Source organism: Neltuma alba, unplaced genomic scaffold (assembly GCF_004799145.2).
Source record: "Neltuma alba isolate B1F8T4 unplaced genomic scaffold, ASM479914v2 tig00005608_pilon, whole genome shotgun sequence".
NCBI classification, from domain to species: Eukaryota; Viridiplantae; Streptophyta; class Magnoliopsida; order Fabales; family Fabaceae; genus Neltuma; species Neltuma alba.
Genome location: NW_021634172.1, coordinates 12,391 through 84,479, shown reverse-complemented (window position 1 = coordinate 84,479; position 72,089 = coordinate 12,391). Strand labels below are relative to the sequence as shown.

The following is a 72,089-nucleotide window of genomic DNA, read 5'->3' as shown; positions in this document are numbered from 1 at the left end:
ATATGATCATTGAGCTTTTAATTAATTTCTAGTTGTTTTCGTAAAAGTAAACAAATGGTGTGGGGTTTCAGAAACTAAAGTTTTAGCAGAAATTGCAGGCCAAGAAAACAAACTAAAAGTTTGAGTTTCATTGTCACACACACACACACGTTTACATATATATTTTCTTGCTTGCCAATGAAGCAAATTAAATTTCAGCTTTTAGAAGGCTAAACACTCACAATCTTTCATTTTCTCTGTCTTTCTTTTTTACAAGTTCAACTTTTTGGAAAGAGAGAAATTAGATTTTCCCTGCGATCACGGAAGGTGATCGAAAAGTGATAGAAGTCTGAAGCTTCCAGTGGATCCATCTAGGTTTATGTGCTTTTGAATCTTCAAGGGAAATAACAACGAAATCGAGTATAACTGTGCCAGAAATAATAATCTTGGTGATGGGCTCAGATATCTTTAACAAAGTTGACTTTTTTTTCCTCTGAGAAAAAGAAAAGAATCTTCCATTTGAAGCTGATAAAGTAAAACTTACAAACACAAATACCCAATTCCAAACCCATCAATCTACAATTAATAAGACGAATCATAAACAACAAAATTGAAAAAGAAAAAGAAAAAGAAAAGATTCATCCTAGGAATCATCAAAACATGTCTCACTGAAACCGATGGAGAAAATGAACTCAGTCCAGATTTCTGGGAAAGGCAGAAGGACTGAGAATTTTATATATGAACTTGCAGAGAAATACTCAGAGAAAAAGAAAGCAATTTAAATGGCTTCTCTACTCCTCTTCTTTCTTTGTTCAGATCAAATTTTGATGGTTTGAATTAATATAAATCATTAAAATTTCTGAATCTAAACGATTCAGAAATTATGCAGAAGAAGAAGAGAAAAGACCATGAAAGAAGCATAGAGAAGAAAGAAAAGAGAAAGAACAATCACTTACACAATGTAAACCTTGGTCGCCATTGATGCTATTTCCTTGAGCTCTCTGTGTTTTTTTCTATTTACTGTTTAGAAACCAATGAAGGTATCTGTGAATGGAACCTTTGACGAGGGACGAGACAAGAATAATGCTCATATTTATAATGCCAAATTGCCGGAATCGTTTCTGATAAGCTTGAAATTGTTTTATCTAATTTATTTATTTATGGATGTAATTATTATTTTTTTATTTTTTATTCATTGTTATTAATTGGTTATATCATGTTGAGTTTACTAGTTTTTTAGTTGTCAAAGTTTCGAGGGTGGATGATGCATGATTAGTGGGCCAATTTCAAAAAAAATTGCACCTAATAATTGCTGGAGTTGTTGAAGTCGTTGTCCTTATGAAATATTAATGTTTTTAAATTTCTTTATTCAAAACAGCATATTTGACTTAAAAAAATAATTGTAATCGTAATTTACACGAAATTCGTAGGAAGATTAAAATAAAAAAGAGAAAGAGAAATAATATATTAAAAATGGAGGCCCATAGGTCGGAACATAGCCTCGAGTTATAATAGGATAAAAATAGTAAGAGGTCTAATAAAAAATAATATGCCAGGTCAAAAAAAATTAAGAAAAAATATAGATTGATAAATACACACACACATATAAGTACGTACTACGTTCATTCTAACGTTTTTAATTTTTAATTCTTACATATATCTTGTAAGGCTTATAGATATTTAAAAAATTAAATTATTAACGATTTCCTGTATCGAATAGAAATTTAATTATATACAAAATTTTATGTTAAAATTTTAAAATTAAAATATAAATAATATAGAAAAGAGATATAAAAGCAAAAATATCAGTGGGGAAAAACCAAGTCAAATATACAAGTCATGCTATCTATGTGTCTTGTGAATTGTATTACATAGAGACATTATATATTAAAAATATATGTTACAAACGATACTTGGTATCAAAATTATTTCAAAGGAATTTATCTATCCCTCAAATGCATATTCAAAGTAATTCATACCTAACTAAGCTTTTTAGTTTTAAAGTAAATGAGAGATTTAAATTCTTTATAATAAAATGTAACTATTTTTTATTTTCATATATTTATTGATTTTTTCTTATGGGAATTTGAAATAAATATTGTCTTTAATTCTTAAAATTAATATATATTTTTCTAGAAGGAAGAAACAGACAAGGAAATTCCATGATTTGTGGTGCATGCTGGCTGCTGCATGATTCATAGACCAGTTCCTTCCAAACAAATCCCATCCAATAAGATATGCAAATGATATTTGTATCAAAGTAAATTATATTGACATGTCTGATATTTTATTAAAATTATATAGATCACAAACAAAATTAAAGTAAATTATACAGGTATTTCTATATAGGACAGTTCGTTCAAATTTTAAAGATAAATGAGGTATTTCTTAATTCACAGACATAGGTAATAGTATTTATAATATGCGTGCGCTGTGCGCAAGATATTTTAGGGAAAAAGTAGCTCTTAAAGATATAATTGATATAAAAAGATTAGGTTTAATTACCCTTTAAAATATAAATACACATATATAAAAAAAATACAAGTATGCAGCTTGAATATATAAAATCTAAGTCCGATCTCCGAAATTCTAAGACCTAATTTTTGTTGGCGGACTTTACTTGTTTGTGTGTTTAAGAGAATGTTGTGTAAATTCATATGTAATATTGATAAAAATGAAAATTAATTGTACTAATTCTAGAAATAAAATAGGGTCAGCTACTCAGAAAATATACTCCATCTAATTCTTTTTATAAGCTCTAATTAACTAATTCTGATAAGTTAAGAAATTAGTTAAAAGTAGGTATTTCTTGTAAAATCTCCAAATTATCCCTTATAAAAATTACTAGTTAAAAATTTTGCTCAATTGGTTCTGAAGTTTTACAGTTAGTGTGGGAATATTAAATAAAAAATTAATAATTTGGATAAAACTTGTTATAGTATAAAATATGTAAGATGTCTTTAAAATAAACATTAGAAATCATATAATTTCTAGTATATACATATAGGCATTCTCTCTATAAGTAATGAAGTTTTTCTTTTTCATATTATCAGATATATGAGAGATTTATATAGTATCGTTTTAATAATTAATAATTACTTGCTTGACTCCATGCGGATATAGTGTTCGATCAATAAGCACAGCAGACCAATAAATTATTAAATCTGATAAATCAAAAGTTGACTCTATATAAATAAAATGACATTCAAAACGGTCCAAATATACCAACAACCAAAAACATTAAATGATGAGACCATTGAATTTTAAATTAAATATTTTTGTTGAAAATTAATATCAAAATATTTTATATTATGTACTACCTTTGGTTATCAATAAAAGAGGTAGTTGGAGAGGATTTGGCCCTAATAAAATCTCCATCCACTTTGTAATTTTTTTTCAAAATATTCCTATTAACTATAAAGGCTCTTATCAAGATATAGTTCTAATGCACATACTTAAAATGATAGTTTAGAAAAATCAATGTACAAATAACTAATTTAACTAATTTTGTTAATATTTCAAATTTGTTATCTAGATTTTATACTGCCTCTGATCTTTAATATAATAGTTAGTTTAATATTTAATTTGGTTCTAAATATAATATCTCAATCTATTTTGTCTCTCATATTTATCATTTTTTCTCAAGCTGGTTTTTGTAGTAGTTGTACATGTTAAATATTTTATCAAATGGTAGTTTTATCTAATATACATAGCAAAGGTATTTTAGAAAAGATAACACATAATTGTTATAAATAACTAACTTAAATAATTTTTTTAATCTACTTAAATTAGTCAACTAGTTTTCATATTAAGAACGCTAGGGAGTATTAAAGATCAAGGATAGTTTGATAAAATTTACAACAACCACCAGCTTTCTTAGAAACCAGCATGACTCATTCAAGCTAAAATATTATATGTACAAAGTAAAAGGACCTTCTAGTTTGGTCTTTAATTTGTTCAAAACGATGATGTCCTAAATTCTACAATGTCTACGCATGTTGTGACACAAAAGATAAAATCAAAAGCCTTTGTCTTGAAGGATTCATATGCTTATTAGCCTTTTCAATTTCTTACACAAAGCATTTGAATTTATTAGTTTCATACATCTTCTTTACGTTTTCATAATTAAATGACCTTACCGTATCTACAATTCAATATATACATATATACATTGCATATATTGTATATATTAATTAAAAGTTAATTAAAAGATCATATTGCTTTTGTTTTTTTCCTCCAGAAGTTTCTTTTATTTAATTCAAACATCCATAATTTATTGTCCCTGAAGAATCATTTTGCTTAATTTTTAATATGATGTATTGTGTACGTCGTGTTGATGTTATCATTTATATTTGTTAATCAAGTTTTAATTGGGGAAATTGTTGTATTCAGTCACCTAAAGTCCTACACCCTAGAACAAAAATTACATTGACCAAGTTTAATACACCGTCCTGTTTAAATTAAATGTAAAACCTAGATAAATAATTTGCAAATGTTGAGAAAATTAGTTAAACTAGTTATTTATAAAATAAAAATATGTATCAATTTTTCCAAAGTACCCATTTTAATTATTTCTATTAGAAAATACTTACTTGATGAAAAATCCCCCTGATATATGTGCAATTAAGGGGAAAAACTTAGGAAAAGAATTGCTCCATCCCGTCCTTATCATAATAAGTACCCAAGACAACTTTTCATAAATCAATAAAGTTACTTGAACTTAGTAATTTCTTAAAAAATGTTAAAATTACCCTCACTGAAAATTATCAGTTAGAGAAATTTAGTTAATTAATTGGGAAGTTTTACAGTTATTAGTTAGTTATAGATATTACGTGGAAATAATTAATATTTTAAACGAAATATATTATATTATGAAACATTCTATGAGTCTTTATTATAACAAGGACTGGAGTGAGTATAAATTTAGGGGGAAAATAAGTGAAATATGCTTGGAAAAATCACAAAAAAAAACCTTGACAATTGAAAAATTGCATACAGAGACTTGTTCACAAGAATTCTTATTTGCTTATCAATTGTTGTTAAAACCAGTATTAATATTATAACGAGTCTCTATCTACAATTTTTTTATTTTTGAGATTTTTTTTATGATTTTCCCGATGTGCTTTATTTATCAAAACAAACATCAGTGAACAGTGATAAAATATGCTCCTACCATTTTCTTCCAGAAAGTCACATTCAGGTTTTATGGGATTTACAACAATTTTTGTGATTATTAATGACTACGTAAGATTTAGGTTTCATATTATTTTATTTTTTTGGAAAATTCATACCAGTTATGGGGAAAATTGAAGAATAGTCATACTAAACTTCTCATCTCTAAATATTAGAAAGTCTTGGCCAAGAAAAATATCAGTAAGTCAGGAGCAAGATTTTGACAAATACACACAAAAAAGCCCTCCTAATCCTTTGAAGATAAGCTCCATCAAAAACTTGAATTCTTATTAAGATGACATTTGCATTCCATTTTCGTTCACTCTTTCGCAATTTGTTCCTTGAAAATAATATGAATTTTTCTGTCTATTAATATACATTTTAAGTGGAAATCCTTGAATATAATTTTCCTCTTAATTAGTTAACATATAATTTTTTTTTTAGGGAGAATACTGTCAAGTTGAATTTTTCTCTACATACCCAATTGCATGCTCTGGCTATTGCGGTCCAAAAATAATACTATTTTTTATTTTAATATAAGACATTAATTTATTTTGTCTCATAAATTTAAAATTATTTTTTCAAACTCTCCTTACACATTAAAGAGTATTTATCTAGAGACAGTTTTCGATCCAAATAACAACTTTAAAAAAATCAATACACATTTTTGACACATAATTAAGTTAATTATTTTTAAAATTTACAAATTAGTTAACTAGCTTTTATATTTATAAGCAGGGATAATAATAGTTTTTAAGTATCATGACTAAGTTATTGAAAATTGAACCATATAAACGGGTTCGAGTGGTGATTTAAGGATTAATGCTTTGAACATAGTTGAACCGGAATAATTCAATCATCATTAAAATATACAAAAATATTCATATATAATCCAAAAATTGTAATATTTGTATAGAAAGATGTTAGTTCACATGCAAATGGAATATTATATATAACAAAACAATCATTAAATTAAAAATCTAACATATTACCATTTTTTCTTTCTTTAACTCAAAACGAGATTTTAGATTTAGCAAGGGGAGAGAACAATGTGAAACCTAACAATCTACTGGACCAAACCAGTAAGAAGACTAGTTTATTAGTTTACTAATTTGATTGGTTGATCTGGTTAAGTTTTCATACATGATCAAAACAAATATAAAATAAATCATAAGTGTTTTTCCTAAAAAAAAAAAATTAAGCCTCCTTTTTTTGGGTAAAGTAGCATCAAGCCCTAATTATATTTATTGTGTGTTCAGTAATTTGATGTTATTATTCAGTTACATCTAGCATCTTAGTCTCATTTGTGACTCATAGTGTTGGATGCATTAGAAATAAGATTATAACGCTAGCTGAATGGACCAGAAAAATAACATCAAGATGCTTGATTCACCATAAATAAAATTAGAGTGTCAGACGCAATTGAGAAATAACATCACAATGTCGGTTTTTTTTTTTTTTAACAATTAAGCTTCTCTTTGCATTAGTGATATGATGACGTGTTTCATGTCGGTGTGGTCGGCGAATAGAAGGGGATGGAATAATTATCACTGTAAATGTGAAACCAATCTCCTAAGCGAAATTGCAAGATCAAAATATCATTATCCATTCTTGCATCATAACTTGACTGGTTCCGTTGAAATGTTGAGTTTGAATTCATCATGAATTTAGTTTTGTATAAATAATTTTTATATAACTAATGGATTACATTTTACTTATATTATATAATTAATTTTGTATTTCTTATCAAATTCTAAACAGATGGATTTATACATTAATAAAATTGTTTTCTTACAACTATCTAGTCTGCAATAATATCAATCCCAATATCTGTAAGCCAAAATGAGGATGGCTTTATTTACACGGTAATTGTAATATTCAGATTTAGAGTTTTTTTTTAGGTTACATCTAACTGTAGATAATCTATATTAGATACATTTTCGAACACAATCTAAGATCTATTAACTTTTGCAATGGGTGGGCTTGCCATCAATCAAATAGTATGCATATAAATATCCATATATTGATAACTTCAATTATTGACACTGGTTATTGCTAATAACTAAATATTTTCCTTTTTAGCGTTAAGTAATACGCTGATCTTTTAGGTACATGAATATTGATTAATTCTACTAATAAAAAATTAATATTAGTTAAAAATATATGATTGAGATATGGTAATTCGGCGCCCACACAAGGATAACAACACTTTACTTATGCTAATTATATTCATTAGCAAATCAAATTTTGGTTATTTAGTGTGAAATTTACTTTAAAGTACACAAACTTGATATCAACCCTCATTATCCTGTTTATTGTGTGTGATAAATTAACCATTTTGTTTGAGTTTCCAAGAATATTCAATTAAATAATACCTCTGATCACTAATATCAGAGTTAGTTAGGTGGTTGAATTTTATTTTAAATACAAGGTCTTTGTTTTTTGAATTTATAATTTTTTTCAAAATATTCTTATTTATTGTAAGAGGTTTCTCCCAAGTGATAATTCTAATGCAGATGATCAAACAAGATATTTTATGAAAGTCAATACATATTTGTTACAAATAATCAATTTAATTAATTTTTTTAATATCTTCAAATAAGTTATTTAATTCTTATATTAAATATCGAGAATAATATATATAATAGGCCTTGCAGATTAAGTGGATATGTACATAGAGAAGTCATCACATTAGTGCTGAAGCTCCAACTTTTGACTTCTAGCATCCATCATTTTAAATTAGCTTAAATGGATATAACAACTGTTTTTCTTGATTTTATAATGCTATATTATAAATTACAAAAAAAGGAAAATCATATGAATAGTGGAAAATTTGTCTTCGTCATGATTATTGGGAACCTTTTTTTCATTACAAAAACAATCTTTCTCAACTAATTTTTTAAACAATTTTTCTCAATTTTTTTACTACACATGCATCATTTTATTACAAACAATCTTATTTGGGGCACTTTTTTTTTTTTTAGTATTAAAAGGCAAGCAAGAAGCTTGAGTGTTACAAAAGAACGTCATGATATTAAAAGAATTAATTAAATATGTGCACTCTCCTAAAAGGGAGTTGAATGTTCATCCTACACTTTGAGAGGGATTAGTTTCTTTTATTAAACTGAATTCCCAGTATTTTTCAAAAAATTTTGGTTAAGGTTCTCAATTTTTTTTGGGCCTGAAAAGGTTACCAGTGTTTTTAATGAAAAGGTGAATTTCTTTTTTAAAAAACATATGTGGTACAAAAGAGGCCTGGTGGGGGAAAAATCTATGGCCCAATCGAAATAACAAAAATCCCATAAACGGCGGCCCAAACACTAACCCAGGTGATTAGTGGCCCTAAGAGTGTGGTTAACCACAGAAATAGTTTCACCATCAAGCAAATGGATGTCTTTCCATTTTGTAAATAAGGGGTTTTTAATTAATTTTTTGTTTACTAAAAAATATAACTATCTTTGTTTCCGTGGAGCAAGAAGGGAGGTTAAGCCAGAAAATTAAGATTCAAATTCTTAAATTCGAATTAGTGTTTATTTACTTTGTTAGTTGATTGTGATAAAAAACCAAAACAGAAAAAATTATAATGGTTTTCAGACAAGTTTATAACATCTCAAAATTTTTTATTATGTTTAAAATCTAAATTCTTCATGTGAATATTAACTAATGATACTTGACCCCTTTCTTTAATAGTTTGGATATCATTGTTTCACTCGTTGATAAATCATGTGAAACTATAATAATATGATTAAAAAAATATAGGAACCTTATTAGAATAAGTGAACATATAAGGACGGGTTTACAAAAAATACATGAATTTGAGTAAAAATTAAATGAAATTATAAGGACATATATATTAATTTTTCTAAAACTTATAATGTATCTTAACTTTTTGTTATTTATTTCGTTTTGTTCTTTCGTTTAATTTTTTATTAATTTCTTAATTTATATTATACTCTTGCTAATTTCTCCTAATTTATCATTTTTCTCCCTTCATTAACATGATTAAAAATTTCCCCACTTAGAGAATAAATTGACTAATTTCCACGCTGATCATATTGATAGCATTTATGAATATTAAATTTTGTTTATTAATAAAATTTTAAAATTCAGTATTTTAAACTAATTTGTACTTCATCTAACAAATTAAAATATTTTTCAATTGCATTCATTATTATAAAATATTTTTGGTACAATTTTGGTCTTGACGTTATAAATTTTGGACCCCATTTTAGGCAAAAAGAATTTAATAATAATTAATTCCAGTTCATCCAACAAGCTTGATGACTCAATTACATAATTGGTAATAACTGATTAAGTTTTTGTTTGAATTTAAATACATTTTTTCAAAACATTCACTAAAATCAAAATCTTGCTCTAAATCTAAATTCAAATAAGAACAAACATATAGTTGGCTGTCAACATGAAATCTAATCTTATTAGAACATAGAGTCATATTTTAAGCCATTTAATCTAACTCAAGAGAAACTAGGTATACAAAATAAACATATAAGAAGAGTTTTGTCTCGACTTATATAAAATTATTATTTTTTAAATATTTTTGAGGTTTGAGGTATCCCAGAGACGCCCTAAGCCTAACCAAATTAGGAAAGATTGGACCAAGGTTGAGGGACTCTTGCGGTTGAAAAATAAACAAAATTATACTCCAAATTAAAAAAATGATTGAAGACCGCAAGAACAGCAAGGAAAAAATGATTAAGAAAAATAAACAAAGACTGCTTAAAAAATTGTGACAGCACAAACTTATTGGAACAACTATGAGCATTAGGAGTGTTCATAGGATAGGACGGGACCCAGACAATTACCTCCTAGTCGCACCTGATAATTAGGACGGGACAGCTTTTTCGTCTCATATCTTGTCCCATCTCAATAGTGATCCCTCCTGTTTGGGACGAAACATAATTGGGACAGAACATGAATGTTCCAAATATGTATATTTTTTAATCTTTTTATTTCAAAACCAATGTACTTAGAGTATAAAATTCATGATGAAGATTATATAAAGAAAATAGATAAAAATTGAATAAAAATCGGCAATGATAAAAAACTTGCAATGAAAAATGTTTCATTTTGAAAGAAAGAAAACATATCAACTCAAAACATCCACTAAAAAATATTATATAATCCTTATGAAAAACACTTGTAAACATCATAACCATAAAAATTATATTATTATTATAATAATAAGTAAAATAAATTTATAAAATTTTAAGAAAAGATTGAGATAATATATCAGGACGAAATCGCGATGGGATATGCTTGTCCTGTGTGCCATCCCGTTTCAAAACATTTTTGTCTCATCTTAAAATGATTAGGACTAGGACGGAACACAATTGAACACCCCTAATAAATATTCAAAGCTCATCGCTTTTGGATCATTTGGCTTTAGATTTGATTTTTAACTAATTTTTTCAAATAATTTTTTAAAAACTAATAGATTGTTAAGAGAATTCCAAAAAAAGAAAGTTTAAAATTACTAAATCTCAAATAAGAAATTTTTACAAAAATCTGTTGTTATTTGCAAATCTAGTATTGTTAAAGCTTATTAAAGTGTCGTCATCATACTTGATTTTAGCAACAAGTTCTTTTTGTATAGGATTCTCCTCAGATTATATTTATTTTAGATTCTATACCCATTAAAATAATTATTTAAAAAATAAAAATAAAATAAAACTTAAATCAAGACTATTTGAATTAAATTTGAACAGTGTAGAGGGATGAGCTTTGGGCGCTCCTGTTGAAATCGGCTCCCAACCTCATGAGAGCCTAGCGACCGGCAGAGATGTGAGCGAGAGGGAGGAAAGGCGTGATTGGAGGCAAAGGAAAATCAAAAGTCATCAACCAACATCGAAAAGAAAATGTAGGAAATCTTTCCTTTACCCCAGTGAGCTACATTGAAAAGGAAGTCGAGAGAAAGAGAGAAGATTTTATAAAATAAGTATATCACATACCTTCATCTTGGCCACCCAAAAACAAATAGTTCAATGAAATTGTGACGGTGAGATGAAAGGAAGGGAGGGATGGCCACTGAGAAGACAATGAAAGGAAGGCATGGAGTTAAGAACTGTGACAACCGTTCCTTTAAAACCCATTTAGATCAAAATTTTCAATTTATTCGAACGATTAACCATGATAGAAAAAAAGAAACCTTAAAATTTTAAAATCGCTATCATGGTTAAAAAAAATAAACTTATAATAAGAGTAACATTGATTCGTTATCTTGGGCCTTGAACTTCCACAGTCAGAAATATCATTCAACCATTAGCCCAAACCAAACTGATATTTTCAAACATACGAACTGATAAATCAGTTTAATATAAACTATAGAGCTCATTAGTCAAAAGTCAACACTTTCGAATGAGTGTAATACGCAAAGTTGTAAATATATCTGGCCTTCCAATGACCTCCCATATCAAATAGTAGTAATTAAAAATATTAGTTTACAGCATTAGAGTATATGGGCCCTATGTAGCAATATATAACAAGTCAACACATAAAACAAAAGCAGGGAGGCTATACAAGCTATAACAACACACTATGCCTCCAGAACCTTCCCTGATGGGCCACTACCTGAACTATCGCCTGAAAAATGTTAAACCACGGGGTGAGACAAACGCCTCAGTAACTAACTTTCCAACTCATCATACATACTAACACGTGCTCGTGAGGTGTCAAGTGGGATAATTATTAAATCTCAATAAATATCAATGAAAATACAAATATGTATATTCAAATAATCTCAATCATCCAAATCCTCATTACGGGGCTAACACACAAGCCACATAAGTCTATCCCTCACTATAGGGGATCAAACCGACCTATAGGCCTATCCCACACTTTGGGGGACGATTAAGTAGTCACAAAAATCCATCCCTTATTACAGGCCTATCCCACACTTTGGGGGACGAATAAAAAGCCACAAGGGTCTATCCCTTACTCTAGGGACGAAGGAAGAAGCCAACCAATGTGCACCAATGGCGGTCTTACCACGTGGTAGGATAGCGCTCAATCCAAAATCCAAACAACAACCAACCATTCACAAAATAGCAAAAATATCTCAATCTTTTCCCAGTATAATCCATAAGATATAAATCATATATCTTTTCCAAACTTCTCAATCACAATTCCAAAAATCCCACAAGACAATTTTCATAGCTCAAAAGATATAACATATCTTCTCAAGTTCCAAATATTAAATATTATTCTAAAAATAGCAAAATACTCACAAACAACATATTAGCACATATAACAAGTGGAAAGTGGTTACCTCTCGCCAAAGCAATACTAAGGATTACCACAAGGTCAATCATTTGCTCAACCAATAATTAATCTACACAATTAATATAACCACATATTAATATAAATTAACTAATTAATTTATTAAGCTTATATATTAGTTAAATTCCTAATTTAATTTAATTTTCATTCTAAATTCTCACAACTCTTATAATCCAAAATTAAGTATTTAGAACTAACTGATAATTTTCTAATAAGCCAAATTATTTATTTACATTCTCCAACTTATTTACTTTAATAAAAAGAATTTTCCAAAATTTCTAAATATGAAATTACTATATTCTAAATTATAAAAATCTCATTTGAAATTTAAACCTCAAAACCGAACCATCAAAAATTCAATAGTGTCTCAAATATTTATATATATAAATAATCTAATCAAAATTTTAATGGCATATATATATTTTCATAAATAATGAGCTTTAACTACAATAATTATTTTAAAACCTCCAGTCACCTAATAAACAAAACTAAATCGATTAAAATTTCAATAATATATCAAATAACTCAAATAAATTATTTAACTTAATTTTAATCGGTATAAATATAATATATCTCATAAATAACATATTTTTTTATTAAAAATTAATTGTAAATACTAAAATCAACAAATGGACAAATCTAAACCGGTAGAAATGATCTACTATAACAGATCTACAATACTGTGGTTAACACTCATCAAAACTAAATACTTGCTCCAAATTCTATACTAAAAATTTCTCTAAGTAATATAAAATTACTATCATTAGATAGATCTGATTGAGTAAAACAACTTTCATGAAGAGAGTTTTGTAATTAAAAGTAGTTTTACTTACCAAAATGATCTGTAAACAATAAAGAGAGAAGGGAGAGAGAGCGACGCTGCGAGCGAGCAACGAAGCAATGCGGAGAGAGAGAAGGAGAAGGAGAAAAAGACGGGAAGAGGGTAAAAAGAAAACACTAGGGGTAAACTGAAGTTAAAGACCCTAGGTAAAACGGAGAAAATAACAATTTGGAACCTTTTTTTTTTTAATATTTAAATCCTTAGAGTAGAATTTAAGATGTTACAAGAACAATGAAGGACGGCATGACTGAAGACAAGAGAGAATCAGTTTTTTGATATAGTCATTTGAATGGGTCAGATTCAAGTATTATCATGTTTTGAGCTTGAGGCTTTGTACTTAAATAGCTAAAATTCCTTCCACTAAAACCATACATATTGGTAATTCAAATGAAGTGATAAAATCAATTCTTTAAAAAAAAAAAAGGAAATATTGAGTCAGATTAGACTATTGCTTTGAAGGGTAAGCTCAAAACCTGATATGACTTAAAATTTTTATTTAAACATAAATGTTTTAAGGAGTTTTTGGAATAAAATTTTGATTGATGCATATAAAAATATATCATGTATATCTTGATTAGATAAAATAGTGTGATGAAAATTATAAAATCATATATTAGAATGCATTACTTTTTTAGTTAGTTTTATTCTTATTATCCAACACAATATACATAGTAAAAGATTAAAATCCATTTAATCCATTGGACAAAGTTCTGAAAGAATGAGAATTGAAAAAAAAAAAACAGAGAACAAGTAAAAAAGAAAAGAATAGAAAATAGGTCTTAAAAGCATCTTAGAGAGTGTCTAAATAAAATCATTGTAGAAATTTTATCTTACATAGAAGAGTTAAATTAACTTTTTAATACTATTTGATATGCAATGTTCAAAAAACCGGACCGGACCGGCCGGTTCAGACCGGAAACCGGTGAACCGGTCACTTGTCTGGTCTGGTTCATGCATGAACCGGAAAATTTTTGAACCGGTATGAACCGGTTCGAACCGTGGTGACTCGGTAATAACCCGGTCAACTCGTTGGGTTAGATGGGTTAACTGGATCACTCTTTTTTTTAAAAATAAAAACCAGAAATTAGAAGTTTGAGGAGAAAAAGAAAGAGGAGGTGGAGGGCGGAAGAGACAGCGGCGAGAAGGAGGAAGAATGGAGAAAAAGGTAGGGAAGAGGAAAGCAACTTGCCAAACTTTTCTTGGAAGCACAGAGCGCATATGTCGGAGTGTTGATTTTGCAAGCATCATTGCTGCCATGTCCAGCCTGTTTCTGCTTAGGAGGAGGAGTTCAGGAGGAGAACAAAAATATATTCAAACTTGAGAGAAAGATGAACGAGAATCGATGGGGAAAAATAAGTGAAGGGAAGAAAGGCATAAGTTCTGGAGTTCTAAGTCAAATCAAAACACTGCAGAGAGTTTTGTTTTTTTTTAAAAAAAGATATTGTATGGGCAGAGTGGCAGACTATTCGCTGAGGACTTGCAGGCTATAGCACAACTTTTTTCCTTCTTTTTCGTTCTTCGAAGCATTGATGTGATTTTTCATTCATCTCATCTTTATTTTTTTTAACAGACATTTCTCCCATTAATCCATATATATATATCAATTATATATAAATAAATACTATAATTTTGAAGATAGTGGAGGGAAGGCCGGTTAAAAAGAAAATTGAGGAGAGCTGCTTGGGTGTAATACATACTATTTAATAAAACATTCTTAATGTTATTACAACTAAATTATTATTATATTTCTTAATTTTTTGGTTGGCAGCAATTATTATTGTTGTTGTATTTTTTTATCTTCAATTAAATTATATTATTTTAATATTACCGGTTTGATCCGAGTTGACCCCGGTCTGACCCACTAACCCTTGAACCACTACCTTAACCGGTTTAGTGTCCAGTCCGGTTTTTTGTTCCTTGTTGATATGAAAAAGATAAATACAAAATACAAAGAGTTTGAGGTGCAAACTTGTTTCGGACATTTTTACTCAGGAGCTTTAGACATCTAAAAGTTTTTTCAGATGTAAATTTGACTTGAAAGTTTAAAATTATTGTACATTTTTTAAAATATTAATAGTTAACGTCATTGTTTTAACATTCAATATTAGTTTTTTAATGGTATGTGGTAGTACTGTTATGATTTTAAACGTTGGAAGCAAATTTATACCCAATAGAACTTTTAGGTCCTAAAACTTCTAAATAAAAACTAATAAAACAAATTTGCACCTTATCCCAGGAGAAAATGCTTTTGGAGAGATACTTCTAATTAAACTCTCACAATATCCAAATCTAATTTAAAAAAATGTAAAAATTCAAAATATTAAAAAAATAGTAATACTCCTCCGGTCCTTATTATAAGATCCAATTTGACTTTTTATTTGGTCCTAATTATAAGACCCAATCCATTTTGTCTCTTATATTTATGCATTTTTTTTCCAAGATAATCCTTCTAATAATGATAGTTTTAGCCATACTTAATTAGCAAGGATATTTTAGGAATGACAACACTTATTTATTATAAATAACCAACTTAACTTACTTCCTTAATCTCCTCAAATAAGTCAATTGGGTCTTATAATTAGGACCGGAGGAGTACTTTTTTTTTTTTTTTACCAGCAAAAATAGTAATCCTTCTATAGTAATATAAATTGATGAAATGAATTTTGTTATTAAAAATAATTAATTTACTTACTTGTCCGAAAATTAATTGTAACATGACAAAACTGTGTGTCGACTCTCGTGTAGCAAGATAAGTAGCGTAGTGGCAGCGTATCCATTTTTCCCTTTTCCTTCACAAAGGGGAATGCCATGCTGCTGAGTCACTGTACATAAAATAAATAAGCCGAAGGGGGTCTGGTTACAGTATTCGTGGATGCATTTTTCTTCGTCGACCAACCAGCATTCGCCACTTGGGCCGAGCTCGCCGTCCGACGCCGTCCGCCGTCGTCACCCCTGCGTGGTTGTTGCCGAGCAAGTATTGGAGAAGGTCTGAACCCTAGGGCTTTTGCCTCCTTTCAAAAATCGGTGAGATTGATTTGCTCAATCTGGCTTTGAATCTAGATTTGCATTTGGTCCCCGCGTCATCTGTTGGTTGCCAACCCTTTGTCGGTCGCCGTCGCCCTGTTTCTTCCTTTCTTTCAATTTTTTCATTTCTATTTGGGTTCAAATCTGGTCGGGCAATCGTTTGGATGTTGGCGCTCTTGAATAAGTAGAGTTTACCTTTTTTAGAATATAACTGATTGCCAGTTTCTGCTCCAATGGTGTGTAATCGGCTATGATGCTTCGGTCCTCTTCATTTTGATTGCTAGCGATTTATATGTTTTGGATTGTTTTGTTGTGCATTGTCGGATTTGTTGCGTTTTGGCATTCTGTTTATTGATCTCTTTATATTATCTTCAATTTATAGGTATTTGTGATGCAGATCTGGTAAATGACTTGGCTTGGGTTGTGTCTGACAATTTACAAGCTTCGGTTTAAATTGTCGTTCTTCATTGGCTTGGACGAGTTGCCTGAATCAATTGGCTTACTAAGGCATCTTCGTCGAAGCATCTGCAACAAAAATTAAAGGGGTATCATATCGACTATGCATATTCCAAAGATTTCAGTGGGGGCAGATGCCCCCACTGAGTGTGATATAGGTCTGCCTATGGATGTGCGTGATTTGAGGCAGCCCCAATTTCTTCTGCAGAGAGAAAATGCGGGTGCCAGTTTCTCTAAGGCAAAGGCAGTTCAAGGGGGAAGCCCATCTGCTCGCATGAAATGGGTCCGAGTGATCACACTTTCATTCTGCATCATATTCTTTCTTTTTCTAATTTACTTGATATCCATGCTTATATATTCTTATTGGAATCAAGGATCAGGTAAATATTATGTTGTACTTGACTGTGGGAGTACTGGCACCCGGATTTATGTATATCAGGCTTCAATTGAACACAAGGAACATAGCAATCTTCCAATCACTATCAAATCATTTGGAGATGGCCTGCGGAAGAAATCTAACAGTGGACGTGCTTATGATCGAATGGAAACTGAACCCGGGCTTGATAAATTGGTCCATAACAAGTCTGGCTTGGAAGCAGCATTAAAACCTCTCGTCAAGTGGGCAAAGAAGCAAATACCAGAGCATGCTCACAAGAGTACTTCTCTATTCCTTTATGCTACTGCTGGTGTCCGGAGGCTTCCAAGTGCTGACTCAAAATGGCTGCTGGATAATGCATTGTCTATACTGAAGGGTTCTCCTTTCTTGTGCAAAAAGGATTGGGTTAAGATTATTAGTGGCACTGAAGAAGCTTACTATGGATGGATAGCCCTCAATTATCATAGCGGCATCTTGGGTGTTAGACCCAGACAAGCAACATATGGTGCACTTGACTTGGGTGGCTCATCATTACAGGTTACGTTTGAGAGTGATCAACAACTGAATAGTGAAACTAGCTTATTTGTTAGGATTGGATCAGTAAACCATCATCTCACTGCATATTCTTTAGCAGGCTATGGTCTGAACGAGGCATTTTCCAAATCTGTAGCTCATCTTTATAAGAAAAAGTTTGGATCCACCAATGCAGATCTAGCTAATAGGAAGTTAGAACTTAAACATCCTTGCTTGCAATCTGGTTACAAGGAGCAGTACATCTGCTCTCATTGTTCTTCCAATAACAATGAAAGCGAAAGCCCTTTGATTAATGGAAAGAAGTTGGGTAAAAAAGGAGAGTCAGGAATCCCAGTGATGCTTATTGGTGCTCCAAATTGGCAAGAATGTAGTGCACTTGCAAAAATTGTTGTCAATTTGTCTGAATGGTCCAATCTCAGTCCAGGAATTGATTGTGAAGTGCATCCTTGTGCCCTTAGTGATAATCTGCCTCGCCCATACGGCCACTTTTATGTGATTTCTGGATTTTTTGTGGTGTACCGATTCTATAACCTGACTTCTGAAGCCACACTCGATGATGTATTGGAAAAGGGTAGGGATTTCTGTGAAAAGAGATGGGAGGTTGCAAAGAAAAGTGTTGCTCCGCAGCCTTTCATTGAGCAGTATTGCTTTAGGGCACCATATATTACATCCCTGCTCAGAGAGGGTTTGCATATCATGGATAACCACATAACTGTTGGCTCTGGGTCTATTACTTGGACACTAGGGGTTGCTTTGTTGGAAGCTGGGAAGGCTTTTTCCACTAGATTTGGGCTTCGTGGTTTTGACTTAATCCAGATGAAGATAAACCCTATTATTCTTATTCCCATTATGTTACTTTCTTTGATTCTCCTACTTTGCGCATTATCTTATGTTGGTAGTGGGATGCCAAGATTTTTCCGGAGGTCATCATATCTTCCCCTTTTCAGGCATAACAGTGTGTCCAGTGCATCTGTTCTTAATATCTCATCTCCTTTCCGATTTAGAAGGTGGAGTCCTATCAATTCTGGTAAGTTGTTTTCACAACTAATGACTTTTGATGATGCTTTATTCTAAGCTCATGGACTTCCCATTGCCTAAAAAAATTATTTGTACCTAAATCTCTTGTTATTTTCTTGTGCTCTCGCAATGACAAGTACGTTTTAGATTTACGACTTCATTGATCTTTTCCCAAAATTCTTAGCAGTCTTATGGCCACCAATTATGGGGGAGGGAAGGAGCTAGGGAAAAGGGAAAACTAATCAGCTTCATGTCTTATGATTTAAATCTAACCAGCAATCATTAACTCCCTACCCTTTCATTAACATCCCTCCCTTCCCCTTCATGGAACCAAGCGCATTCTAATAATAATGAGATGAAAGGATGTCTGTATGGTCTAGACATTCAAGTACTCTTATTGTTATAATTTATCGTTTTAAAAAAGCTAAAGTATATGTTTGGCCTCTAAGTTACCTCAAATTTCAGTTTTGTCTCTTAAGTTTAGAAGTGTATTTTTAGTCTCGAAGTTTAAACATAGTTTCATTTAATGGAAAATACTGACTCTACAAATTTAAATAGTGATTCTACAGTTAAAAATGCTGACAAACCATGATCTAGATTTTAATTCTTTGATATAATCATTTTTATATTTTAAAATTTAAGCATTTAAAGAATTAAACGTATGATAAAATATTAAAAATTTAAGCATTTATAAAAATGATTACATTCAAAAATTAAAATTTAGAGCATGTTTTGTTAGTATTTAATTGCAAAGTTACCATTTAAATTTGTCAAGTCAGCATTTTCTATTAAATAAACTAACAACCATTTACATTTGTTGAGTTAGCATTTTCCATTAAATGAAACTGACGATGTCAAGATTAAGGGATTTCACTTTTTAAATATAAGGGATTAAACTGAAACTTGATATAAACTTGGGGGGCCACACACATTTTAGTCTCAAAAAATTTGCATGGCTGTAAGCGTTGCTCAAAGAATTACCTAGGTCAAGAACCCATGGTTAACGCTATTTAGTCTTTCTTTTTCTTTAGCCATATCATTGCCTAGCTCTAATGCCAGTTGGTACACAAGAACAAAAATAAACACTGCTTGAAAATTTGATTCTCCACATGGGCCCTAAACACTGTAGGAGCGATGCTTTGATTTTGAAACTCTATTCTGGAATATTCCTAAGCTCTCTTGTGCTAATGTGGCATACACTGGACAATTGTGTCCTAGAAATTTAAATTTCAAACTCATTTACTTTACTAATTGAATGGAGTTTGCACGTTTGGATTTATTATGAAGTAACCATCACAACAATAACAAGCCTTATCCCACTAGGTAGGGTCGGCTATATGAATCACACGATGCCATCGTGCTCTGTCAACAACCCAGTCCTTAGATATGTTGTTGACTAGGAGGTCTCGTTCAATGGTCTCATTAAGCGTTCTTCTCGGTCTTCCTCTGCCTCTTTTTATGGGACTCCATCTTGTTTGATCCACCCTCCTCACCGGGGCTTCCAATGGCCTTCTCTGCACATGTCCAAACCATCTTAACCGATTTTCAACCATTTTCTCTTAGATAGGTGCTACACCGACTCTTGTCCTGATATTTTCATTTCGAATCCTATCTTTTCTTGTATGACCACACATCCATCTCAGCATCCTCATTTCTGCTACCCCGACTTATTATTTAACTAAATTAATTATTACATTTTAAATGTGAACTTCTATACTATAAGTATGCACCTATTTTTTTCCTCATCTTTGGATAGAATAGTATTTAGGAAGTGTTAGTCTATTATTGCTGTAAGATACCAAAGGGTCTTCTTTACTACTCGATTTAGTATGACGGCTTGCATGCTATACTGGCCTGCCAAGTGGTAGATTTATGTATATATAATTGGCATTCTATGCTAACATTGTCAACTTGCTTTAGTTGTCAAGATTATGGATTGTTTACCATATCTGTAAATTATGCTCGGTTGCAGTTTATAAGTTACTAACTTTATATTTTTGGATGGTTTAAAACGTTTGACTTTGTGTAAGTAATTCCATTTTACGATTTTCTCAACATGTTTCTTTTATGGCTGAGCTGAGTCCAATTTATCTCGTATTGCAGGGGATGGAAGAGTTAAGATGCCACTTAGCCCAACAGTTGCGGGGGCACAGGAAAGACCATTTGGCTTGGGGCCGAGCCTCGGTGATGGCAGCACTGGCATCCAACTTATGGAAGCTTCCTTGTACCCTTCAGCCAGCAATGTCTCACGTAGTTATTCGTCAAATAATTTAGGGCAGATGCAATTTGACAGCGGTAATATGGGTGCCTTCTGGACTCCTCACAGAAGTCAGATGCGTCTGCAGAGTAGGAGATCACAATCTCGAGAAGACCTTATTTCCTCGATGGCTGAGGCAGACGGCAGTAATATGGGTGCCTTCTGGTCTCCTCACAGAAGTCAGATGCGTCTCCAGAGTAGGAGATCGCAGTCTCGAGAAGACCTTAATTCCTCAGTGGCTGAGACACACTTGGTGAAGGTTTAGAGCATCATCTTTAGGGAACTTTGGTATGACCACACTATATCTTATCTAAACTTACTCTTTTTCATAGTAAAATCCTTTTTTCTTCTTGAGTTTTGCTCCCTCATTCAAAATAGGCATTCTTTTTGTATCATAAGAATTGGTTAAAGGTAATTAATAGTTAGCCAAATTAATGCTCTCTTTCGTGATTCTTCTTTCTATATTCTGCCAGAGTTGCTTAAAGTTCCTTACTAAATAAAATATTCACTCTTCCCTTAATCTTTTATAGCCTGAACTGCTCTTGTACTGCCGTAGCAGAAATTTTTCTGGGCATTGAGTTTCTTACATGTCATTGATTGTGATCAAAAGGTGTTCCTGGTCTATGTCCCTTCTCTTATTTGGTAACAATTCATGCTACTGCGAATTGGAATATTTATCTTGGGAAAATTCTCAGTGACATCTGTTCTTCCTCCTAACCCTCCTCACGGATTGCAAAGCAAGTTTACATGTCCTAGCATTTCAGAAATCGTGTCATTAAGGTAACTATGGAGCTAAAGTTGAGCTGGTACAATCATTTCATTCCAAGAGAATGAGCTGTCTGCTCTAAAATAACAAGAAGCCTTGTCCTGTTACAAAAATATTACGGACTATAGCTCAGTCGAGTTATTTGTACGACGCGTTTGCGTTACATAGAACAAACTCCCATTTGACGAATGGGGGTGGGACTTTGTTTTGGATGAGGGTTTCTTCATTCCCCTCTGAGGCTTTGAACAATGAAGACAAGGTTGGAGGAGATGAAGCCGAAGAAAGTCTGAATATGAGAAAACCATTGTTTGTGTTTTGATAAGGTACAAAATCTCAAAAGTTATGTCCTCAATACATGCCTGTGTGAGCTATTTTTCTCAAGGAACAAAAAACCGGACCGGACAATGAACCGGTCAAGATAGTGGGTTAAGGGTTAATGGTCTAACCGGGGTCGGACCGGTCATATTAAAATAATATAATTTAATTAATAATAACAAAATAAAATAATAATCTCTAAAAAAATTTTTACTCTTATGTTTTTTGGGAACTTTCTTTTGCTTTTTGTGTGGGCCACCTTTGAATCATTGTTCTACAGTCATCCCTTTTTAATCTCCATACGGCTTACCCCTCAATCACTCCATTAAGTACCATAGTAAAAAAGCAATCAATCCAAAGAAAAGACTTGGAAGACTTGGACTGCCGTGCTTGCTCTGAAATTACAGGCTGTGTATTCCTCCTTTTAATAATAAAATAATTGCCCATCGTCCCTTCACTTCCTTTCCTTGGAATTGGATTACTTTCTCACTCCGCTCACCTCTCCGTCCTCATCCTCAGCTCGGCAGCTCCTCATTTTGCTATTCTTCCTCTTTTCACTTGCCCCCACCGCCACCTCTATCCTTCTTATTTCAACCCTTCCACCGCCTTCTCAACACCCTGAGGTATCTTCTTCATTCTCTACTCTTCGTCTCTTCCAATTATTTTTTCCCTCCTCAATTACTGCCCCTTTCTTTTGCTGGATTCTCTGGTTTTTGGTCATCACCTCTTGCTCTTATAATGGTAGAGACGCAGATGGCCTCAAGAGTAACGAATGCCTTCGTGAACAACAGGAGGACTAAAATTATTAAACCGGACAACCCATCCAATCGACGGGTTGCCCGGTTTTCACCGGTTGAACCTGGTTTTTTCCGGTTTTATCATAGGCCGGTTTTTTCCTTCAACCAGACCGGACCAAGGACCGGTTTACCGGTTTTCCGGTTGAACCGGCCGGTCCGGTCCGGTTTTTTTTTCATTGATTTTTCTATAGGTATATATACGTAGAACAAGCGTGTCACAAGTTAAACGTCATAGTTGCAATGGGTTTTCACTCCTAAGAACGCAAGTTTAACTTTTGTGTTTGCCCTTCCTTGGTCTGATGTGTGCTTTGAGTGTCTATATTGATAGAATTTCTTTCAAGGCGGGGAAATTTGTTGCCAACTCGGTCGTGTATAAGTTTCATATACTTTCGTTTTGATAAATGACAAGCAAATAAAGAAAATGATATGGAATCGATGAAGGATTGATTAACCATGTAAGTTATGGAATTTAGCTGGGAAAACTCATTAATTACTCCTAAATAAAGTAACTCATTCTTCATTAAAAAAAATTAAAACAAACGAGCTAAAAAAAATCCTTTAATTTTTCATTTCTTTTTTAAGTATGTAAATCATAGAATTTGTTATTTCTTTCATATATTATATGGCATTTCAATAAACGAAATTAAAATACATTAATTTCATTATGATCCTAAGAACTAGTGCTTTGACCAATTATCAATCAGGTTTGTTTTTCAATGAAAACTTTCCATACCATTGACATTTGACAGCCACATCCAATTCCTGCATCACTGAGATAATCTTTGGGATGCAATATCCAAACCAAAATCTATATCTCATTATAAAAAGAAAAAATGGGGGGAAATCCTACAAAATTGTATGACCTTTATGGGGTTGAATACAATATTTCATCACATCGACTATTTCAATACTCCATTCAAAATTGAAAAAGAAGCTGTTGAGTGTTGACCATCTCGCCATTTTAAGTAGAGGAAAAAAGAAAACAAAGAACAAGGGCCTTGTCTAAGAATTATCTGATTCCTCTAACAAATTCTCACTTGATGTTGAATTTAGAACAGATCGGTAATTAAGAGATTGTAGGAAATTGATATAAGCATACTTGATGTCAAATTGCATATCATACCCTGCAAAAAGTAGATAATAATGCATCAGACCTCCCGGTAAACACTGGATAATTACCAATTAGAAACTCGAGAGAAAATATCTTATCCTTACAATAATTTACAGCAATAGTGCATCCTCTATCATCTGGACTCTGCCTCACATGATGGAACCACATACTTGGCCTGCATTAATACCATCATATCAGCGCAATCATTCATAATGATCCAACAACAATAATTAAAAAACAAGTCTTAACTCACTAGATGGGGTTGACACATGCATAAAGAAAAATCCCCTTAACAAATGGAGCAGCATATGCTATGAAAAGATAAGATAGAATGTTAACTTTTGGTTGACTGACTGAATTCTCAGCTATGGTGGTAGATCTCATTGTTCACTTCAATATTTAGCCATCTTCCAAGATGATGATGATGATGATAATTACCAAATATTCAAATAAAGCATGAAGCCCAAGTTCAATGAGAGCTTTAATAGAGATTTTTACGTTGGTGTTGAAGCTTAAAAGGGAAATACTTGACTTGTGCTTGATCATGCCATGCGCTTCAACATTTTTTTTGGGGGCAATGACACCATCAATTCAATAAATGAAATAACAGAAAGGTGAAAATGCATGAATTGCTAGGAACCTAACACGGATTTAAAAACTGACACTAGGCAAGCACAAGCACGCTAGAATAACTTGCAGTTCTAATGGATAGGTGATTCCAACTACATCAATCAAATGTAACTTCAACTGAGTAATATGTAACATCATAACAAACATTTCTAAGACTAAAGTACAGAAGCCACTTCTGTCATAGGTTTATCATGTCAATACTCCACTTCAGAATCCAACTCTTGGATTTTGAAAGGTGATACTAAATCATCAACACATGGAACCGGGAAATACAAGTCTATAGTCCCAGAAGAAAAATTTAAGCATGAAAGATGCCATATTTAACAGGCCTTTACATAAGGGATTAGAATAGGTCCAAATTTATTCACAGCACACTTCACTTGCAACATGGCTCCGTAAGTCTCTTCAATCAAAACTTCATTTACCATAAAATTTCTCGGGAATTCATTAGGCAATGATGCAGTAGAAGATGTTTCTTCTGCAACATCCCTGCTGGCGAATTTGGTTTCCAGGGTAAGCCCTAGGAGGCATAACCTTGGGGTTGCACGTTCAAATGCCAGTAGCATAATCCCTGCTTATCTAATCTAAATCTATTCCAGGTTAGCCGCTCATGGGGTGGCATGTAACTGAGGGTGCACTTTGCACTGGTGCATTTTCTACATAGACCACGCAGAACCCATGGCTAAGGCTCAACTGATATAAGGACGCAGTTTAATACCTAAAAAACAAAGCTTACGCTCTATTAAGCATATCTAGCAAAATTAAGGAGATTAAAACACAATGGAAGCTTACAAGTAGAGAATCTCGCCAGCCTTGACCGTGCACTGTAATGCCTCAGGGCCATTGAAATACAATGGGAACGTGGACATTTCATCATCCTTGGTCTCTGGAGAAGGACAAGGATTCACACTGCACCAAGGAACATATCTTGTTGGCTTCTCAAGTTCTAAAGTGAACTCTCCAGTATCCTACGAATCATAACAGCAGCACCACTAAAAAGTTATTCAAATTTCAAAACATAGTTAACCAATAAGAAGAAACATGTTTACCCAAGAATATCTATACTGAGAAGCGGGGTATTCTCGAATGTACATGCGGTGAACATCAGAGGGGGGCAACAGCAGAAAATGCTTCTCCCCAGTGACCACAGCATAGAGATTCTCATAGTGATCCTTGTGAAACGAAGTCTGGGAGTGCTGATTACCAATCCAGAGATTGACAGCTTCAGGAACACAACCAAGAGCATCAGTGGCCCAGGGAATATGGGGATCACAATCGTCAGCCAGAGCCGAATACTCAGACCGAAAACAGTCGTTCTGCTGCTGCGCATAGGCTACAAATCTTAGGTTTGAAGAACAATCACCACTTCCAGAAGAAATGAGAGAAAGTGCTTTAGGGAAAGGCATGCGTTCAACGTGTGCAGAGGCAAAGCAGAGCGAAGAGGATGAAGCAGTGGCTTCAGGGGAAAAGGAAGATGCAGAAAGAGGCGGAGCACCCTGGTGCTCGTAATTATCCAGAGGGACAAGGGCATCAGCACATCCATTGGGGGTGAGGTGGAGGGAGACAGATGAGGAGGAAAGGACACGCGTGAGATAGGAGTGGTCGGTCCAGGAACAAAGGGCAGGCCAGTGGTTAATGGCATTGGAGATGATGCAGGGCTTGTTGGGGGAGACGAATCCTCTGAGGAATTGAAGTGGAGTAGGAGGGGATTCTAGCCTCTCAACTCTGGAAGAGTTTCCCAAGCTCAGATCCCTCACTTCGTTCCACAGGGCCTCAATCTCCTTCATGTAAAATGGATTCACCGAGACCTCAACGTTTGAGTCCTTACGGGTAATCACCTGTGGATCACCTGTGGATCACTGTGTCCAAGCCTGGCCGCTGCACTCTGGAGGACGCGGCTTCTCTCATTTTCCCTTTACCATCCGATGCGCTCCGTCCTTTACCTTTAATACTGCGCCGTTTTGAGTGAAAGCACGGGGGTGAGTGCTTTTTTTTTTTTTTTTTTAAATTTAAAAAAATCTAATACCTTACAAAAAATTTCAGTGCCATTTCCTATCCTAATATTTTTTTCAGCAGCACTCAATATTTAACACCCAGCATTTTAAGATATTTCTTTGGAGCACTCAGTATTGCAAAATAATTTTTGGTCCACTTAGTAGGTTAAAATATTTTTCAGTAACACCTTTTATGCAACATCCAACATGTTGCGGTATTTTTTTAGTAGTATTAAGGGGGTGTTTGGATAGAAACCAAACTATGGTTTCATAAGTGCTTTTACGGTTTACGAAATAAATATGTGGAGGAGTTTGTCTCGTTTTGCGAAAAAGTACTTTTGAAACCATAGTTTTCATATTGCCAAACACCCCTAAGTATCTTGAATCCCGGGAACTTAACTTATCTAAATTTTTCTATACAAAAAAAAATATCTTGAACTAAATTTTAGTGACCATAATATATTATATGAAAAATTACTTCAAGATATTAAATGCTATTAAAAAATGTTTTAGAGTGTTGGATATGCTAAATATTAATTTATGATATTTGGTGTTATTAGAAAAATACTTTAATATGAGGGATGTCAAATACTGGGTATTACTAAAAAAATTTTAAGATATTAGATGATATTAAAAAATACTTTAGGACCTGAGAGTTAGATATTGAGCACTATTAGAAAAATATTTTAGAGTGACAAGTGAATTAAAAATTCATTTAGGATACTCAACAATACTGAAAAATATTTTATGGCAGTGAATTTTTTTTAAAATAAAAAAGCACCCCCTTTCTCTTGTTTTTCACTCAAAATGCTGCAGCTTTGAGGGTAGAGGAAGGCAGCGGATGGTAGGGGAAAAGGAGAGAAGCCGCATCTTATGCCCTCGAGGTAAAAAACTTTCGTTCTGCTGTTCCCGCATCCCATGCATGACCCTAAAATTCATGGTGAGTAGGAAATTAAAGAGTAGTCTAAGAATCCACAAACATTAAGGGCAATTCCTGAAAAATATATAAACTAAGCAACCTTTCTATCATTGGACAAGTGTATTTAGCTTAGTGAATAACCAAACAATCCAACCCTTTCCTAAAGTTTCAAAATAAAGGACAAGTAAGCATTCAAGATTAAGAAATCTCACACACAATTTTCATGCCATTTCAAAAAAAAAAAAAAAAAAGAAGCCAAAATAAGAGCTTTGAGATAAAAATGAAAGCTCAAACCCTGTATCAATTTATCAAAATTTCTCCCTCATCCGTACACTTAAAATGGACATTGTTCTCAACGTCTAAACAAGAACAATAGGAGAATGAAAAGGCATGTACTATTTACAGGCAAGGTTATCAACAAAAGAATAGTAATATGGATCACGTTAAAACAACTATAAGTATTGGAGAGGGGAACGAAACAAGCACTATAAGGGTGCAAAAACTCTCCCTGGAACCATGGATATGAAACTAAGAGTTTGCTGCTGCACTTTTGGACAATTATGAGCTAGATGTCCAAACTTATGGCATCTGTAGCATTCCCAACATGATCCTGTATGATTTCTCCCACATCTCAAACAAGGATCTGGCATGCTCATGGTGGACACTCTGATCTCCTCCCATACACTCTTGAGCTTGTCTCCTCTGCATAAAGCCCCCAAGGGCTGAAATCTTCTGATTTTGGCTCTTGCCTCTGCTTGAGCTACTCGTGCTCCCATAACTATAACTACTCTTTTTATTGATTCCTCCCATTGGCCTCATAAAACTAGAGAATATGCTCTGGTTATCTTGACATTGACTCTCCTCTACTTCTTGGGTTCTACAGGTCGTCATCTTGAGTTTTGTGCAGGCATCCTCGAAATTCTTAAACTCATATAAGGCCATTTGCTGCTTCAACTCTAGCCTCACCCGTTCTATTAATTGTTGGGCCATCCGCTTTGGGTTATTTTTCTGTTGCAAGAGGTAACATGCTTGGAGAGGTCAATATATTTGGTAATAAGCTCATCCTCATGCATGTTCTCCTGTCGAAGAGCGTAAAAAGCTGTTCTTTTTCTTGTCTCATAGTTGGGGGAAAGTACTAATCAAAGAACATCTGCTTAAATTCGTTCCAAGTAATCCCCAAGTCATCTATGTCACTTATGCTCCTCCACCACCTCTTAGCTCGGTCCGTCAATAAGACCACCGCCGCTTGTACTTTTTGATAGGTATTACATCCATAAGCTTTGAATACTGTCTCCATGTCATCAATCCAAGCCTCAACTTTATTAGGATCCATAGTGATGCGGCTCTATGTCTTTCCACATACTCTTAAGGTTCACAGTCTCCTCTTTTTCTTGTCACCCTCGCGAGCTACTTTCTTCTCTGATTCCTTCAATAGAACCACTGCAGGTTCCAAAATTACCTGCAGACAACTCAGGAAGCCTACTCTCTTCGAATTCTTTCACAACTTTCTTGCTTCTCAAGTCTTCCTCTAGCTTCCTTACCTTCTCATCTATCACCGTAACTACCACTTCTCTTAAGTATTGTAATAAGGTCTCTTGGTTAAACTACAGAGAATTTGATGGTTGATTAGGCGGGTTTGTGGATTTATCCCCACCTTCATCGGTTTGTCGAGATCGCATCCGTACCATCCTTCCCACCTAAGGATGAAACCCACCAAAAAGAAACAAAAAGTAACATCAAGCACAAACATAAAGTAACATGGAAGGTTATGTGAGATTATTGTATATTGCAACTAAATACAATGTAATGCGACCCAATTCACAAAATCTTTGGCTTTAATACCAAATTGTGATGATCGTTCGTTCAAAACCTATTTAGATTAAATCAAACAATTTATTCGAAAAATTAACCATGATAAAAAAAAAAAGAAACCTTAAAATTATAAAATTACTATCATGGTTAAAAGAAATAATCTTATATTATAAGCAATATCAATCATTAATTTGGGCCTTGGATTTTCAAAGTCTAGAAATATTATTCAACCATGAGCCCAAACCAAACTCATATTTTCAAACATACGAACTGACAAATCATTTTAATATAAAGGGTTAATACTATTTTTAGTCCTTATAGTTTAATCTTATTTTGGTTTTAGTCCCTGAAATTTAAAATAAGTGTTTTTGGTCCTTCGAGTTTACTCTGTTTAAAAACGTTGGTCCCCATAGTTTGAAAAGGACTTGGAGTTATTGTTTACAGTGTTAAGTTGCTTATGTGGCACCAACGGTGTTAAGTTTGCATATTTAGAGAGGTGCTGTGGTTGGTGACATGGCAAAATTGCTGACTAAACTAATAAATTACCTGAAATTGTTATTAAAAGACAAAAATTTCAAAACGCAAGCACGAACGGACCTGAGAAAGCAACTGAAGGAAAAGTTAAAAGGGCTTAGGTTAGGTTGACCCATTCATCGAAGAAGTCTGACGGCGGTCATCAGTAGTCAAATTGTCGGCGATCATATTCAGTTTTTGTGTGCTCTGTTTTTCTTACTGGTTTTTGTAATGCTCAATAGCTTGGTTTTTGATATTTGCAAAGATAAATTTCAAGAGATGGCAGCTTTAGTAGGTGATCAATGGTGCTGTCATAGCTACCTACTTCCACACATATATTAATGTTGTTAACTTTCTGTTTACAGACTTTAGCTGAACTAAAATTGGGGGACAGTGTGTTGTTAAGGGAACAGAGAAATATGAAAAGTACCATAATTGCTTTTTGGCTAATTGTTGTTGCTTGAGTCCTTGATCCATCTGATTGGAGCTATTTATTATGTGTTGTTTATTGTTACTGTTGTGACTTCTGAATAGAAATTGGCATCCCTGCGTCTTACTCTAGAGAAACACAGGGCAACAAGTGAACGCCTAAAGAAATTGAAGGTGACATTCATGTTCTTCTTTTCTGATTAAATACGATGATTTTTTGTTCTCTCTGATGCATTTTCATGTTTGTTTGAATTTGAACCTATTGGGAAATATAGATCAAAGTGAATGCATGATAGATTCTCCCCTTATTTTGTGTTTGATAGGTGTAAGAGTACAATATATTAGAATTAGAAGAATAGGAGATTGATAAATAAGAAGCTTCAGCTTCCGGGGGCCATGTCTTAAATCATAAAAATATGATGCAACGTCCTATTACCATGCAAATTCTCTCAATTATTGTAATGGCCTTTAATTCTCTCAATCTGTAGAGTGACTACTGTAGAAAGTATATTTAGAAAGAGTAACACCAGAGTATGATTATACTTCTACGTAAAACTCATGTCTCATGATTAAGCAAAGGTTTTTTTTTTGCCTTTTAACATCTCTCTGCATTGTTTACATTCATTTTGCGAATGTGGATGATCTCAACAAAAATCGAATCCCATCAATCAATGAGCTAAATAAAACATCATAGACGAAAAAATTCATGCAATAAAAAAGGCAACAACATCCATGTTGAGCATAGATGCATGCCACTGAATCTGACAAAGCTTTTCAAAATAATTTGGAGGATATTGTGCCATAAAGTCATAAGAAGACGACAATATATATCAGTTTGAGAAGCTCCAGCATCTTCAAACTTTTTAACTGAAAATGCTATCCAAACTGATTTTCTCCAATTTAACTTCATATTTTTCTAATTTGGATAGTCAGTTCAAGCAGTGTAGATGCCCAAAAGTCAGAAAAACTTCATAGACTTCTGGTTTGATTTTCAAAACTTTGTATCTCATTTCTGCTAGCTTATACTGCTTCTGTGCCCATTCATATGCAGCTTTAATACTTCCAAAACAAGATTCTCTTGACACGTCCTCTGAAATGGAAGCACGTCTCCTCGCCTTAGACATGGGAACACCCCCCAAGTGAAACATTGCTGAAGCTGCCATCTCTTGAAATTTATTAGAAATATACAAAATGAGGCTATTGTACATTACAAAAATCAGTAAGAAAAACAGAGCACAAAAAAACTAAACAACGATTGCCGACAACTTTGACTGTTGGTGACAGCCGTCACACTTATCCGGTGAATGGGTCGGCCTAACCTAACCCCCTTTTCCTTTTCCTTCAGTTCCTTTCTGATGTCTGTCCATGTTTACGTTTTGAAGTTTCTGTTTTTAGCTCACAATTTCAGGTAATTTGTTAGTTTACTCAGCAATTTTGCATTATCACCTTCCACATCAGCTCTCCAAATAAGCAAACTTAACACCGTTAGTGCTACATAAGCAAACTTAACACTGTTAACAATAACTCCAAGTCCTTCTCAAACTATAAGGACCAACGGATTTATACAAAGTAAATTTGAAGGACCAAAAACACTGGTTTCAAATTTCAAAAACCAAAACCAAAATAAGGTTAAACTATAAGGACTGAAAATAGTATTAACCCTAATATAAATTATGAATCCCATTAGTCAAAAGTTAACACTTTAAAAGAGTATCACATGCACAGTCCTAGAAGTATCTGGCCTTCTAACGGCCCTCTCATACCAAACAGTAATAATTAAAAGTATTAATTTATAAAATTAGTGTAGATGAGCCCTGTGTGGCAATATATAACAAATCAGCACATAGAACAAAAGTTAGGAGGCTATACAAGCTATAACAGCACACTATGCCTTTGGAGTCTTTTTTTAATGGGTCATCACCTGAACTATCATCTAAAGATAGTAAAAATCACAGGGTGAGACAAAAGTCTCAGTAACTAACTTTCCAACTCATCATACATACTAACACATGCTCGTGAGGTGTCAAATGGAACAGTCATTAATTCTCAAGAAATATAGATATATTCATAGACATATAATTTCAATCATCCAAATCCTTATTATGGGGGCTAACACACAAGCCACATAAATCTATCCCTTATTATGGGAGATCAATCAGACATATAGGCCTATCCCTTACTATAAGAGACGAAGGAAGCTAACCAATGTGCACCAATGGCGGCCTTACCACGTGGTAGGATACGGCTCAATCCAAAATTCAAATAACAACAAATCATTTATAGTATAACGAAAAATGTCTCAATCTTTTCTTAGTACAATCCATAAGATATAAATAATATATTTTTCCAAACTCTCATTCACAATTTCAAAAATCTCACAAGACAATTTTCATAGCTCAAAAGGTATAACATATCTATTTGAGTTTCAAATAACATCTCATTATTCTAAAATAATAAAATACTCACAAATAACATATTAGCACATATAACAAGTGGAAAGTAGTTATCTCTCGTCAAAGCAATACAAAAAATTATCACAAGGTCAATCATTTGCTTAACCAATAATTAATTTACACAATTAATATAACCACATATTAATATAAGCTAATTAATTAATTATGCTTATATATTAATTAAATTTTTAATCTAAATTTCTACAACTCTCATAACCCAAAATTAAGTATTTTAGAAATGATTTAAAATTTTCTAACAAGCCAAATTATTTATTTACAACTTCCGAATTATTTATTTTAATAAAAAAGATTTTTCAAAATTTTTAAATATGAAATTATTATATTTTAAATTCTAAAAATTCCATTTAAAGTTTAATAACCTCAAAATCAAACCATGAAATATTCACTCGTATTTCAAATATTTATAAATAATCTAATAAAAAATTTAATGGTATAACCATCATAAATATATATTTTTCCATAAATAATAAAATTTTTAGCTAAAATAATTATTTTAAAACCTTCAATCATCCAATAAATAAAACTAAACCAATTAAAATCTCAATAATATGTCAAATAATCCAAATAAATTATTTAACTTAAATTTAATCGGTAAAAATATGATTTATGTCATATATAGCATATTTTTCAACTAGACAAATTAATTTAAATATTAAAAATGAATAGAGGTAAATCTAAACTGATTAAAATTAACTACTCATTTACGTCTAAATTTCTATAATCATCTATTACCAAAACTCAAAACTTATCCCATATATAAATCTCAAAATTTTTTCTAATTAGTACAATAATAATGTCAATAAAAAGCTTAAAATATATAAAAAATATTCATGAAGAAAGTTTGATAAAAAGAAATAATTTGATGTACTTAAAATATCTTCAAAATTTGTCTTCTTTTTCATTGATCTACTCCTCTATATCACATACACTATTTCTCTCTCTCTCTCATGCGCGGCGAAAACTGAATGTTGGCGGGGGAGGGTACATTTAACATCTCCACATATTTATTAGGAGGGGAGCTTCCCCCAAATTGTTTCTCTCCCAAACCCCAACTCCTATTGACTTCTTTCTTTTTCTTTTTTTATTTTTTTACATTAAAATATTATTATTTTATTATAATAATATTATTATTATTATTATTTTAATTTTAATTCTAATTTTTTTCTGAATTCTAAAATAAAATTTAGGATATTACAAAAATAATTAAGGAAGCATTAAATGAGCTGGTACAAGACACTTCGGCAATACAAGTGGCAACAGGATCATCAAAGCAGTTTGAAAATGATGAGGACGTCACTAAGGACTAAAAGTGGTGCTGTTGAACATATTTTGGGCTTAGAGATTCCAAATTGAAAGATTTAGACCAAATGCTGTACATGGGAACACTCATTTGGGCTTAAATAATCACATTTTATACTTAACAAGCAGATTATATCTTGTCAAATGTACTTATGCGAAAATAAAAAATTAGTTGACATATTTAACTTTTAAGTTCTCAAGTGAGTTGTATTATTTAAGTCTTTCTAATTTCTTTTAAGTTTGTATTTAATATTTTGAGTCTCTAGGTTGCATTAAATGCTTTTTAGGTTAGCTTTGAATGTATCTCTTTAAAATATTTTGAACCACTCATTTTATATTCAGACTTGATTTTGAGAAATAAAAAGTTGCATTTTGCACTTCTAGATTTAAGAGTGGATTCTCTTTAAGGTTCTCTATTGAATTAACAGACTGATCAAAGCTTGATCAATTTTGTGGTGTCTTCTAACATTTCGGGTCCTTATTTTTCATGCTCTAAGGTTTAAGTAGATCACCAAACCTTTATTTAGCCTTCTTGGGGTAAATATATTTTAGATTGATTGTGGGTTTGTAAGATTTTTTTTTTCTTGTAGGTTCGCACCAGATTTCTTCTTCAAGTGTCTGTGTACCGGTAGCTTTGCTTTGGATATGCAGCTTTGGATTGGCTTCTAGCAAGTTTAGATCTTTAATATGTCTGTTATTGGTTGAAAAGTGATGAATTCTATCACCAGAGTCAACTCGGCTAGGACAATCTTGTATTATACTAACTTTGATCCTGAATATAAAAATTAGTTAGAAATTTACTTTGTTTTTAAAAATAAGACCTTAATTCATATTGTCTCCTACATTTATTCATTTTCTCTTAAAGTAGTACTTATAGTAATTATACATATCAAAGAGTTTCTATTCTGATGCATATGGTTAATAAAAATATTTTAAAAAAGATAACACTTATTTTTTACAAATAATTAGTTAAATTAATTTTTTAATATTTATAAATTAGTTATTTAACTCTTATATTAAGTTTCACGTGACAATATTTATTTTTTTCAATTGCATATGCTTTTCTAGGACTGGCTATGGTTCTTGTGTCTCCACGCTTTTACTTAGCTCTCCTAGTTGTATCTTAGAAGTTGCAAATTCTGATTTCGAATATGTCATTTTTGCCTTTACCTCAAAATAAGAAAAGAACTATTGCGCTTCTGCATATAAAATAAAAAAGATTAAAATATCAGACGCGACAATGCATCTATCCCCTAACAAATTTCTAGAATTTATACTCACGCTATTGGGTGGCATAAAAGATTTGCTTGTTGTACACAAATATTTTCTATTCAACTTTTTATTTTTATTTTCTCCTTATTATCCTTTCAAATACTGCTAGAAAAAAAAGTCTTTAATGGCAATTAATATGAGTTTTCTACAACAGTTTTAGAAGCGATGTGAATTATGGCGACATTGTAAGAAGAATAAAACATAGTGGTTTAAAACTGTTGTAAAAAATCACTTTCCACAACTGTTAAAGATGTTTTTAATAGAATAACTACCGTTAAAAACTCTAATTTTTTTTAATACCTCATGAATTTTCTTTACAACCTCTCTGCAATTTACAGACCCAAATCAACCAGAAGAGACAAAAGAATATGCAAAACCATTTCAAGACATTTATCCTAACACTAACATCTAATTCTTATTCAGTCATCTACACATTATAATCAACAATTACTCAACTAATTAATAATCAAACAATGAACTAAAATGTGATGAATAACTACTTAACTATTTCACATTTTTAAAATTTTCTAGCAATGTTGTTGATAAAGAATCCCTCATCAAGTTGATTCCTTCATGTCATATGACACACTATTTTGGAATGCCTATAAATTAAAAATAACATAATCATTAGTCAATTTGATAAAAAATGAGAAAAAAATTGAAGAATTGCATGCAATGTAATCTATATTTACCTCGTTTAATTTCTCAATCACCCCGTCTCAATGATGTCGTTCATATAGCGGATAGCATAATATTTACATTCAACACTCCCGGATTGACAATAGTACTAACAAAATGAAATATAAAATTGAATAATTGACTTTGATTATCTAAAAAAAATTTATAAATATTAACTTTGAATATTGAAAAGATTTATAAGCATATATTTAGACAATATACTTGTAGAAGAAGCCATCTTAGTGGTTGCCTATTTTGCTGCTTGACCATAATATTAAAACTATGAAAAGCCCTATCAACAATAAAAAAATGGTATTAGAGCACGTTTTTATAAACTTTACATGTAATAAATATATAAAAATAAACTAATGTATCGATGACATCTCTGGTTTCTTCTTGTGGATCTCTAGGAAGAGAATCAAACTAGTAAACTTTTTTATCATAAGAGGCACAAACAATTAGGGTCTAATGATATCTTCAAAATACGAATCATGTTAATTATAATCCTATATATATAACTTGTGTATCTCAAATACAATAATATACTTACCCTTCCACGTAAGGTGCAAAATATAATTTCTTTTTTGTCTGAGTTATTGTGGTCATCATATGGATCGACCTTGCTTCCATAATATTGACTATAGGACACATAAAGTCATATGTGTTGTCAAGTCCTCTCTGCCGACATACTCGAGTAAAATGATGTTGTCCAAATAAGAAATATTAGGACATGCATAAGTATAACATGAAATAAGAAAAGGATATTATAACTTACAAAATAGCCAACTATATGAAGACTATATCTAGCTCCTCAAAGTTGAGGAACTGAACAAGGTCCTTCTTGTCAATTACGAAGTCATATATTACATCTGAACCCATAGCCCCTAATGGTATTTCGAAAGTAAGGGGGTTTTCCATATTTGCTACCATGTAATAAAGAAGTGCCAAACTTTCATACATAACCCTAACGTGATGAGGAAGAGGCTGGAGGACAGGATCTAATGCACTCTTTGTCGCCTTCTTTACTGTCACCTTCTTTATTGTTATTAGCTTTCTAACAAGTCTCTTTGGCCACAAAATAAAATTTTCTTTAGCCTGAACCAATAGTTAAACCTTATCAGTGGGGTTGGGCACTGGTGTATCACCTTGACCGTTATGAATCCTATTCACTGTCACCCTCACTTGATCCTCCGAAACTTTCTTGTTATGGATTGTTGTGCTAAAGAATGCTCAACCATTAGCCACATGAAGAGATGAATCTTCAAGGTCCACATATTAGAGCACACGACATTTCATTGTCTTGGGTAGGATCAAGGCTACGGTTAAGGTCAGACATTGTTAGTTGTTGTGTCTGATTATTACTGTCATTCCCACTTTTAATCATAGGTGAACTTTGAAACATAGAAAGAAATTATTTAAGGCATGTTAAATAAGTGTAAATGGATAAAATAAACCTTGAGAAGATTTGAGAAGATGTATGATTATTACCTATGATGGTTCAAACACTCGAGGCATCTAGAATCTGGTCGTGCCTATCATCATCATAGCTTGTTGAAACTTGGCATTGAACTCTTCACACATCTTTTGCATCTTCGCTTTGTGTTCTTGACTGAGTTGATCTCAAACTCTCTCCTTTTCTTGTTGTAATCACTAGTCAAGCTCCTCTTTGGATGCCATGTCAATGGAGGATGATCTGATACTTCTTCGTGAACCAAGACCAAAGAACTGTTAAATACCAATCCCTCTAAGGGCCCCTCTAACTCTATTGAGATGGTCAGTCTTTCCAATCGCAGTGGCCAAAATATCTATCCGTCCATAAGAAACGAATGTATCTTGGGATAATTGCTTCTCAAGTGTATCTTGTAATATTAAAGCAACAAATTCAATTTAAGATAATTGAAAAAAGCAATTAATGAAGCATAATGCATAAATATTAATTACAATCCTCTTAGCAATAGCAGCAGTCTCTGAAGTGATATATTAACCCCTTTTAACCCTCACCGCCTTTCATTTTTCTTGGCAAGAAGACACTAGATGGGTGGAATGACTCTAGTAGGATCTGAAGTAATAGCCATCTATGCATTCTTTTTCCACTCCTCTATCATACTTCTTTCCAACCCACCGTACCTTGCATGAGACATGGTATGTGGATACACATTCTACTTAAATATTTGCTTGTTCTTCTTACTCAGTGCCTATAACAATGAAACAAATTTAAAAAAGTTAGTTTAATTAAATTAAATAAAAATTGATTAAAAAAAGTTTGAAGAAATCAAACCTGAAATGTAGGGTCTTCCCATTGCTTCATAAACTTCTTTGATGCCTCGTCACTAACAAAAGAGTATCAAGCCTTAGGATTGTCACCCTTTCTTTTTTCCACCAAAATCCTCCTTTGTAAGCGTGGATTTAAAATCTCTCCACCGTTCATCGAGTTGCTTTAATAGATAGCGTTTTATTTCCTCAGTTGCGGGAATATCAAATGTTAGCTGCAATATAATACAATAGAGTTATAAGTAAATAATCAGTTATAATTGAAACAAATAGAGAAAAGAATTCGTAATATACCAAAATATCCTTCTAAATGTTGTTTGTCAAACCTTCGTCTATCATCTTCCAATTAGGAATGTCAATCCCAAATTTATTGCATGCTAGATAATCCACATAACTAGTAAACTAAGCCCCTTCAGGACCTATACTCCTCGAGGGCTATGTGGTCTTATCACGTAAAGCCAACTTCTTCATACGGGTTAGCCCTCTATCCCTTTTCTTGCTAGTAAAGGAGCTATCATCGTCAAAACCCTATTAATCAGATCCGTCCATTTCCTATTTAAAGAACAATCAATAAATGTAAGAATAAGAAACATTAAGTAAATTTAACACAAAACATCAAGTATATTTAACCCAAAAAAATCACATTATGAATAAATGATAAATATGAAATGAATTTAGTAAGAAAGATTAAATAATTTATTTAAGCCTTATAACGATTATCCTCCCAAATTTCTTCACAATGATAATTTCTATCAGCATAGTCATCATCTACCAAATCTAATTCAGTTGTTTTATGTCAAATAGCTGTGAAAGGAGGGGTTTTGTCAAGATTGAATTCTGAGTTACCATTCTTTCCACCAACTTCTTACTTCTTGCCTTGGAGCATGATAGATGATTTTTTCTTTGCCACATCAGTAACATAAAACACTTGTTTTGCTTGACTTGCTAAAATAAATGGCTCATCTCCATATCTAACCCTCTCAAGATCAACTGAAACAAATTCAAATTCTTCATCTATTTACACAGTATTACTATTAATCCACTTATATTTGAAGACGAGAATTTTAAACTTGGTATAGCTAACCTTTAGTCATCTCATTATAACCACCATCGTCTTTTTTAACTTTGTATCTTGAATTCCCACATTTAGGGCACTTATTTAACCCTTCATACTTATTTCTGAATAATATATAATTATTAGGGTACGCATGTATCTTCTCATATTCCAAACTCATTGGACACAAATTGTTTTTTTGCCTCATACATTTGTTTTGGAAGTGAATTCCCTTTTGGAAGAATATCACTCAACAGTTCAAGCAATTCCATAAAAGTATCATTGATCTAATCATTTCTTGCCTTCAAGTTTATCAATTTCAATATGGTTGTTAACCTTATATAATCATCTTTACACCTTGTGTACAAAGGTGTCTTTGCATCACTACATAAGGTTTCACATGTGGGAGAGAACTGGGTAAAAGACTTTAGACCTTATATCACAAAATATATCCTAAATTCGATCATCAAAGTCATCATTCACAACCTTCTTCTTTCTAGACAATGTAGTATTTCTAATTTCTTCATGCTATATCCAATTTGTATTCCTTAAATTTATCCTATCACAGATAAGATGCTCTCTTATCTCAGGAATACTCTGCCAACTATTGTTTAAGCATTTGACATAAGGACAATAATACAATCCATCTCTTTTACTAGGGGCATTTTTTTGAACAAACTCAAGAAATCTTCCAACCCTATCCTCATATTCTTTGCTAATTCTTTTAACTTTTATCCAACTATGATCCATTGTTCTACAGAGTCAATGAGCATAGTTGTACTGTCAAGCTCAATTCTAACTCATTAATTCAAATATTCAAATAAATAAAATAATTAAATGTTAGTTAATAAATTAAAATTGACTAACACTTAATTACAAATTAAAGAGAATATCTTTTTTAGTTTATAAAAAATTCGACAGAATTTTTCCTTAAATATAACAAATCCCAAATTATTTAAAAAATAGACAAATCAATTAATCAATCAACCAAACTAACAATGTAATAAACAAAGACAGGATAAATTTGAAGAAATACAACAAACAAAATAAAAGTTCAATTCAATCTCAAACTAATTTAATGAATAAAGATTCTTAAAACTAAAACTTTTGAATCCAAGAATGGGAATACAAATGATATCCATTTATCATGAAATTTTAAACAACACTTTATCATCAATCAAAATTCATAATGAAAAAAAAATTGACAGAATAATGAATAGATTATTTATTAGTAAATTCTCAAGTTTATTACAAAGATATACCAAAAATTCGAAATAAAATATAAAAAATTATAAGAAAATAAAAAACTTAAAAACTAATCAACTTTGAACATTTAAAAATATTTTTAATGCCGTGTATAGGAAGGAATTGAGGTTTTCTAACTCTAAATGCCACCAACCAACACCTCAAGCACATAAAAAACTCAAAATAAACAATGTAAGACATCCAAAATGTAAAACCAATCAACCCATTTGAAATATAATAGAGTTTTATTGTCAAAACATCCAAGAAACTAAGAAAAAAATAAAAAGAATGAAAGAAGAGGAAACTCACTCAGTGGAGATGATTCAAATGCGAGAAGATGTAACAGTGGTAGCGGAAGACAGCGGCAAACAACCATAAGTGAAATGGAGTACTTTTAATGGTAGGAAACAAAGGGGGTTGGCCGGTATTGCAGTTCGGTAGTGGTGGGATAGAAGGAAACCACAGCATACTGATATGAAACTGTGAAAATATGTAAAATAGAAAGGGCGATAAGGTTAAGTTTAAAATTTTCCACAAATTAAGAAAACTATTGTGAAAAGTATTTTTAATTACGGTTATTTATTTAACTTCCATTAAAAGTACTTTCCATGATCGTTTTTTTAATAACCATCATTGAAAGTTAACAGTTACAACACTTATTTATAAAAATACCAATGTTTTTTTTTTCACCATGTTTTTTTAATTTAACCGTTGTTGTTTTTTGTCATTATATGTCTTTTTTGTAGTAGCTAAAACATTCCTCCAAAAACTTTTAGAAAGAAATACATTAATCCCTTGTTTAACTCTTTAAGTCAAATTGTTAAATCGAAGTTTGGATGGATGTTACACTGGGCGAGTCTTTTGCGTGGTGCTGTAGTGAAGATTGAGGAATGGTTGACCATCTTTTTGTTGGGAGGTTGGTTATCACATATTTGGGTCAAATTCGTCTGCTTTTTGGTCCTTTCAAATATAGATATCAAGTAATTTTCTGTTCGAAACATTATCAAATACTAAATACAAGTGAATGCTACTCTCAAAAAGATTCAAACATCCTCCAATAAGATAGGGTCTTGTGATCAAATTTTGGTAATAGAGCAACATTATTAATTAAGGCATGATGTATTGTAATTTATTAATTCTCATATCATTTATTTAATTTTCTAATACACAAAATAAACTATATAGTAAAGTTAATGATAAAGTAAACATAACAGTTCACTCTAAATAAATAATATAACTAGTCCATTTAATGTTTTGTAGCATAGTTAATCTTAGAATCAATGTGATTTTAATTTTAAAAACTTTTTTCAATATAGTACCTATAACAAGTAGTGTAAATGATACTTTTTAAGGGGGTGTTTGGATAAAACCAAACCATGATTTGAAAAATAACTTCTAGAAAATAGATTTTGTGAAGAAGTAATTCTGATAAAATGAGAATATTTGAATAGTTATTATCAGAAGCCTTTTTTATATGTGCAAATTGCTAAAAAAGATATAAGTTAATATGTTAATTACATAAAAGATAGAAATATATTTTAATTTGAAGGAACAAAATTGTTAATAATATATTTTTTACCAACATAATTAATAACATATAAGATAATGTAATTAATAAATAATTAATATGTGTATATATTTATAAAATATAAGAATAAATATGTTTATAAAAAAAATTGAGGGGTGTTAAAGTCATATTATCGCTGATATCTATTGGCACAATCATGCTCTCTAATTTAAGTCAGAAGTAGAATATATAGATTCACTTTTTCTAAAATTATGGTTTTGAGCCTAAAACCCGTTTGTTAATTTGCCCTCCTGTTTGGCAAATTTGGAACTCAAACCATAGTTTGAATCCTAAAACCATTATTTCATCATATTGCCAAACAGGCCCTTAGTGCATGCATACAAAAAATTTATATTTTGACATAGTTTATTATCTTAGTTAGGTGTAGCAGTTTCGGCAAAATTGAAGATCAATCCCTCATTAAAAAATTAATTAAAAAAATTCTCTAAAAATTTTGTTCAATTCAACTTCTTTTATCGGCAGTCAATATTTCATATGTATAAATCAGTCGTAATGTGTTGTACAAACCACTTTTTTTTTTTTTGGGGTATAACTAAGCTTTTCTTGTACGTAACTTATATTCATTCCCAGTTTTCCAACTTACGATCTGAGAGGTTAGAGCACAACACTTTCACCATGCCATGATTTTGATAGGCAGAGTATAAATTTTTTTTATATTAATATCTTTCTCAATCCTTTTAATTCTAAAAAAATATAAGAATGAAAACATTAAGTTAAATATTCAGTTTTCTTTTTTCTCGTATAATAATATGATAAGTTTGAAAAGAATAAATTTACAAATCCCAATAATTTTACTTTATTTTCAATTGGATTATAGTTTTCGTCCTTTTATCAACTTTTTATCGTTTCTCATGATTTTTTTAATCAGTTCCTCATAAATTCATGTAACTTATTAAGATTAGGAATGTAATTAAAAATTAAATAAAACTAAAATGACATAGTAAAACATAGAAAAATTTAATTAAAATAAGATAAAACTATAAGAAAATGATTAAAGAAATTATAGGAATCGAATTAAAAAGATATTAATGCGTGGGTATATATTTGAGGCCTTGAATAGTTGGGAGGCCTAGGCAACTGAGGCCTCACGTCGTTGCAACAAGGGAGAAGTCATTTTCAGATATTAACTTCACCTTATTATCAACATTAATGCCATTGTTGTTGGTTTATAGCTTTACACATTAATCACACAAAGTGCAAACATGTGTTCCACCACTTGTGGACGCGTCTTCACATCTAACCTTTGTCCTATTCTACATGATATACAAGCGTAAAATAAGGGGAAAAAACGATAAATATATTAGTTAATATGAATTTATTTAAAAATTTTCGTATTTTTAAATACACACTCACGAGTTGGCAAAAATAAATACACACACACATATATTATTTTTCCTATTTTTTAGTTTATTATTTTAAAATCAAATCAGATAGTTTTTGTTGTATGAGTAAATCATTCTTACATATGTTATACTACCTCTTGTCCTTATTATAATTCATGTTTAACTAATTCACACATACCAATAAGAATAGTTAAAATATTAAATTTGTCATAAAACTAAAGTGATTTTTAGTATTACTCTTGTTAACTATACTAAACTCCATCATAATATTAATTTTTATTCTTTCATGACCCTTATTAAATATGAACATATACGGCAAAAACATTGAATACCTTATAAAAAAACTAAAAATACTTGTTAGTTGATGCCTTATAATAGGAACCATAGCGAATGTATATTTTGTTCAAGAAAAGTTTAAATATACAAAATAAACTATATAGTAAAGTTAATGATAAAGTAACCCTAACAATTCACTCTAAATAAATAATATAACTAGTTCATTTAATGTCTTGTAGCATAGTTCATCTTAGAATCAATGTGATTTTAATTTTAAAACTTTTTTCAATAATAGTACCTATAACAAGTAGTGTAAATGATACTTTCTAAAGGGGTGTTTGGATGAAACCAAATAATAGTTTAAAGAATAACTTCTGGAGAATATATTCTTGGGAGAATATATTTTATGAAGAAGTAATTCCGATAAAGTGAGAGTGTTTGAATAGTTATTATTAGAAGCACTTTTTATATGTGCAAATTGCTAAAAAAGGTATAATTTAATATGATAATTACATAAAAGATAGATTTTATAATATATTTTAATTTGAAAGAATAAAATTGTTAATAATGTATTTTTTTACCAACATAATTAATAATATATAAGAAAATGTAATTAATAAATAATTAATATGTGTGTATATTTATAAAATATAAGAATAAATATGTTTATAAAAAAAATAATTGAAGGGTGTTAAAGTCATATTATCGTTGAAATCTACTTTGACAGGCACAATCATACTCTCTAATTTAAATCAGAAGCAGAATAGATTCACTTTTTTGAAACTAAAGTTTTGAGCCCAAAACCACGGTTTGTTAATTTTCCCTCCTATTTGGCAAATTTGGAACCTAAACCATGGTTTGGATCCCAAAACTATGGTTTCATTATATTGCCAAACAGGTCCTTAGTGCATGCATGCAAAAAAATTTATATTTTGACATAGTTTATTATCTTAGTTAGAGTATAGCAGTTTCGGCAAAATTGAGGATCAATCCCTCATTAAAAAATTAATTAAAAAAATTCTCTAAAAATTTTGTTCAATTCTACTTCTTTTATAGGCAATCAACATTTCATATGTATAAATCAGTCGTAATGTGCTGTACAAACCTTTTTTTTTTTTGGGTACAGCTAAGCTTTTCTTGTGTGTAACTTATGTTCACTCCCAGTTTTCCAACTTACGATCTGAGAGGTTAGAGCACAACACTTTCACCATGCCATGATTTTGATAGGCAGAGTATAAATTTTTTTATATTAATATCTTTCTCAATCCTTTTACTTCTAAAAATAATATAAGAATGAAAACATTAAGTTAAAGATTCACTTTTCTTTTTTCTCATATAATAATATGATAACTTTGAAAAGAATGATTTTCCAAAGTAGAAATCCCTATAATTTTACTTTATTTTCAATTGGATTATAGTTTTCGTCCTTTTATCCATTTTTTATTGTTTCTCATGATTTTTTTAATCAGTTGCTCATAAACTCATGTAACTTATTAAGATTAGGAATGTAATTAAAAATTAAATAAAACTATAATGACATAGTAAAAAATAGAAAAATTTAATTAAAATAAAGTAAAACTATAAGAAAATGATAAAAGAAATTATAGGAATCGAATTAAAAAGATATTAATGCGTGGGCATATATTTGAGGCCTCGGACAGTTGGGAGGCCTAGGCAGTTGAGGCCTCACGTCCTTGCAACAAGGGAGAAGTCATTTTCAGATATTAACTTCACCTTATTATCAACATTAATGCCATTGTTGTTGGTTTATAACTTTACACATTAATCACACAAAGTGTAAACATGTGTTCCACCACTTGTGGACGCGTCTTCACACCTAACCTTTGTCCTATTCTACGTGATATACAAGCGTAAAATAGGGGGGGAAAAACGATAAGTATATTATTTCATATGAATTGATTAAAAAATTTTCGTATTTTTAAATACACACACAAGTTGGCAAAAATAAATATACACATACACATATATTGTTTTTCCTATTTTTTAGTTTATTATTTTAAAATCAAATCAGATAGTTTTTGTTGTATGAGTAAATCATTCTTACATATGTTATACTATCTCTTGTCCTTATTATAAGTCATGTTTAACTAATTCACACATACCACTAAAAATAGTTAAAATATTAAATTTGTCATAAAACTAAAGTGATTTTTAGTATTACTCTTGTTAACTATACTAAACTCCATCATAATATTAATTTTTATTCTTTCATGACCCTTATTAAATATGAACATATACTGCAAAAACATTGAATACCTTATAAAAAAAACTAAAAATACTTGTTAGTTGATGCCTTATAATAGGAACCATAGCGAATATATATTTTTGTTCAAGAAAAGTTTAAATATAAGCTATAAAGATTAATAAAGAGTCTAAAGAAGAGAAACGATACATGATTAAGAGCTCATTTAGAATGGTTTAGAAGTAGATTTCTAGATTACAAGACACACACATAGAGACATATAAAAAGAGTTTTGTCTTGGTTTATATATGTAAAACATGTTTATAAGCACTTAAATGAGCCAACTCAAACAACTACTAATTCTTAATCAACATGTGATAATCAATGCAAAGTAATCAATTCAATAGGTAATAAATAAATTGAAAAATGAATTAAATTTGTAAACAGATATAAAAAGTAATTTTTTAAAAAGGACCACCTTATCTCAAAATTTTTAACTTATATGTGGCATCATGTATTACAAAAAAAAATGCTGAGGTGGACCTATAGTCATATAATAAAAGATACTCCCTCTGTTCCTTATTATAAGAGACAAATAACCAAATTATGTTGATAAAAAAAATAGTTAAAATTAGTTGAATACAATTAATGTGTAAAAAGTATAATGTTTTTTCCAACAATACCCCCATTAATAAAGAGATAGAGTATGAGAGAGAACAATTAAATTATTAAAAGATAGAGAAGTAGGAGGGAGAAAGAGTATGAGTTGGAGACAAAATAAATAGGGATAAAACAGGAAATCAATACAAAAAAAATAGAGACAACTTTTAAGTGTCTCTTATATATGGGAACATGTCATAAGCATCAAATGCTCTTATAATAAGGAATAGAGGGAGTAAGATTCAAAATGATAATATTATAAGAAGAGCAGATGTGGTACTTATTGATAAAAAAATAGGTGAAAATCAAATAGAATGCTCAATAGAGTTATTAAGTAGGATTTTTTGGTGAGATGAAACTTCTTGTCGTTATGATATGGCATGAGGGATTATTACATATCCATGTTTATACATATAAATTTTAGAGTCCTCTTTAAATTTTAAAATACAGAGAGGAGCAAATGACCAAATACCCCAAAGGACCAACACTCCCCGCTGCCCTTCAGTCTTCATGGAAATTATTGCGCAGAATTAAGGGCATTATCGTATTTACGGCTGCTCCCCGAGTCTTCTTGCAAACAGGCAAACATAAAGACGCTACAAAGCTCACCGAGAGTACGACACTTCGGAATTACGCCTCTAATCTAAAACACTCTCTCGTTCCGTCCAAAGGAAGTCTCAATTTTCTGGAGAGAGAAGCAATTTCAGCCATGGCTGCTTCCAGTCGTACGAACCTGCCGGACCACTTCAAGTGTCCGATTTCGCTCGAGATAATGTCTGACCCGGTTATCCTCTCCTCCGGTCACACCTTCGATCGGTCTTCAATCCAACGGTGGCTCGACGCTGGCCACCGGACTTGTCCAATTACGAAATTACCCCTCCCTGATTGTCCTTCCCTCATACCCAATCACGCTCTCAGAAGCTTGATTTCAAACTATTATCATATCTCACCATTCAAGCAGCAGCCTCCTCAACCGGAAACCTTAATTTCCGCCATTACCTCTCGCTCGTCGCCATTGGAGAGCAAAATTGAATCACTTGACCAACTTACGCGCCTGTCCAAGCGTGACTCGGTTTTCCGTCGCCGGATGACTGAGTCAGGAGTCGTGTCGGCGGTGCTGAACTGTGTTGACTCTGGTGAACCTTGTGTACAGGAGAAAGCGCTTTTGTTGTTACTCAATCTTAGTCTCGACGACGATAACAAGGTGGGTTTGGTGGCGGAGGGTGCGATAGGGAAGGTTGTGGCTGTTCTGTTAGGTGGCTCACCTGATTGCCGAGCGGTGGCAGCAACCATGTTGACGAGTTTGGCGGTTGTGGAGGTGAACAAAGCCACAATTGGTGCGTATCCATATGCTATAGGAGCTCTTGCTTCTCTTCTTCGAGATGGTGAAGGCAAGGAGAAGAAAGAAGCGGCTACAGCGCTCTATACTATATGTTCTTTTCCGGATAATCGGAGGAGAGCCGTAGAATGTGGGGCAGTCCCGATTTTGCTGAGAAGTCTTGATTCTGGCCTTGAAAGGGCTGTTGAAGTTCTTGGTCTGTTGGCGAAGTGCAGGGAATGTAGAGAACAAATGGAAAGGTATAATGGATGCATACAGATTTTAGTACGGGTGCTGAGGAATGGAAGCTCGAGGGGAATTCAATATGCCCTGTTAGCACTGAATTCCATTTGCTGTAACAGTGAAAAAATGGTCCTGGAGGCGACTAAAGAAGGAATTTTGGATACTTGTCTGGGATTGCTGGAGGATGATAATGAAAAGATAAGGAGAAATTCATCCAGTTTGATTAAGGTTCTGCGTGGCAACCATCGGGTTAGTTGATAGGAATATCAGAGTACATTGAGAAGCTAGAAAGAGTCAGTTTTGATAAGATTTGTTGTCCGCAGTGGAGGTGAGTCGGGTTATTTGTTCTTTTTATTCTACCTTGTTGGTTAGGTCCTGTATAAAAAGAAGATAATTTTTTATGGTTACAAGGTTCATTTGTATCTTGTACATTGAATATAGATGATGGGGTAGGTCTCTGTTGTTAGCTGTGATGTTAAGAAAGTTGTTTGTTGGTCGTCTTGAATTGTAATCTTCCATAGTTTCAGATTCTTGGTCTTCAAGAAAGTTGCTTGTTGGTTGTCTTGAATTGTAATCTTCCATAGTTTCCGATTCTTGGTCTTCAAGCAATGATCATATATTGGATTAGTCGCGTTATCTTTGAGTTTTCCCAACAATGTATAGGTATACTTTATTGAAGGAATTGTGGGTTGAGTTTCCAATCATGTTTTGTGTCCGCTGAGAAGCTTAAATGTGCTTTTAGAGGCATAGTTGAGTAACTCAAGCCTAATGCCTTTGTAATTTTGAATAAATACTTCCGAACAATTCCGTTGGTTATTTTTTGACAAAAGTTTACTGGATGGAAGAGTCTAATACTGTTGTCTATGTGAGTCATAAATTGAAGTTATAGAAATCCATCTCATGTAGTTAATGCTTTATGCTTGTTATAGTCATGTTGAAGAACAAACATGCAGCGTTGATCTACCAATTTGGCAAAAGGTAGTTTTTGAGTTATTATGATGGATTTTAAATCCCAGTTTGCCAGTGAAAGATTTGCGTAAATAATCTTCTAATCATTTATTTGCAGAATACAATTGCTCAATGGCTGCATTGTGCAGTTGCATGAATCAGTAGAGTAAATTACTTCATTCCTTGCCTTCTATTTATATGATCTACTGATTAACATTTTCATGCTGCCTAGGTCAAACACGAGTTAATAGAACATATTGCATGGTTTTTTTTCCTGAAATAGTCCTTTTTGATTATACATCAGTATCGTCACAAAGTTCTTTATTTTATTATTAGTATTTTTTTCAACTGGTTCTGTGTCTAGTGCTGTTTTGCTCCTAAGCATTTTTATGTGGATCGGTGGGTGGTTGGCAATTAGTAGAGAGCTTGGCTTCGTAACTTTATTGCCTCTATCCTTTATCTTTTAATAAATGGGTCTTCTTGGTGTCTGGGCAGAATTGTGACTACTTGGTCTTTTCACAGCTTGACCTCTCTGCGGGGGGGAAAGTCTTGCTCCAAAGCGTGTAACCACCAATTTTATGTCATTTTAGTTACAACATCTTCTTGTTCCGTCTTTAATGGATGGTTTTCCTGCTCTTGATCTTAAAGTTAGTTGTTAACCATGCTATTATGAAATCCGTGTCAGACTTTGAGAGATTCTTATCTAATCACCACACCTGATGAGCTGCGGATTTTAAGCTTTTCTCCCATATACTAGTAAAAGAGAATAGGCACATCTGAGACAGAGCTATCTGCAAATTCTTTAGGGGGCTAAATAATTAATCAAGTTTATAGTATTTCTCAAGGTTAGCTATGCATTCATTAAAAAAAAACACTAATCCCTGTAATTTCAGCAATTCCCCCAAGCTGCTCTTTTAGTTCAGTTGCCAGATTTGATAAAACAATTTGCGTAGTTGACTGATTAGTCATGAGTTTATCTTAAAATTTCTTAGATATACAGTACTTCTATGGATGTAATTCTTGCTTCTCTGAGTGGAGCAAATCTGATGTGGTAGATAGCATTAGAGCAGAGCACTTGTTTGGCGTTTTCTCTTTTAGTTGCATTAGGCAGGTTAGTTCACCGTTTACCCACCAAATATTGCCATAGTTGGTTAATCATAGGAAGAACAATATGGTCAAAGAATTAATATTTTGGATAACTAGATGTAAAATTGGATATTATATAATGTCCTCGATGTTGATTCATCTGTCACGAGACTAGGTTGGTCAACACCTACTTTCCCCTGTATTTGGCTACTTTTGTTCATGTCTTTGGCCCTTTACCTACTGTATAGAACCTACTTTCTTTAATTCCTGATTGATTCCTTGCGTATTGAAGGAGGCAGAGAGGACTTTTTGATAGCATATTTATTGGATATAACTGCCTTTGATGGACCCCTTTTATTTTTGCCAAACTTGCAGCGACAACAAAATGAATCCCTTTCCCCCTATTTATTTGATTTAATTTCATTTAATGTAATTTTGGAATCTCATTTTGCTCCTGTATCACTTTCATATCATCCTTCATTAGTCTGATCTGGACATGTTTTGAGCAATATCACTACCATCTTATTGCTTTTCTATTCATATCTATCTCAAACTGCGTTTTTTTTTTTTTGGGGTCTGCTTGTTCTGCAGTGGGTTGAGGCTGGCTTACTTTGAATATTTGACATAGCCGGAGTCTAAAGAAAGTAGAATCTATATCCACCTTGTATTTAAATATTGTAAACTTTTCGAGAATATACAAAGTGAATATAGAAAGTATATTTCTAGAGAGGGACGTAAAATATGGTTGTGTATGGAACAAATTTATCATAATTTGGTGGTTTGAATTGATTATTGGACATTGGACAATTTTGGATTTAGCTATGAATATTCCATCTTCGGCCTACGGCAGTGAACAACTGGGGGACTTGATATGCAATAATTGTCATAATTACTTCTAGACCAGGCGTGGTCTACACTTAATCAAAGTATCAATGTCCAATCCTTACTAGCAAAGGAGAGAATTTCAATAAAACCCCACAGAAGCAAATTAATTTAAAATCATGGCTAAATAAATTAGAAATATTGCTGGCTAAAAAGACTATTGCTGGCTAAATGATTTTTATTTTAGTTTTAAATATAGGATCTTAATTTAATTTGTTTCTCATATTTTTTTTTTAAGATAATCCTTATAATAATGACAGTTCTAGCTAATAAATTTAATTAGTAAGGATATTTTAGAAAAGACAATACTTATTTATTATAAATAATTAACTTCATTTATTTTCTTATTCTATTTAAATTAGTCAATTAGCTTTTATATTTAGGATTGGAGGTTGTATGTTTTAAGGAGTAACAAGTAAAATGCCCTCTTTTTTTTTTTTGATACAAGAGAGGGCAAAGCCAAGTAAAGAAAACTAAGTAGGAAGGGAAATGAATCCCACACTCTACAATCATCCGCAAGTGAATCGGACACGAATCCAAAATAGAAAATCTTGAAAGACCCTCTTTCGCCAAGGCATCAGCAATCTGATTCTGTTGTTTTGAAATAACTTGTAACTTTAGTTCCCAAAATGCCCTTCATTTTTATGGGAAAAAGGTTTTGTCCACTTCTTTGTTAGTCGCTAGAGTTGCCATCGCTTGACGAGCCCGCTGGGCGACCATTGGGGCTCCAATAGTAGAATTGGATTAAATCCTCAAAGATGATATGGGGAAATTTAAATCCATGACCCTTTTAACTCACCAAAAAGATAATAATCGTTAGGCAACTAAAGCCTCTTATTATATTGTCCCTTAGTTTGCAAACTTGTCTATCATCGCAAGCAATAAATACTCGGTAAAATGTGAGCTCAGACCTGTCAATCTAAAACCTTTTTACTCGTTAATGTGGGAACTCAGTTGTAAAATGAGAGTTTGGAAGACGGATTTGTTAAAAGTATTAAATGAACTTGTCATTTCAATGGATTTTACTTGTCAATTTGCAAGGATCACTTGTTAGTGTGCTTGAACGCGCAGATGAAGGATTAGTTAAAACTTGAACGTTAATTGAACTTGTTATTTTCAAGGGTGTGCAGAAAAATACTTGTTAACACTTGAACTGACTTATCAATTTAGAATTTTTACTTGTTAATGTATCCAGCTGACCTATAACACATTATTGTTTCTCTTATGTTTGCATGAAATGGAAAAATATGGAAGAAGGAAAAATAATTAATTTCATAATAATAAAAAAAATAATATCCATACAAGCAACGGAACTGCATAAGATCTCAGCATTCAAGTATATTGAGTGTTTGAAGGGTCATTGCCTTTAGCGAGCTTCAATTTCTGAAGTACTCATTCCATTTAACGACCTAAATTCTTCACCAGCAAATGGATTTAATTGATTACAAGTAGTTTTCTTGAAAATAAATCCTGGTTGTTCAGGAGGTGGAAGAACTATGTCATTATCCAACACGGAAATGACTTCCAACATAGTTGGCCTATCTGTTGCATAGTTTTGTACACATAGAAGTCCGATATTTAAGCGTTTTATAACTTGTTCAAGACATGTCTCACCTCGTAATGATGGATCAACAATCTCCCTTGCTCTACCTTCTCCCCACATTTCCCAAACCTGGATTTATCAAAGGAATTAGGTTATTAGATTGTTGAAGAGAAATTTTTAATTTCTAAGTGGTTGATTCTTATAGACATATACTTGCGTGTCCAACCAAAGTATGGCTAATATCATCATACTGACTGCTACATTTTCTTCCGCTAACAATCTCAAGAAGTAAAACTCCAAAACTGTAGATATCAGATTTTGTTCAGAACAATCCTTCCATTGCATATTCAGGTGACATGTAACCACTGTAAATTAGAAAAGATTATCAGATGTTACAAAATTCATTCTACTTTAAAATAGTGGTGTTTTTGCATTGTTGAGTACTTACTAGGTTCCAACAACATTGTTTGTGTTTGCTTCAATCTGGTCTCCACCAAATATTCTAGCCATGCCAAAATTAGAAATTTTTGGATTTAACACAGAGTCTAACAAGACATTACTAGCTTTCAAATCTCTGTGAATTATCCTTAATCTTGAATCATGGTGAAGGTATAAGATTCCTCTTGCAGCACCACAAATGATATCAAATCGTTTGCTCCAGTCTAAATGTAACTTCTTTGCTTGATCTGAACAAAATATTAAAACTATCAAAAGTGAAGAACACTTGATAAACTTCGATATTATAGAACAACAACCAAAAAAAAAAAAAAAACAAGAAGAAAGTTTCAATATTACTTATGCAAAAACTCTTGAAAGAAGACGTACCAAAAATGAAAATGTCCAAACTTTTATTTGGCAAATATTCATAGATCAATATCCTCTCTTTTCCTTGTATGCAATAACCTAAAATCTTTACAAGATTTCTATGTTGGAGCTTTGCCATTAAAGTAGCTTCATTTTTGAACTCTTTAGTGCCTCGTCCAGAATGCTGTGATAGCCTCTTCACTGCTACAGTCATTCCATTTTGCAGTATACCCTGAAGTCAAAAATATTACTTCAATTTCCTATTAAGTGTTACATATAAGGCATGGTTTTAAAAAATATTAATGCCATTGAATTAAAAATGATGTTCATCTCAACGTCGTGAAATTTAAGACCAACTACCAGCGAATGACTACCTTATAAACTGAACCAAAACCACCATGTCCAAGCTTGTTAGCATCAGAGAAATTCTCAGTTGCTGCAATTATATCACTTAGATCGAACAATGATAAATCCGAACCATTTCCTCTATCAACTAAATATCCATCAAGCCTTCTTCTCGCTGTATATTAAAAGAATGGTAAAAGATCAAGCGCAATAAATATAATTCAGCTGCCCTAGAAAAGTGATCTTTTTTTTTTTGTTTTGACAAATTCATAAAAATTTAGCTTACCTTGTTTCTTCTTCTTTGCAAACCAATACACAAAAGTGATCACCAACATTAAGAGGCAAACAGAAACGACTAGTGCGCCCATCCCCTTCTTGCCAAGAGAACTATGAGGCTTGTTTTCATATTTAGCTGCAGAGATAAGAATGATATGTTGAAGAAGACAATACCATTGAAATTTTCTATAAGAATAATATATTGGGAAAATTAGGGAAAGAAAAAGTCTCTGATTGAAAAATTAATTGGAAAATGATATCTGAAATTATATTTTCTATATTTTTTTATATACACATCAAGTACTTACGCTCCTTTGAATTCCAGGTAACCATTTATTAATTAATCTGTTAATCAGGGACTTTTCATTTTCCTCAAAATTTCCATAATATTATATTTTGCAGTTTGGAAAATATGACGATTTAAAAAAAAAAAAAAGAGGTCAAGTTGATTATATTCACATACACATTTTAACAATAAATAATAGCAAAATAATAAGTATCCATATTTTATAGGTGAATTTATAAGGACGCATGTATTTTAAAAGCTAATAACACAAAAATAACAAGTGTTAATATGAAAATTTACAAATCTAATTTACATAATGAGAGCTGATAAAAAACTACAAGTATTGATGGATAAATTTATGAGTACTTATGCATATTTTAACAATCAATAATAACAAGATAACAAGTGTGATTGGAAAAAGTATCAACTAAAGGAGTGATAACTACAATTTAACTAATTTTTTAATCTCAATGAATGAGTTATCTAATTCCTATATTAGGAATTGGAAGGCTGTATGAACTAGCTAGAGGAATAATGATCATACGTCTAAAACATGAATTTAATTTAAAAGGGAAAAATTAATAAAATAAAAAGAAGTGAATATAAGAATTGTACCTAATTCAACTGCATCCACACGAACATACAAATCTTGACCCACACTATTAAATATCCTAATGTCTTCCATGTCAGCATGCCACGTCAGGCAGCCTCTCAGAGTGACCTCATTTGCACTCGCAAATGCTTCACATGAACAATCCTTCGCACACTTCTCTTTACATTCTTCCGAGCTCATGCCAATGCTCTTATCATCCAACTCTACCTTTGATGTATCTGGTAGTTTCGCACGTGGCACTTTCACAAACCCCTCCCCACTTTGACACGTGGACACATCCTTCTTCCTCACGCACCCACCACCCGACCCCTTTCTCATTTCTGGGTTTTCGGATTCAAATCCAGGCAAGCACACACATTGAAACTTGTCTGCAACAACATAATACGAGTCACAGTAACTATTGGACCCGCATCGCCGATAATGGTCACAGTTATCTCTTGGAATGTGTAGGATTTCCTGCCATCTATGGCCTTCGGGTTGCCACGTGTATCGGCTCAAGTGACCCGAATTATCAAGAACCATTCTTGATAACGCTGAAGGATCGTTGAGACTGTACATTATGCTCGTTTCATTTGCATCATCCACGAAGCTAACGTTGAAGATGAAATAGTTTGGGATCATCTCGGGTATTCCGCCCCATCTTTGACCCGTCCAAGACCCAGCCCGATAGATTGGGTCCTCGTTTTTGTAGACGAAGAACTGAGGATAGCCTCTCGGGTCGATCTTATAGCTCATGCTTCCGGGTCTCGGGTCGTCAAGGGATTTCCATGAGGTGAGGAATCTTTTCAATCCGGTCTTCTTATCCAATCCGAGTTTCATAAGCGGAAGCATGGTGTCGCAGGGATAATCAAAACTCTGCCAAAGAACCTTACTTGTGCCATTATTTTCGACCAAAACCAAGTTTCCTGTGTCTAGAAGCTTCGCGAAGGTCTTAGTGGGAGATGATGACGACGAGAGTGAAACATTGGAAGACCAAATGGGATTTGGATTCGTATGGTTGGCAACAAGAACGATGTTCCCATGAATGTCGATTGAGAGAATTCCAGAAGTATCATTAAGAGGGTTGCCTCTGTTGGCAACCCAGACAAGGGTTCGCTCTGAAACTTGGTTGTACCAGATTCCGACGAAGCTGTTTTTGGAATTTTCGTCGGGTGTGAAGAAACCAAGGGCAAAGGTTGTTCCGTCGGAGACCAAAACGTCGCCGTTTTTAAGAGGCTTGCCTGGGGTTATTCTGTTTAGGGAGTGACAAGAAGAAGAGAAGAGGAAGAGAATTAGGAAATGTGGAATATTGATCAGAGTTAGCTCTTTAGCCAGAAGGAGCTTCATGGTGGTGATCGATGAAGACCAGTGAGGGTGTTTAGAGGTTTGTTAATTTCTCTACCAAAACTTCAACTGTCAAACAACTAACAAAGATGGCCGAAGTGGAGGTACATGTGTGATTGAGACACATGAACAAACGTATGAAAAAGGTTATGGTGGGTTCTTTGAAAGTCTTTGGTTCCTTCTTCTGCACGGGTTGCGGTCATCACATAAAAGATAATGACATGAAGGAAAGTATGATACACTTCCTCCTATATATAGATATATGTGTGTGTGTGTATACATATATATATATATATATATATATATGAATGTTACATTCTTAGGCATAGGACTACTGATCCTTTATATGAGTTATTGTTTTGGCTGAAATTTTATGTCTTTTTTTTTTTATTCCCATTAAATGCATGACCGTATATTATTACTCATTTTCTCTTATTTAATAAACTATAAGACTCAATTTTTTCCACTCATATCTCTCTCACTTCTTTCACAAAGAAGGTATATCTTTGACAAAATGATTCATTTCTTGCATATTTATTATTTTTAAACTAATTTTAATTAGCCATCATTTTGACGTAGCTGATTTTATTAGTTGTAACTGATTTCATTGGTTGTAACTTACTCCTTTGGCTCTATTTGATAATGCAAATAAAGAAAAATTTTCTTATTAGTGACATAAATGTACTATTTTGACATTTACGTATTACAATGTAGATAGTTTTTTTTTAAAGGTTTATAACTTTATATATTAAATATGGATAAACTTAAAAAATTGTTATATTTTAAAGAAGAGTTAATATAGTTTATGATTTTTCTTAGTGTGTATAAAACATACTACCTCGAGTCCTTAATATAGGAGTTTATTTGACTTTTATTTTGGTTCTAAATATAAGACCCCAATTCATTTTTTCTCTCATATTTATTTACTTATTTCCAAGATAGTCCTTGTAATAATAGTACTACCTCCGATCCTACTTATAAGAGCTAGTTGACTAATTTGAGGAGATTAAGGAAAGAAGTTAAATTAGTTATTTGTAATAAATAGATGTTGTCTTTCCTAAAATATCCTTGCTAATCAAGTATATTGATTAGAACATCATTGTTAGAAGAATTGTCTTGAAAAAAAATATATAAATATGAGAGACAAAGTGGATTGGAGTCTTATATTTAGGACCAAAATAAAAGTCAAACAAGGTCTTATATTAAATTATATTAAGGAACAGAGGTAGTTGTTCGAATCAATGTATTTGTTAGCAAGGATATTTTATGAAAGACAATAACTATCCATTACAAATAACTAATTTAACTAGTTTTCTTAATCTATTCAAATTAGTCAATTAGCTCTTATATTAAAAATCAAACGTAGCATTAGAAATGTCTTAAATATAAGACCAGAGGAGTAAATATGAAAACCTAGGGCAAGGAATAACATATATAAAGTATGATACACTCCCTCCTACCTATAGATATATGTAGACATATACATATACATATATTTGTTAGAAGATAATGACATCAAGAAAAGTATGATACACTTCCTCCTATATATAGATGTGTGTGTGTGTGTGTGTGTGAATGTTACATTCTTAGGCATAGGACTACTGATCCTCTATATGAGTTATTGTTTTGGCTGAAATTTTTATGTCTTTTTTCTTATTCCCATTAAATGCATGACCGTATATTAACTATTACTCATTTTCTCTTATTTAATAAACTATTAGACTCAATTTTTTCCACTCATATCTCTCTCATTTCTTTCACAAATAAGGTATATCTTTAACAAAACGATTCTTTTCTTGCATATTTATTATTTTGAACTAATTTTAATTAGCCAACATTTTGACGTAGCTGATTTGATTAGTTGTAACTGATTTCATTGGTTGTAACTTACTCCTTTGGTTCTATATTATAAGGCAAAGAAAGAAAAATTTTCTTAGCAGTGGCATAAATGTACTATTTTGACATTCATTTATTATAATGTAGATAATTATTTTTTCAAAGATATATATATTAAATATGGATGAAGTTTAAAAATTATTATATTTTAAGGAAGAGTTAATATAGTTTATGATTTTTCTTTGCATGTATAAAACATACTACCTCCAGTCTTTAATATAAGAGTTTATTTGACTTTTATTTTGATTCTAAATATGAGACCCCAATTCACTTTGTCTCTCATATTTATTTATTTTTTTAAGATAGTTCTTATAATAATGGTAGTTTTAACTAATATACTTGATTAGTAATGATATTTTAGGAAAGACAATAACTATTTAGTACGAATAACTAATTTAACTAGTTTTCTTAATCTATTTAAATTAGACAACTAGTTCTTATGTTAAAAATTAAAAGTAGTATTAGAAATGTCTTAAATATAAGATCAGATTATATATAAAAACCGAGGGCAAGGAGCAAGATAGAGTAGAGTCATTAGGTCCAAGCGGTCATGAAGAAACCTAGCTGAAACGTTTCCTTATCAACGACAAATTAACATTGCGGTCTCAATAAATAACCTTGCATGTGATCCTGATAGAGACGCATCACACACAACTAGAGAGAGAGTGTGAGACCAGTTTTTCTAATTATATACTCTCCCGTTTTTAATATAAGAGCTATTTAACTAATTTGATTATATTAAGAAAGTTAGGTAAGTTAGTTAACTATAAAAAATATGACATGTTTTTCCTAAAATATCATAATCATCTTCCTTAATATCCTCCCTCCCTCTTCTACTTAATTATGGTTAAGGGGGTATGCATAGGGGTAATTTATGAAAAATTGATAAATATGAGAAATAGGTCTTATATTTAGGATCAAAATTAACTCAATAATTAGGTTATATATTAAGGACTGAGGGAGTATTTAGTTTTATGATTCAAATAATATAGAAGCAAAAACACACCTTTAAGAGAAAGATTGGACATCCAACCGGAAAGGTTAGCATCAGGTTACAGTTTTTATAGCTCAACAGTCAAACCAATAATATAATAATTAAATAAAATTATATTATATATGTGTATCAGTACATAATACATGTACAAGAAATAAAATTTAAATATATTAAAAAATAAACACAGATGGTTAGTTTTGGATATTAGGGCAAGTGAGAGAGTTTCAGATTAATGGGAGATGAAGACGCAGAAGAGGAGAAAATACAAATTGTTTACAATAAAACTACCTTTCCAAAAATTTTCAAATCCATTAATCGTGTTATCGAGTAAGTTGAACTTTATTAGTATTTAGATTGATATATAACACAGCCAAGATATAAAATTTGATGATGAATTAGAATATTGTCATTGACACAAGAACTTAGGATCTCTTGTTACTTCCATGATCTTCTTCTACAAACTGGCAAGAGGAATCTAAAACCTAAGGATACATCAATACTTGTATCGTGAACTTATGATGAAGACAACTATTAATCTTAGTGGTCAACCAGTTTCAGAATTGTTTAATTTGCCACAAATCAAATATAATAAATGGAGTAGCAGACTACCTTCGGGAAATTGAAAGATATATTAATTGTTGAGATCATATCAGTCTTTCAAAATTGGCTGCCATCAGTTTAATTTTAACTGAGTTAAGGTGAAGAATAAAACGACTTATTTTTCAAATAAGTAAGGACGATGGTTATTAACAAATATTTCTTTTTCATTTTGGATGCTTTATTTGATTGATTTAGATTGGAAAAAAAATTGTATTTATTTGACTTTGGAAAAATATTTTGAAGTTATGAAAATTTGCGTAACTATGATCTTAACAGATCATTGGCGTTCAGGAAAAAAAAAATTCCACCGTATCTTATCATAATACAATTTCATTTATTTACTCAAAACGGAAATTTTTTCTCTTTAACTATATAAATGCATTCTGGTGTTTTAATAACATTCAAAAATCCATAATGAGACCTCTTAGCTTGATTAAAAGTTTGTTAAAAATGTAAGCTTAAATTTAAATTCTGATATTTCAGCTGGATTTAATGAGATTTCTTTTCTATTAACGTTTAAATGATGGGAATTCGTGTGGATGGCAAAGAGTTCCAATGCTGAGAGGTAAGCAAGTATTTTGAAGATAATTTTTGAGAGGTCAAAATTTTTTAATAAACACATTTTATTGGGCAAGATACAGAGCATTCATGATATATGAATTCAGGTCACATAGGGGGAAAAAACATGAAAATGGAGTTTGGTTAAACTTTAATTCAAAAACACAGTACGCATAAGTTTTCAAACGGATTGCAGGATACATGATGATTTATCACAATTCAACATCAACAATAATAATTCTATCCTTCATTATATATACAAACTAAGGAATCAATAATGAAAAAAGATTGAATATAAGGAGGGATCACGTATCCAAAATGAATAAAGCATAAACAGTCAGAAGGACAACTACGTACATACCCAAGATCACAAACTAGTTCATTTAATTCATATACCCATTAGAAATTAAACAAAAAAGAAAAAAGAAGCAAGAAACTTAATTACACTTGCTTCGCTTACTTTTCTTCCTTCACATAGTACGCAGAATAATAGGTATATGTATTAGCCGAATATGTAAAGAGCCCCAAAAAATCCACACACCAGCAGCTAAAATTTGCCTCCAACTTTGAAAGAAAACTGGATAACTTGATATATGATATCATAGATAAGTCAAATAAAATCACTAACGGACACGAAGCCTCATATAGTTGCAGGATGAACCAAATCCTTCCAAATTGCTCTAACAAAGTAAATATAATAATCAAGATTTAAAACCCAATTAGCTATTCAACGTCCATCTTGCCAATTTGTACAACGCTTTCTACATTATTGAAAATATCATAACCATGTCTATATTTTCGGATATCGAGCAACTTAAATTCATTAGTTGTGAAATTGAACATAAAAGTTTTTCGTCAATCAGTTTGTTTAGATCCAAGCCCTCCCCGGGGGGGGGGGGGGTGGGAGAAAAAGCTCCATTTAGCTTTCTCCCCGCTTCCCTCCATTTACTATCTGTACCATTGGATTAATATCTAATGGTTGAGATTTAATATATTATATAATATTAAATAATAAAATTATATATAAATAACTTTAACTTATGCATAAATAAATACTATGATGTTATTATAATCAAACAGCACAGGATCAAAACACAAAAAAAATTATAAAATATTTTAATAAAAATCTATAGAAGGAACGTCTGTATATTAATTTCTCACTACTCATACATGTATATATTTTTATTTGATTGATATTATAATAATATTGTTATAATATATTAAATCTCAACAGTTGGATGTTAATCTAATGATAAAAATAATAAATGAAGAGAAAGTAGAGAGGAAATTAAATGGAGAGATTCTCCTCTAGCAGACGCATTGCCAACAATTTCATTCCGCTAAATAGTCACCGGATCCAACAAGCGGCCGCGAAAAGGGCGGCTAGTATACTTCTTAGTCTAACACCATCTCTCCCTAGATGCACATATATGTGCTTTCCTCCATCGCCCACAAGTGAATCAAAGACGATTCGAGGTCTTTACTCAAAGTATGAAATAGCATAGCAGGTTTGTTATCATATACTGTAGGATCTTTTACAAAAAGAGGTTTGCCAAATGGTTTACGAGAAACCAAAAAGGGTAAAGGAGGTATTGGTATCAATGTAAACACTCCTGTTATTATGTCAAACGAGACTATAATGTCGTCATCATCCACAAGATAGCTCCATTAAAAGTGAAGCTATTTGAAGTGATAGTTACACCATCTAAGAACTTCCTCAATTCTACTTCCTTCCATGTGCTTTTATTTGATCATAGACTTCGTTGAAAAAAGAATCAAGGAACAAAGATTGAATATAAGAACGGATCGGTAAAAGGATCTCTTCACTTCCCTTTCTGTTTATTTCTATCCGCTTCTCACTCAACTTTTAAGATTGAAATATGAACAGTTTATATTTTATATTTTTGAAATAATTTTACAGAATATTTTTTTATGATTGTTTTAAATTATCATGACTAAAATTTACTAGTTTAATTCATTTATTTTTTAAATAAATTTAAAATTTTATTCATAATTTTATAAAATATGAAATCTACCGTTAAAGTTTCACTCTTATGGTTGAAGATGAGAAGTGAACAGAAATAGAAGGAAAGAGAAGTGGAAAGGCTATTCTCGGAGGGATCACGTAGCACAAAAAGTAAGAAGGACAACTACGTATATACCTAACGAAATTCACAAACCAGTTAATCACAAAAGGCCCCAAATAAACCGCACGGCAGCAACTAAAATATGCGTCCAACTTTGAAAGAAAGCTGAATAAATAGATAAGTCAAATAAAGCTACAAACATCCGTTGTTGCATATCTGCAGTCATCATTCTTAGTAAAATCTCTAAGCACAGGAAGGGTCATAGTTACAGAATGAACCAACTCTTCCAAAAGTGCTTGAACAAGGTAAATATGAAATATAACAATCAAGATTTAAAACCCAATAAGCTATTAGACGTCCATGTTAATTGCCAATCAGTGCAAGGCTTTCTACATAATTAAAAATGCCACCCCTGAAACTAGTCTCGCCAAATTTGCGGATATCTAACAACTTAAATTCATCAGTTGTGACATTCCACATAACAATTGGTCGTTTGTCCACACCCAGTTCCCTTGTATTGCAAACAATTTCATTCCTCCAAATCGTAGTCAATGGGAACAACCTGGGGCCTTCAAATGTGCGGCTAGCATATTTCTTAGTCCAACACAATTTCTCCCTGGATGCACATGAACCCTCCTCCATCACCCACAAATGAACCGAATCTCCTTCAGGAAATAGCATAGCAAGCTTGTTATCATATACTGTAAGTTTGTGGCTAAATGTACGAGTAGCCCAAAGGCGTATAGGAGGCATCGGTATCAATGTAAACACTTCTGTTGCTATGTCAAATGAGACCAGGATGCTGCCGCCAAGGTTTGATCCAATCCAAAAGATAGCTCCATTAAAAGTGAAGCCATGCGAAGTAACAGCTACACCATCTAAGCTTCCCAGTTCTACTTCCTTCCATCTCCTTTTATTTAATGAATACACTTCCACTTCATTAATAACCCAAAGATTGTTCATACGAATTTTCACTATCTTGTAATCATTAAGAGTTTGGGCTAAATCCAAATCCTACATACAAAGACACAATCACCCACAAATCATAATCTCCAGCAGGCACCTCTCTCAGCTTTCTAGTCGCTGGATTCCACAGGCAAATCGAAAGAGATTGCGTACGATGGAGCCACCCAACAATACAGATCAAGCCATTGCAAGAATTGACGGCCCAAACAAAAGAGTGTCTAGAATTGATACGGGGATGGGTCTGAACATCACGGACTCGCATCTCACGGTTGAGCAAACGTAGGCGAAAACGATCATAAAAATCAAAATCTTCAAAAATAAGAAGCGGGTTTTGGTGTGTGGAGTGCTGAAGGTGTTCTGCGATGAAAGATGGGGTTTTGAATAGATTTTTCCATTCTTTGGACACACATTGAAATCGGATTAGGGATTTTACCGGAAGCCGTACGAGAATCATTGTGATGACATCTTGGGGAAGAACTGGTTTGCTGCCCTTTGTTTTCGTGCGCGTCAGGGCTCTCGACTGGGAAGAACGCTTCCTCTTTACGGCCATTTTCGCTTACCTGGTTCTTCTTTCCCGTGATTAGGGTGTTTTTCACCCCCGATCTTCAAATTTGTGTGAAATCGGGACCGGTTTATTAGAAAGATACCGACATGATTTGACGAGTAACGAAAAGATTGTCCTTTAATATTAGAAATTAAAAACAAAATATTTTAGAATCTCAAAGTTAAGTATAAATTAAAATTAATAAAAATGATAACAGTCAAATCAAAATTATAAACAAGATATTTTTAAATCTTTTTAAATATGGAATATTTAAAAATTATAATTAATCATTACTCTATTTCACATCCCATCATTCAACAATTTTGCTTTAGGCAACTCTTTTGTTTTAATTTTGAATCTTTACGATTTATTATTATTATTATTATTTCACATTCAATTTATTTATTGTAATTGTAAAAATCTCTTAAAAAGTCACTTGACTAACCCAAATTCCTATTTAGGTCACTGAGAAATCTTTATTTTATCATGATTTTTCATATCTTGTTTGGGATTTTTATTAATTAAATTGGGCTTGATTATATTTATTATGATTAATTTAAATTAAAAGTGTTTGCATGAAGATACAGCTCAAAAGGGCAAAATTATCATATTTTTATAATTTGTTTGAATTGATTTGATTTTTACAATGCATGGTATTTATATTATCTTGAATTTCATTACAGGAAAATTAAAATTAGAGCTGAAAGTGAAAAAGACAATTAAAGACTAGCGAAATTACAAAAGAGGACCAGTAATATTGACACTGAAGGGCTTGATGGAGCGCACTGTTTTATAAAATAATAAAAAAAAAACATTAGGTTAGTCTGATATTATTCTTTTTTGGGGTGTTTTTTTTGGGGTGGTGGGGGAAGGAGGAGAGCGGACGGCCAGGGAGTAAAACCATCAACCTCCACCCTTCACCTCCTCTTCCATTCACCATCGCCACATCTCTCTCACACCCATACCGATCGGCGACCATCTCCGTTCCTTCCATCACCGCCGACGACCTCCATTCCATTCATCATCATCATCGCAGAAGAGGGAGACGAGAGGCAGAGCGGCCGCAACCTTGAACCTGAGCGACCATCATCTTCAACGTCGTCTTCCGCTTCTCAATTGACGAGTAACCAAAAGATTGTCCTTTAATATTAGAAATTAAAAAATATATATTTTAGAATCTCAAAGCATAAATTAAAATTAATAAAAATGATAACAGTCAAATCAAAATTATAAACAAAATATTTTTAAATCTTTGACCCGTCCAAGACCCAACCCCATCGATTGTGTCCTCGTTTTTGTAGACGAGGAACTGAGGATAGCCTCTCGGGTCGATCTTATAGCTCATGCTTCCGGGTCTCGGGTCGTCAAGGGATTTCCATGAGGCAAGGAATCTTTTCAATCCGGTCTTCTTATCCAATCCATATTTCATAAGCGGGAGCATGGTGTCGCAGGGATAGTCAAAACTCTGCCAAAGAACCTTGTGCCATTATTTTCGATCAAAACCAAGTTTCCTGTGTCTAGAAGCTTCGCGAAGGTCTTAGGGGGATATGATGACAACGAGAGTGAAACATTGGAAGACCAAATGGGATTTGGATTCGTATGGTTGGCAACAAGATAGAACGATGTTCCCATGGATGTCGATTGAGAGAATTCCAGAAGTATCATTAAGAGGGTTGTCTCTGTTGGCAACCCAGATAAGGGTTCGCTCTCAAACTTGGTTGTACCAGATTCCGACGATGCTGTTTTTGGAATTTTTGCCGGGTGTGAAGAAACCAAGGGCAAAGGTTGTTCCGTGGGACCAAAACGTCGCCGTTTTCAAGAGGCTTCATGGTGGTGATCGATGAAGACCAGTGAGGGTGTTTAGAGGTTTGTTAATTTCTCTACCAAAACTTCAATTGTCAAAAGAACTAACAAAGATGGCGGAAGTGGACATACACGTGTGATTGAGACACATGAACAAACGTATGAAAAAGGTTGTGGTGGGTTCTTTGAAAGTCGTTGATTCCTTCTTCTGCATGAATTGGGGTTATCACATAGAAGATAATGACATGAAGAAAAGTATGATACACTCCCTCGTACCTATAGATATATGTAGACATATACATATACATATACGTGTGTGTGTTAAAGTTACGTTCTTAGGCATGGGACTTTATATGATTTATTGTTTTGGCTGAAATTTTTATGTCCTTTTTTATTTTTATTCCTATTAAATGTACGACCCTGTATTAACTATTACTCATTTTCTCTTATTTAATAAACTATTAGACTCAATTTTTTCCACTCATATCTCTCTCACTTCTTTCACAAAGAAGGTATATCTTTGACAAAATGATTCATTTCTTGCATATTTATTATTTTTAAACTAATTTTAATTAGCCAACATTTTGACGTAGCTGATTTGATTAGTTGTAACCGATTTCATTGGTTGCAACTTACTCCTTTGGTTATATTTGACAAGGAAAATAAAGAAAAATTTTCGTAGTACGTAGTAGCATAAATATACTATTTTGACATTAATGTATTATAATATAGATAGTTATTTTTTTAAATATTTATATATTAAATATGGATAAACTCAAAAAATTGTTATATTTTAAGAAAGAGTTAATATAGTTTATGATTTTTCTTAATATGTATAAAACATACTACCTCCAGTCCTTAATATAGGAGTTTATTTGACTTTTATTTTGGTTTTAAATATAAGAACCCAATTCATTTTTCTCTCATATTTATTTACTTATTTCCAAGATAGTCCTTGTAATAATTATAATAGTACTACCTCCGGTCCTAATTATAAGAGCTAGTTAACTAATTTGAGGAGATTAAGAAAAGAAGTTAAATTAGTTATTTGTAGTAAATAGATGTTGTCTTTCTTAAAATATCTTTGCTAATCAAGTATATTGATTAGAACTATCATTGTTAGAATGATTGTCTTGAAAAAAAAATATATAAATATGAGAGACAAAATGGATTGGGGTATTATATTTAGGACTCAAATAAAAATAAACAAGGTCTTATATTAAGGACCGAAGGTAGTAGTTCTAATCAATATATTTGTTAGCAGGGATATTTAATGAAAGACAACAACTATCTATTATAAATGACTAATTTAACTAGTTTCCTTAATCTATTCAAATTGGTCAATTAGCTCTTATATTAAAAATCAAAAGCAGCATTAGAAATGCCTTAAAACCAAGACCAGAGGAGTAAATATGAAAACCAAGGGCAAGGAATAACATATAATAGAGTCAATAGGTCCAAGTGGTCATGAAGAAACCCAGCTGAAACGTTTCGTTGTCAACGACAAATTGACATTGCGGTCTCAATAAATAATCTTGTATGTGATCCTGATGGAGACACATCACACACAACTAGAGAGAGCGTGTGGGGCCGGTTTTTCTAATTATATATGTAGTTTTATGATTCAAATAATATAGAAGCAAAAACACACTTTTAAGAGAAAGTGTGTTTATAGGTTAACAGTCAAACCAATAATATAATAATTAAATAAAATTATATTACATCCTTGTATTAGTATATAATACAGGTACAAGAAATAAAATTTAAATATATTAAAAAATTAAACACAGACGGCTAGTTTTGGATATTAGGGCAAGTGAGAGAGTTTCAGATTAATGAGAGAAGAAGACGCAGAAGAGGGGAAAATACAAAGTGTTTACCATAAAACTACCTTTTCGAAAACTTCCAAATCCAGATTAGTAGTGTGTATCTAGTAAGTTGCACTTTATATATAATACACAGCCATGATATAAAAATTGACGATAATAATTAGAATATTGTCATTGACCAAAGAACTTACGATCTCCTGTTCTTTCCATGATCTTCTTTTACAAACTGGCATGAGGAATCTAAAACCTAAGGTTACATCAATACTTGTATTGTGAACTTTTACGAAGACAGCTATTAATCTTAGTGCTATTCCAGTTTCAGAATTAATTTGCCACAAATCAAATATAATGAATAGAGTAGCAGAATAATGATAGTTCTAACCAACAAACTTGATTAGCAAGCATATTTTGAAAAAGGCAACACATATTTATTAGGGAAAATTCCAGAAAAAGCCCTTGGAATATACCAAATCCCAGATTGGGTCCTTAAATTTCGAAAATGACACAATGGGTCATTGACCCAATCTGTCATTTGTGAAATTCAGGCGAATTGACATTTTTGCCCCTGAGCAAAAGTAAGTAGTTATTCTCTAAACAAATCTATGTAACGCTTATATAGTTCTAGTGATTACAAGATTCGTTGTAGTTAATAATAAGGTACCTGACAATAATAAGATACCTGATTATGAAAAAATGAATAGTTATTCTCTACACAAATCTAAGGAATGCTTACATTGTTCTAGTGATTACGGAATTAGTTGTAGTTAACAACAAGACACCTGACTATGAAAAAGTGAGTAGTTATTCGCTACACGAATCTAGGTAACACTTAAACTCTTATAGTGATTCCTTGAATCATTGTAGTGAATGAATAAATGAGGGCAAAATTGTCAATTCGCTTGAATTTCACAAATGACAGATTGGGTCAATGATCCATTCTGTCATTTTCGAAATTTAAGGACCCAATCTGGCATTTTCCATATTCCAAGGACCTTTTTTGGGATTTTTCCTATTTATTACAAATAACTAACTTAATTTGTTTCTTTAATCTACTTAAATCAGTAAACTAGCTCTTATAGTTAAAATCAGAGGTAGTATATTAATTGTTCAGATCATATCAGTCATTCAAAATTGACTGCTATCAATTTAATTTTAACTGAGTTAAGGTGAAGAGTAAGACTTATTTTTCAAATAAGTCAGGACGATGGTTATTAACAAATATTTCTTTTTAATTATAGATGCTTTATTTGATTGATTTAGATTAAAAAAATTTGTATTTTGTTAAAAATGTAAGCTTGAATTTAAATTTTGATATATCATTGGGATTTTTTTGTTTGTTAACGTTTAAATGATGAGAATTTCTGGGTATAACAAAGAGTTCCAATGTCAAGAGATAAGCAAGTATCTTGAAGATAATTTTTGAGAGGTCAAATTTTTTTAATAAACATTTTATTTGGGAAGATACAAAGAATTCATGATATATGAATTCAGGTCACAAAAGGGAAAAAACATGAAAATGGAGTCTGGTTAAACTTTAATTCAAACACAGAGTACGCATAAATTTTCAAACGGATTGCAGGAAACATGATGATTTATCACAATTCAACATCAACAACAATAATTCTATCCTTCATTATATACACAAACTAAGGAATCAATAATGAACAAAGATTGAATACAAGGAGGGATCACGTATCCAAAATGAGATAACGCATAAACAGTCAGGAGGACAACTACGTACATACCCAAGATCACAAACTAGTTCATTTAATTCATATATCCATTAGAAATTAAACAAAAAAGAAAAAAAGAAGCAAGAAACTTAATTACAGTTGCTTCTCTTACTTTTCTTCCTTCACATAGTACGCAGAATAATAGGTATATTTATCAGCCGAATATGTAAAGAGCCCCAAAAAATCCACACACCAGCCGCTAAAATTTGCGTCCAACTTTGAAAGAAAACAGGATAACTTGATATATGATATCATAGATAAGTCAAATAAAATCACCAACGGACACGAAGCCTCATATAGTTACAGGATGAACCAAATCCTTCCAAAAGTGCTCTAACAAAGTAAATATAATAATCACTATTTAAAACCCAATTAGCTATTCAACGTCCACGTTGCCAATTTGTACAACGCTTTCTGCATTATTGAAAATATCACAACCATGGTTATATTTCCGGATATCGAGCAACTTAAATTCATTAGTTGTGAAATTGAACATAAAAGTTTTTCGTCAATCAGTTTGTTTAGATCCAAGCCCTGCAGAGGGGGAAAAAAAGAAAAGAAAAAGCTCCATTTAGCTTTCTCCCCACTTCCCTCCATTTACTATCTCTACCATTGGATTAATATCTAATGGTTGAGATTTAATATATTATATAATATTAAATAATAAAATTATATATACATAACTTTAACTTATGCATAAATAAATACTATGATGTTATTATAATCAGACGGCACAGGATAAAAACACAAAAAAAAAATTATAAAATATTTTAATAAAAATCTATAGAAGGAACGTATGTATATCAATTTCTCACTACTTATATATGTATATATTTTTTGTTTAATTGATATTATAATAATATTGTTATAATATATTAAATCTCAACAATTGGATGTTAATCTAGTGATAAAAATAATAAATGAAGAGAAAGTAGAGAGGAAATTAAATGGAGAGATTCTCCTCTAGCAGACGCATTGCCAACAATTTCATTCCTCCAAATAGTCACCAGATCCAACAAGCGGCCGCGAAAAGGGCTTCTAGTATACTTCTTAGTCTAACATCATCTCTCCCTAGATGCACATGTGCTTTCCTCCATCGCCCACAAGTGAATCAAAGACGACTCGAGGTCTTCACTCAAAGTATGAAATAGCATAGCAAGTTTGTTATAATATACTGTAGGATCTTTTACAAAAGGAGGTTTGCCAAATGGTTTACGAGAAACCAGAAAGGGCAAAGGAGGTATTCGTATCAATGTAAACACTTCTGTTATTATGTCAAATGAGACTATAATGTCGTCATCATCCAAAAGATAGCTCCATTAAAAGTGAAGCTATTTGAAGTGATAGTTACACCGCCTAATAACTTTCTCAATTATATTCCACTTCCTTCCATGTCCTTTTATTTAATGAATACACTTTCACTTGATCAACTCGAAAAAACTCCATAGACTTAATGAATTTTCAGTCTTGTAATCATTAACAGTTGGAGTAAATCCAAATCCATACAGACATCAACGGCTCCAGCCACCACAGTAAAATCGAAAGAGACCTACGGTAAGCGATCCCTAGACAGATCAAGGCACTACAGGTCCGAAAACTGATTGTAGAATAGGTGTGCTAGTGATTGCATGGTTAAAAAGAGAGATGAAGGGATTTCAGCTGAAAAAAGAATTAAGGAACAAAGATTGAAGATAAGGATGGATCGGTAAAAGGATCTCTTCATTTCCCTTTCTGTTTAATATTTCTATCCACTTCTCACTCAACTTTTAAGATTGAAATATGAACGGTTTATATTTTATATTTTTGAAATAATTTTACAGAATATTTTTTTATGATTGTTTTAAATTATCACGACTAAAATTTACTAGTCTAATTTATTTATTTTTTAAATAAATTTAAAATTTTATTCATAATTTTATAAAATATGAAATCTACAGTTAAAATTTTACTCTTATGGTTGAAGATGAGAAGGGAACAGAAATGGAAGGAAAGAGAAGTGGAAAGGCTATTCTTGGAGGGATCAAATAGCACAAAAAGTAAGAAGGACAAATGTTTTTAATTGAGAATGAGTGAAGGGACAGCGAGAGGTACGAGAGGTAGCAATGGGGGAGGAGGTGCTGGAGAGGTTGATAGGGGAGGAGGGAGGGAACGCAACAAAGAAGCGGGGGATGGTAGTTCACCTATGGACTTTGTGTTCGGGGCAGGTAGCGCTGGCGAAAGGGAGTCAGAGGGGAGAATGAAAACCCCGCAACCTACTGCTAATCGGAGAGCCTTGCATTTATCATATAAAGAGAAACTTCTCTCTTTAGGATGTGGAGGTTTTCTGGTTAAACATGATGAGAATGAGGATATAGTAAACGGATGGAAGTCCTTCTTTATGAAGAAAAATCAAAGTTCGGAGATGACTGATGGGGATACAGGTCTGGTTGATGGGGTAGAGACAGAAGGCACTACTATTAAACCAAGGTATCTGTGCTGAAAGTTACTGCCTCTCAATACATAGCCTGTGCCAACCATGGATAAACTCATTGATTAAACTCAGATTATCAAGCTTCTAGGGGCACAGGTGCCAAAGAATGTTCTTATTGACAGGGTGAGAAGGATGTGGAAACCGAAGGATCCTATGAAAGTGACCCCGCTTAGTAATGATTATTATATTGTTTCTTTCACCAGTGGGGAGGACCAAGACTATGCCTTTCAAGAAGGTCCGTGGATGATTGATGATCATTACTTGTTAGTTCAGAGATGGAGGCCAAATTTTAATCCGCAGAAGGTGGACACACAACGCAAGATAGCGGCTTGGGTTTGGAT

General features: G+C 32.3%; 5 protein-coding genes across 7 annotated transcripts in view; 2 read left to right on the top strand and 3 right to left on the bottom strand.

Moving 5' to 3' along the window:
- The window catches only part of LOC114748100 (NAD(P)H dehydrogenase (quinone) FQR1-like), a 3,377-nt gene extending 2,340 nt beyond the window's left edge, over positions 1–1,037 (bottom strand). The window contains exon 1 of the mRNA XM_028936454.1: positions 936–1,037. Coding sequence (XP_028792287.1) covers positions 936–958 — 23 coding nt within the window. The 5' untranslated portion in view covers positions 959–1,037. The remainder of the gene's footprint in view (positions 1–935) is intronic.
- A 15,075-nt stretch (positions 1,038–16,112) lies between these two features.
- On the top strand, positions 16,113–21,472 carry LOC114748096 (probable apyrase 7). 3 transcript variants are annotated; one of them, XM_028936449.1, is made up of 3 exons: positions 16,113–16,274; positions 16,695–18,705; positions 20,799–21,472. In XM_028936449.1, exons 2-3 carry the CDS (start codon positions 16,872–16,874, stop codon positions 21,215–21,217), a joined length of 2,253 nt encoding a protein of 750 aa, XP_028792282.1. In that variant the 5' UTR covers positions 16,113–16,274; positions 16,695–16,871; the 3' UTR covers positions 21,218–21,472. The 3 variants fall into 3 exon arrangements, with proteins under 3 accessions (XP_028792282.1, XP_028792281.1, XP_028792280.1); XM_028936448.1 differs by having other exon boundaries at positions 16,113–16,312; positions 16,710–18,705; XM_028936447.1 differs by having other exon boundaries at positions 16,113–16,312.
- A 2,146-nt stretch (positions 21,473–23,618) lies between these two features.
- Positions 23,619–26,396, bottom strand: LOC114748098 (bifunctional peptidase and (3S)-lysyl hydroxylase JMJD7). The gene is made up of 4 exons (XM_028936452.1): positions 25,621–26,396; positions 25,364–25,539; positions 24,046–24,116; positions 23,619–23,954 (listed from the first exon to the last, which is right to left on the bottom strand). Exons 1-4 carry the CDS (start codon positions 26,356–26,358, stop codon positions 23,833–23,835), a joined length of 1,107 nt encoding a protein of 368 aa, XP_028792285.1. The 5' UTR covers positions 26,359–26,396; the 3' UTR covers positions 23,619–23,832.
- A 674-nt stretch (positions 26,397–27,070) lies between these two features.
- On the top strand, positions 27,071–48,866 carry LOC114748097 (U-box domain-containing protein 8-like). The gene is made up of 3 exons (XM_028936451.1): positions 27,071–27,081; positions 29,789–29,792; positions 47,273–48,866. Exon 3 carries the CDS (start codon positions 47,311–47,313, stop codon positions 48,418–48,420), a length of 1,110 nt encoding a protein of 369 aa, XP_028792284.1. The 5' UTR covers positions 27,071–27,081; positions 29,789–29,792; positions 47,273–47,310; the 3' UTR covers positions 48,421–48,866.
- A 4,342-nt stretch (positions 48,867–53,208) lies between these two features.
- LOC114748104 (G-type lectin S-receptor-like serine/threonine-protein kinase At1g11410) lies at positions 53,209–56,271 on the bottom strand. Its single transcript, XM_028936460.1, has 5 exons — positions 54,948–56,271; positions 54,057–54,182; positions 53,800–53,945; positions 53,447–53,657; positions 53,209–53,243 (listed from the first exon to the last, which is right to left on the bottom strand). Exons 1-5 carry the CDS (start codon positions 56,269–56,271, stop codon positions 53,209–53,211), a joined length of 1,842 nt encoding a protein of 613 aa, XP_028792293.1.
- Positions 56,272–72,089: the final 15,818 nt, after the last annotated feature.

Bases quoted from the DNA above. Each gene is read 5' to 3' on its own strand.
- LOC114748098 (XM_028936452.1), bottom strand. From the start codon at position 26,358: ATGAAGGAGATTGAGGCCCTGTGGAACGAAGTGAGGGATCTGAGCTTG. The intron at 25,540-25,620 runs GTAAACATGTTT...TATGATTCGTAG, and splicing joins CTCAGTATAGATATTCTTGG to GATACTGGAGAGTTCACTTT. The intron at 24,117-25,363 runs GTAAGCTTCCAT...GTATTAATGCAG, and splicing joins GCTGGCGAGATTCTCTACTT to GCCAAGTATGTGGTTCCATC.
- LOC114748104 (XM_028936460.1), bottom strand. From the start codon at position 56,271: ATGAAGCTCCTTCTGGCTAAAGAGCTAACTCTGATCAATATTCCACAT. The intron at 53,658-53,799 runs GTAGTCATTCGC...TTTTGACTTCAG, and splicing joins GTTTTGGTTCAGTTTATAAG to GGTATACTGCAAAATGGAAT. The intron at 53,244-53,446 runs GTACGTCTTCTT...TGGTGCTGCAAG, and splicing joins TTTGGACATTTTCATTTTTG to AGGAATCTTATACCTTCACC.
- LOC114748097 (XM_028936451.1), top strand. From the start codon at position 47,311: ATGGCTGCTTCCAGTCGTACGAACCTGCCGGACCACTTCAAGTGTCCG.
- LOC114748096 (XM_028936449.1), top strand. From the start codon at position 16,872: ATGCATATTCCAAAGATTTCAGTGGGGGCAGATGCCCCCACTGAGTGT. The intron at 18,706-20,798 runs GTAAGTTGTTTT...CTCGTATTGCAG, and splicing joins GTGGAGTCCTATCAATTCTG to GGGATGGAAGAGTTAAGATG.